General features: G+C 34.2%; 4 protein-coding genes across 9 annotated transcripts; 2 read left to right on the forward strand and 2 right to left on the reverse strand.

Annotated features, from left to right (window-relative positions):
* Positions 1-16,707: 16,707 nt before the first annotated feature.
* On the reverse strand, positions 16,708-18,637 carry LOC100253115 (geranylgeranyl diphosphate reductase, chloroplastic). The gene has a single exon (XM_002273097.5). It carries the CDS (start codon positions 18,320-18,322, stop codon positions 16,922-16,924), a length of 1,401 nt encoding a protein of 466 aa, XP_002273133.1. The 5' UTR covers positions 18,323-18,637; the 3' UTR covers positions 16,708-16,921.
* A 143-nt stretch (positions 18,638-18,780) lies between these two features.
* On the reverse strand, positions 18,781-38,478 carry LOC100258243 (DExH-box ATP-dependent RNA helicase DExH9). 5 transcript variants are annotated; one of them, XM_019220644.2, is made up of 15 exons: positions 37,975-38,478; positions 35,832-36,032; positions 35,517-35,735; positions 32,114-32,452; positions 26,637-26,741; positions 26,204-26,314; positions 25,468-25,718; positions 24,278-24,401; positions 23,913-24,192; positions 23,668-23,822; positions 23,068-23,217; positions 22,756-22,988; positions 21,619-21,883; positions 20,551-20,724; positions 19,966-20,402 (listed from the first exon to the last, which is right to left on the reverse strand). In XM_019220644.2, the coding sequence occupies exons 1-14, from the start codon at positions 38,245-38,247 to the stop codon at positions 20,596-20,598; spliced, it is 2,835 nt and encodes a 944-aa protein (XP_019076189.1). In that variant the 5' UTR covers positions 38,248-38,478; the 3' UTR covers positions 19,966-20,402; positions 20,551-20,595. The 5 variants fall into 5 exon arrangements, with proteins under 5 accessions (XP_019076187.1, XP_002273102.1, XP_010651602.1 ...); XM_019220642.2 differs by lacking the exons at positions 19,966-20,402; positions 20,551-20,724 and adding an exon at positions 18,781-19,666 and having other exon boundaries at positions 23,922-24,192; XM_002273066.5 differs by lacking the exons at positions 19,966-20,402; positions 20,551-20,724 and adding an exon at positions 18,781-19,666.
* Positions 38,479-44,919: 6,441 nt separating this feature from the next.
* LOC104879662 (GDSL esterase/lipase At1g71250) lies at positions 44,920-51,971 on the forward strand. Of its 2 annotated transcripts, XM_019220750.2 has the most exons (4): positions 44,920-45,011; positions 46,371-46,597; positions 50,843-51,487; positions 51,584-51,971. In XM_019220750.2, exons 3-4 carry the CDS (start codon positions 50,851-50,853, stop codon positions 51,829-51,831), a joined length of 885 nt encoding a protein of 294 aa, XP_019076295.1. In that variant the 5' UTR covers positions 44,920-45,011; positions 46,371-46,597; positions 50,843-50,850; the 3' UTR covers positions 51,832-51,971. The 2 variants fall into 2 exon arrangements, with proteins under 2 accessions (XP_019076295.1, XP_059593555.1); XM_059737572.1 differs by lacking the exons at positions 44,920-45,011; positions 46,371-46,597 and adding an exon at positions 48,841-50,534.
* LOC100266782 (F-box/WD-40 repeat-containing protein At5g21040) lies at positions 46,591-48,726 on the forward strand. The gene has a single exon (XM_002269883.4). It carries the CDS (start codon positions 46,773-46,775, stop codon positions 48,549-48,551), a length of 1,779 nt encoding a protein of 592 aa, XP_002269919.1. The 5' UTR covers positions 46,591-46,772; the 3' UTR covers positions 48,552-48,726.
* Positions 51,972-72,089: the final 20,118 nt, after the last annotated feature.

A 72,089-nucleotide genomic window follows, 5' to 3' on the forward strand; every position in this document is an offset into this window, starting at 1 on the left:
ACTAAACTTGAAAATAAAACGTGAAATGGAATTTTAATGTGAACGTATTTGCAATCTAACACCATCAAAGTTAACTCATTTCCATATTGATTGAGGGCTTTGATAATAGGTTCTAATTTGGAGAACACACATCATGTACACCTTAAATTAGTTCAAGATTAATACTAACCCCACATTTAGAATAGAGCCTTTAAAAACATAACATGATGTAATAAATTAGGAATTTGTTATTAATTTAATGATGTTCCACTTTCACTTTTATCTGTCTTTATTCCATATATTATACTTTATGAGCATTCTTGTCTGCATCTTTTGCATTGTACGTGACTTAGGTGCATTAGGAGTTGCACAGAAGATCTAAATCATAAGTTCCTTGCAAATAGATGACTTATTCACAACTGGTTCATGGGTCTAGGCATACCATTAGAGGTTGTAGTGCACCACCTCCTAATTAGAGGGATAATTGGTCTTGACTATCAGGATGGATTTCCCATGGTGAGTGCATTGGTGTATTATAAAATTGGATAGGACATACGATGAGTCATGACTGAAGGCTATTAAGTAGTCATGACCTCACCAAGCTGTTTCATTGTGTTGTCCTCAACCTTGAGAGAATATTGAGTTTGTGCTAAAGTTAGTAGTGACTTTAACCTACGGGTGAGATCGTAAGCTGATCATATATTCCCTATGGATTAGGTTACTACTGATGAAAGTCGATAGCAATAGGTATTCTTAATAGAGGCACCATGATATCTCATGGGATTGAGACAGTGTGTCCTCTTGAGTGATACTAAGGAGGTGTGTTCATGGAAACTATGGTCATAATAGTTCCTTAAGTGGAACTTGACATAGGCTCTTTAAGAGTTAAGACATGTCAATTGAATACACAATAGAAGGATCTGTAACTCAAGGATAATAAAGATAATCTTGAAAGCCTAATAGCTTTCACGTTGTTAGACTATGGATACCAGTTCATGGGGAGACTGAACATAAGGGATAGCAAGTCATGAACCCGAGCGCGTAGTGTCTCGTTGTTATTTACATAGTATATTGGAGTTTAGTTGATTCTTTGTAGTAGGATGTTGAATCAACTTCAGAATTGGATTCTGAGAGAACCAGAACTCCTATGGGTCCCAATGGTTCCTACTCTTAGCTCATATACCTTGTTAGCATGGATTATAAGGATTGAATTAGCTTTAGGTTCACTTTTGTGCATAAGGGAGTTTTGGTAATTATGTAAGATTGCACAGAGGTAAGTGAATAAGGTCTCTGGATTGGGCAAATTGATTAATTAGAAGGCTCTATTGGATTAATTAATCAATTAGGACTCATTTTAGGTTAGATTAAATGACCCAAGCCCATGTGGGCTTAAGTCATTTAAGTCCAATTAGGAACCTTATAAATACCCCCTAGAGGTTAGGGTTTTCATAACTTTTGTCTTCCACTATCAGTAGAGAAAGAGAATCATAGCCTCCACCCTCATTTTCTCTCCACCTGAAGTGTTCCAAGAACAAGGTTGAGTCATCGAAGGGAAGATCGTGGGTTTACAAGACTTCCAACAACTTCAAGGTTGTCTTCAACACTTAGATTTTGAGGTTTGGGAACATCCAAACCTAAAGGTTAGTATTTTAACCCTAAAAGATCAATTTTTAAAAAAATTGGTATTGTTTCTGTTGCTTAGATCTAAGGTGCCAACACTATGTATTCTAGATAACAATATCAACCATTTACTAAACTTGAAAATAAAACATGAAATGGAATTTTAATGTGAATGAATTTGCAATCTAACACCATCAAAGTTAACTCATTTCCATATTGATTGAAGACTTTGATAATAGGTTCTAATTTGGAGAACACACGTCATGTACAACTTAAATTAGTTCAAGATTAATACTAACCCCACATTTGTGCTAAAACCTTAGAATGAGGAAGTATGCCATAAAAGTTAAATATAGTTGGGACTTTTAGGAGATAATTAATATTATTCAAAACTCATAAAAGATCAAAATAAAATTAATAATGTAACAATAGTAGTCATTTATCCCAACATTCATTAATTATATCTAGAACCCAAGATTTACCCCTTAAATGATTGAGGTTCTCTTTCATCATGCAAACTAACTTGTACACAAAGGTGTCATAGGAATAACTTTTGAGTCAACAACTCAAATAAACATATATAGTGGCTTATAAATTGCCACCATGGTTGCTACTTGGTCTTAATAAGTGTTACAAACATCCTAGGTTTCACATTTTTACACATTCTCGTATAACTTAATTTCTTTTGTATCCATGCATCACTCATAAACAATTTCTTCATAAAAGTATCTAGGGCAATGTATTTGGTGGTAAATCCCATTTTCCTAAGCTAGACTATATTTCCTTCACCAAGGCATTAACATGAAAAGTCTTTGATGGTCATAGTGAGAACATAGGTGTCAGATATGTACCTAGTATGCTTTGGAGGCATGATGCTTTGAGGACTAATCGGAGATTGTTAGGATAAAATCCTTAAAAGCATGACATAATGTAATAAACTTTTGGATATTATTCTTATTAATAAATTTTCAATTTACTTTTATCTATCCTAATTTTATGCATTATGCCTTGTAAGCTTTCTGATCTACATCTTTTGCATTACATGTGACTTAGGTGCATTAAAAGTTGCATGAAAGATCTAAATTACAGATTCCTTGCAAGAATATGACTTATTCTCAATTGGTTTGTAGGCTTAGGCAACCCATTAAAGGCTACAGTATAGTCCATCCTAATTAAATGGATGATTGGTCTTAGCCATTAAGATGAGTTTCCCATGGTGAATACACTAATCTGTATGATTACTTATTGGATAGGATGCATACTGAGTCATGACATTAGATTATCAAGTAGTCACGACTTCACCAAATTGCTTCCTTTTTGTCTCTCAACCTTGAGAGAATATTGAGTCTGTGTTAAAGTTAGGAATGACTTTGACCTACAAGTGAGGTCGTAACATGATCATATATTTTCTATGGATTGGGTCACTATTAATGAAAACCAATAGCAATAGGTATTCTCAATAGAAACTCATGATATCTCATGGAATTGAGATAGAGTGTCCCTTTGGATGATCCTAAGAAGACGTGTTCATATAAACTATCGTCATAATAGTTCCTTAAGTGAACTTGACATAGGCTCTTGGAAAATTGAGTTATGTCAATTGAACACATAATAAGAGGAGTTGTAACTCAAGGGTAGTAGAGGTAGCATTGAAATATTAATAGCTTTCACCTTATTAGACTACAGATACTAGTTCATGTGGAGACTAAATGTAATGTATAATAGGTCACAAACCCAAACACATAGTATCTCGTTGTTATTTATATAAGGTACTAGAGTGTAATTGATTCTTCATAGTGAGATGTTGAATCAACTTCAAAATTAGATTATGAAGAAAACAATACTATCTTATGGGTCCCAATGGTCCTCATTTGAGCTTGTATACCTTGATGACATGTTCTATGAGAGATGGATTGACTTTATATTCACTTTTGTGCATAAGTGAATTTTGGTAATTATGCAAGATTGTATATAAGTTAGTGAATAAAGTCTCTAGATTGAGATAATTGATTAATTAGATGACCATATTAGGTTAATTAATCAATTAAGACTCATTTATGGGTTAAATTAAGTGACCCAAACCCTTAGTAGGCTTGAATCACTTAAGCCCAGTTAAGAAATCCTATAAATACCCCTTAGGGGTTAGGGTTTCCATCACTTCTTAAAAGTGAGTCATCTTCCACCATTTAGAGAAAGGGAAAGAGTCATAGCCTCCACTCTCCCTTCCTCCCCATCACTTGTGTGCCAAATTAAAAGAAGAGTTATCGGGCGGAAGGTCTTGGGTATTCAAGACCTTTGATGACTTCAATTTTCATTTTCACTGCATGGATTAGGGCAATGTAGTGATCATATTCTTGATGCAACTCGACTTACATCCACTTTCCTCTAACTTCAATTCCAAGTTTGAGGTTCCACTATACCAAGGCCTCCAAACTAGGCCTTTAAGCTTTACACTTGTATTAACCAATTCCAATGGGTACTTTCACTTTTGAACTCCCCAAGTGATATCCCACACTTAGCAAATCCTAAGTGATACCTAACACTTAGATTTTTCTCTCAAGTGATACCCTACACTTGAGCTCACCTCACTAGCTTTACAAGAAATGAATTTTTCAATGCAAATTCCTAGTTTACAAATTTTTTACTCAAGAATATAAAGAAAACTATGATTGATAAGTGCACTAAGAATGAATGCAAGTTTAAACCCAATGCACTCAAAATATTTTCCTAAGGCTCAAAAAATGATTGAATAATAGTTTTGAACTCTTCTTTGTTTTATCAATGAAGTATATGGAAAGTATTTTCATAGGAGTTAAAAAGTCAAACTAGCCATTAGAAATAAGTCTCTTAAAATCGGACATTCTCATGGTCGTCTACATACTAGTTGTTGGAGTATTTAATGAGGTGCAAAGAGACACTATAGGCTAAAAAGTATATGTTGACGTCAATACGGACGATCATATGGTTGTCTACTTGCCTTCTAGTAGTTAAAATTACCAAAACAAAGCAAATGGATGACCATCTGGATGCCCACATGATAGCTAAATGACTATCTAGTTATCCACATGACAACTAGATGACCACCTGGTCATTTGCATAATAATTGGATGACATTCTAACCTAATATTTTTTAAAGTTCATGGATGTTTTGAGGTTACAACTTTTTTTTAACTAACTCATATAAATATAGACCAATATCTAACAAAGTATTAATCAATATTTTGGAAATATTTCAAGTCTAAGGCACTTTAGTTAAGTTGATAATGTTTTAAAGAAACCTTAAAATATTTTCATGAAAAGCTTAGAGATCCAAGGTAGTCTCCTAGGTTGGGTAGGTCTTTCCATCCTCAAAAAGATTTTTTTATCTAAATTATAAAAGTATAAAACCAACTAAAAACTTATGAATGAATGTTTATGTGTTTAACAAAAATATGTAAATCTAACTTAGTGGACCCATCATCTTACATAAATTGTCCTAATGATAAACTTGATAAACCTGTTTTTCATTCTTCGAGAATTTCTCTTTTGCTCTATGTATTTTCTTCTTAATGGTTCTAAGGAAATCTTCTTGCCTATCATGCTTAAATATAACCATTAGATCCAAACATTGTTTTTTAATCATCAAAACATGAGATTGACCAAACATTGGTCTAACAATTACAAATCTATTAAACTACAACTTGGGTAAGTCTAACCCATCCAAGATTTGCTTAACTTACGTTTAGATTGGTGAATCTATAAGGCTACAACTTGAGTGAGTCTAACCCATCCAAGATTGGCTTAACCTACGTTTAGGTTGGTGTGGGTAAAGTTTAAATGGGTTACGATCTATATTAGCATGAGTTGAAAATCCAAGCAACTCACTGAAATCCAAACCCACAAATTCTTATTTATTTATCACTTTTTAACTATATTTTTTTTATTATTTTATTTAAAATATGAAAAATATAAAAATATTAAGGAATAAACTCAAATATTTCTCTTTTTTTAAATATCTTAAACTAAGGTTTATCTTTTTTTTAATTATCATAGACTAATAGATTTATCATTTTTGTTTAACTATTAAAAGTAGTTTAGAATTTAGAATTTTGATTTTTTAGATGAATATGTTTTAAGACTTTGAGGCATTAACTCTATAATATGATTTATATGACATATGTTTAAAAAAAATTTATTTTATTTAATAACCCCTGATAATCCATGGGAATCAAGTTGTCTATGAGCTTGACATGAGTTAGTAATTCTCAACTTGATGTTGAGTTAGATTTGACATGAATTAGACATATTGATAGACAAATTTAGGAGTTTTGGGCCAAAATGGTCTTCTCTCCATATATAAAGTTAAGTTTGGTGTCCCTGTGAAACTAATGTTAAAAATGACCCTCTTCTTTCCACGTTGGCATTGAGTTTTTTTTTTTTAGTTTACTTTCCCATCACTTTCCCCATCTTGTTCTCACTCTCTCTACTTTTTTTCTTTAAACCCTAACCCCACCATTGGCCCACTTCAAGAGAGATATTGGAACTGTGGAGTATCAAGCTTTAGGTTGGTTTCGATCTTCATTTTGGCTTGCTTTATTATGTATAGTTTGTAACCAAACACTTAGGTTTTTCCTTAAAATGATGACCGAACACATTTTTTGGTTTCCTTTTCTTTCTTTTTAGATTTAGAATTCCATGGTTAGGTTTGCGCCTCTAGATGGGGTGTGGACTACAACCTGCAGGTTAGACATGAAGAAAATAGAAATAATTTTGACCTATTACTGTTATCATCATCGTCTTTGTGAATTTTTAGGTTTTTTTTTTTATTGGATCCACAATATGCTAGGTTACTATCTCTCTCATTCTATTTCTCTTTGCTTAAATTAGTATTCTTTTTAATGCTTTATTATTTATTGTAAGTTTGCATATTGGTATTTATGGCAAATGGTAAAGACGTGTAAGTTTTCATGTTTGTGTTTAAGGAAAATGGTAAAAAAAAGTGTTTAATTTTAATATTTTTAGAGGATTTTGGATCACATGTTTGTTGGTACATAACACACTGGATCATCCAAAGCAACCAACACATTGTCCGTGTCCAATTCTTTTTGGACAATTTGGTCTTGGACTCACTTGGCTAAATAATTTTCTTTTCCTTTTTTCATAATCTAAGAAACTCAATTATTTAAAGTCATTGCTTCAATTAAGTGGTCCAACAACTTCCTTACTTAGTATAGACATGTAGATAGAAAGTATTGGGTGTGAAGAAGAAAAATATATTATAAGACTATTAGTGTGGGTGAGTGCTTAAGTCTCTAATTCTCTCTTTATTAGTATAATTTAATAATGAAACCCTCTACCTTGGGTCAATTTGATAACAAACCATGTCATAACTAAATTTGAGTTTGTACTGATTTTCCTTTAATTGGATGATTTTAACTATTTAATAACTTAGAAAAGGTTTCTTGTCAATCTGAAGAAATTCAAATAACTAAGGTCATTTTACATGGGTATGAAATATAGTGGAAATAATAAGTTATATTCAAAATCACCAGGTGAATTTTAACAAAAATTTCATGGAGCTTTAAAAAGATTTCATTTTAATTATTAAATGGCTATTCAGTAGGTAAAATGACATTTAAGTGTAATGGTTGTTTATTTTATAAAACTAAGTATTTTATTAAAATTAAATTAATTAAGTTTTGTTCTTTTTTAATTTGTTGCTTTTAATTAAAATTTTAAAATTCTTTAAACTTATTAAATTTGATGAAATTGATGGAGTTGATGCTAATGAACTTAGTTTTCCTTAGTTGAAAGCAATGTTATTCACACTTTGATTTAGGTTCAATGTCACCATAAAAATATGCTTTGACACACAAATAATTGATAATCCTAAATGTTCACTGTTGTATGGTTATTTTGATGTATGGTTTTCCTTTTTACCAACTTTCCTAAACGTGTGGAAGAATAAAAACTTGTTATTAGTTTTTGTTGATCTTATTGTTGATTGTGTTGGTTAATGACATTAATTTCCTAGAAATTTTATAAGAATGTCCATACTTAAATTGCTTTCATTTGAGTTGAACTTGTTATTTAGACATGAAGTTTTGTTCCATTTCAATATTTATTTGGTTTATTCTTATTGTTTATGAATCATTGACTCCAAAGTATAATTTTTTACTTGAATGAATATTATTTTTAATGTAATAGTGTGGACCCCGCATTTCAACTCAATGCGTTTCCCACTCGAATGGCGAGCTCGATTTTTATTTCAAAAATTGGTTTTTATTTATTGTTTAGAAAATTGACTTGGAGTCGCCACTTATTTTTGTTTTATTTTTTAAAGGGTAAACAAAATAAGAAAGAAAAACCCTAAGTGTGACTCCTTATTTTGGAAAAGGCGGTCTGTGAAAAACCGGATCGGGTTCGGGGGTCAGGTTACTTATCGGGAAGGTACGGTAAAAACCGTAGCACCCCTCTAAGTCCCTAAAGTCGGGTCTCTACTAATAAAATGAAGCTGATGTGGCAATGAATGAGGAAATCAGCAGATACTCAAATCAAACTTACACATATGAAAATAAGAGCATGCATAGAGAATAATCAAAATGAGAATGAGTGCGTACCTGGACCTCCAGTGACAAATGCGCTATCATGAAGCAGGATCAGTGAACAATGAATATGTACATATACTTGTACGCATGTCAAAGAACAGAATAAGTCAAACATGCATGACAATTAAATCAATTAATCAATCAGTCAATGAATCATGAAGTCTCATATGTAGGGCCCCCACCAAAGCCCATTTATTTTAGCATGAATTAATCTCACAAATTCCATTATTCTGAAATTATGAAAATGACATTCACGCTTATATAAAATTAAGAGAAAAAAAAGATTATTTGAAAACTAAAGCGGAATTAAAACTGTTCGAGTGAAAACTGGATTTTTGAAATTTAATTGAAAAATTGGAATCTCGAAAATCACTAGAAATTTGGAGTTTTAGAGTTTGTTTGGAATTCGGATATTTAGAAATTAAATTTGAAAGAAATTGGAATTTTGAAAGTTAAACTTTAATGATTGGAATTTTTAAAGGAAATAAACAAATAAATAAATGAAATAATGATAATAATAACGAAATAATATTTAAACGAGTGAACGTAAATATTGGAATTTTTGAGATTAAAAATTTGATTTGGAAGTCGGATTTTTGGAAAAATTGAATTTTAATGATTGAGATTTTTAAATAAATAAATAAATAGACAAATAAAAAATAAATGAATAAAATAGATCAAATAAATGAATGAATTTGAAACGTTGGGATTTTAAAAGAATTATTTGATAACAAGACTTTTAAAGAAAATGAAAATTTTAACATGTAAAGTGGAATTAAGAAGATGACACGTGGGAGAAAAGAGAAAAGAATAATAAAAAGCCATCTTGAAGCCCGCTGGAACCATGCCATGATTAAGAATAAAAAAAACATATAAAAGAACTCATATCTTTGACTTTTAATCAATCAATTATTTAAATAGTTTCATGCCTGCCATGCAATACATTACTCTTCCTTTTTCTCTTTCTCTATTTACTTCCTGTAACCAGCCCAGAAACTCTCTGAAAGCCTGCTCACCCTACCAAACTATGCTCACACTTAGCCTCGAGTGGGATCCGTCCTTACCAAAGAAAAATACACAAGCCGGCACAGTCTCACCTCTGCGGCTTGCTCCTCAAAACTCCAGAATACCCCCCAAAAAGAAATCTCACTCTCCAGTAATAAAGTCACTCTCCTCGGCAGCTTCTTCCTCCTAAGCCTCTCAAATTTTTTCCTCCCTGTAACCTCAGCTTCCTCTCTCACTGAACATGCTCTCCTGACGACAGTTCTCATACAGCAACATGTGACCTATTCACCACTAAATATGTATCCTCTGTAACTCTTTGCTCCCATGGACGGAAATAAGAATAATGATGCACTCCGTGAACAGGTATCCGAAACAGGGGAAGATGGAAAAGAGAAACAGAGCACAAAGAGAACAGGCTAAAATATTTTCAGTTAAAGCTTCACTTCATGGGTCGACGGTGAGCCTGCTAACTAGGTGGGAAAATCCATGTCAATGTGAACAAATCACCATTCTCAAGCATTTTCACAGTGGAATTGAAACACAGTGAGGTCATCTTCTAGCAAAACCCAAGAGGAAAGAGAGACAAAAAGCTATAACAATAAATCCACATTCATCCCCTAAAATAAACAGAAATCAAACAATGGGGTATTTACACTCAAGCCATCAAACAATACCCAGGAATAGCAGGAAGAACAATGAATAAATTATGATAATAAGAAAAAGACTGGAAAAACCATGATAAACCTACTTGGAGATCCTCGTACTTTGTCTTGGCTTCAAGAAACCCCCAGAGAGCTTCCCCCCTCTCTTCCGAAAACTCTTCTGTTTTTCCCTCTCAGTGCTCACTGCCTCTCCACAATGCTCTCCTTTCTCTCTGCAACAGAAAAACCCCCCTCTCTCTCTCGTTTCCCTCTCCTTTTCTTCGCTTCACTCTCTGTTCTAAAAAAATCTCTAACGGCCTGCTCTGAGAGCCCCCCCAAAAATCCTCCCGCTGGCCTGCTCCCCGTAACAGAATACCTTTTTCCCTTCTAGAAGATTCTTTCCCTTTACAGGTGTCTTCCCCTGATTAGTCCATCAATTCCACTATAGTGATCCCATATTGACTAATCCGGGAGTGACATGTGGCCAGAATGAGCTGCATGAAATAGCACCCAAATAGGGGTCTACAAATAGTTTTTTTTTTTTTATGTATGTGAAGACGATTATGATTGATATCATAGTAGAAATGTTGTGTTATTGTAATGGAACAATTTTGAAAACATAAAAGATTTGAGATACATTGGAAATAATGTAAAGATTGAGCCTATATATGTGTCCATTCATACGGCATTTGTGGAGTTGTTGAACATAATATATGATATCATTGGTGTTGATTGACATTATCAATTAGTCTTGAAATGTCGATATTCAACTGGAATGAACAAATTTCAATCATTAGTGGTTAGAAATGATTGAACAATAGCATGTATGCTAGCAGTGCCATTGAAGTATTGAATGTCCTTAGTTGAATTATTCATAGAGCATTTCTCCTAATCACTATCATTTGAATAATGAAATGGGTCATTTCACATGGTTGTTGGTAGGTGATATTGATGTTGATGAGGAAAGTGAGAGAGATGAGGAAGATGATAGAGATGATGTAATTGATACATATGAGATTCATTTACTTAATGATGATGAAAATTGTGGTCAAAGAGAAACTATTGATTTAGTGATGGTCTAACAAGTTGTGGAATGTGAAAGTACAAGATACGTGAACCTTGAAGTTGGTGATAGGTCCAATGATCCTGAGGTTGAGTTTGAGGTTGAAAGCAAATCACCAATTGCCTTCCCACATGGCACCCGAGTTAATATCTCCATGACAACCTAGAGGTAAAATTTGCACTCGTTTCATGCCATATGCCACCTACACCACAATTTTTAAATATGGATGGGGCAATTAATTATGTTGTAAGTGATTGGACTCCGTGGAAAAATCCAATTTTATAAAATGTTGTTGGGAAGTTATCAATTGGTCAAATATTTCCCTCAAAAACAAATTTGCAACATGTTGTGAAGATGCATCCCATAAAGTCATACAAAGAATTTAATGTTTATAGTTCAAATGCAAGGATGTTAGTTCTTAAATGTAAAAAAACACTGGAAGGCCAATGACGACTAAGGGCAATGGTAGTGAAAGACACAAGTATAATTAGAATCACAAAGTACAAAGGTCCTCATACATGTGTCAATCCATGCATTAATTAGGATCACTCACAAATGGATTCTAGCTTTGTATCTGAGTATATTAAAACATTGTTGAAGACACAAATGACCATTACAATTGTTGCAATTCAAGTTGTTGCAAAACAATTTGGTTACCAAATTTCTTATAAAAGAAAACAATGAAGGCAAAAATGAAAACAATGACTTGATTATTTAGTGATTGGTACAAGTCTTATGCAGAGTTACCTCACTTCTTTTTTGCTTTGGTGTAGTCAAATCCTTAATGTATTGTGTATTCCAAAATGGTTCCTAGAAACAACCCGAATGAAGAATTTTTTCAACGTGTTTTTTGGGCATTCTCTTCATCTATTAAAGGGTTTACTTACTATCGACCAGTTCTTAGTATTGATGGAATATATTTGTATAGAAAATATAAAGAGACTTTGATGATTGCTATGGAATGTGATGGTAATAACCAATTGTTTCCTCTTGCCTTTGCCATTACAAAATGAGAGAATACGGGTAGTTGGAGTTGGTTTTTGTCATGTATCAGAGTTGGAGTGACATAAAGGAAAGACTCATATCTGATCTCTGATCATCATCCTAGCATTATAGTGTTGTGAATGAGACTTATTCAAGATGGACTGAGCCAAATGCTTATCATAGATTTTGCATGTGTCATTTAGCAAGTAACTTCAACATAAGGCTCAAAGATGAGACTTTAAAGGATCTCATGTGTAAGACTACTATGGAGAGTTAAGTTAAAAAATTTATTACTTGGTCGAATAAATATCAAGGCTAGAAATTGGTTGGAGCATATTCCTCTTGAAAAATGGGCACTCTCACATGATGGTAGACAAAGATATGGGATTATGACAACTAACATGTCTGAAGTTTTTAATGGTGTCCTTGAGGGTGATCATAACTTACCAATAACAACTTTAGTCTAGTTTACTTCCCATTAGGTTAATAATTACTTCACGGTGAGGTGAGAGCATGGTATAAGTCGACTCACTTCAGGTGAAGAATTCACTCCATATATTGACATCAAGATAAATGCTAAAGTTGTTACGGCAAGTTCACATAAGGTTGTTTTATATGATCATGTGGATGGATGTTTTCACATTAAAACTAGATGCTCTGTTGGAAGTAGTAATAGGAAACCTTACACATATCATGTTAACTTTCGAACGAGGTCTTGCACATGTAGCAAAACACTTTTGTTAAGATTCCCATGTTCATACATTCTTACTTCTTGTCATTGTCGGTTAGTTAATTTTCCATAATTTGTATAGAATTATTACACCACACAAACCTACATGTCAACATGGACTCCCTTGTTTTATCCATATTTGATGAGTTGGAGTGATGTCAATATGATGGACCAATAATTCTACCTTTTGAGCCAATGAAGCATATAACTTCTAGTTGACCAAAATCAAATCCTTTGCATAATGATATGGATGCAAGGGAAACTAAAATTCCATAAACATGTGGACTTTGCAAGCAATTGGGTCCCAATCGACATTCTTATCCTAATAGAGAAACAAATGATAGGAGTTGATGTACTTCATGAACATCTTATTGCACTGTTATTTTCTTCTTTACTAGTATTGACCTTAATCGTTTTAAATTATATATAATTGACATCTTATTAAACATCTTATTGGTGTTTGTTTGTTAGAAATTGTTGTTTGTTGTTAATTCATTCATATTTGCTTATATCAATCAAGTTACTTGAAAAAAAAAATAGAATCCTCGTTGTTTAAGGGAGATGATATTGAAACTTTTATATTTTTCATCAAATAATTCATATATTAATCTATATGTAGACATGGACATCCAATCATTTCCTATTCATCCTAACCTTGAAGATACAATTGTGTTTAGTCTTCAACATCGACATCGATCATCCACCATTTATGTTGATCCAAATGTTTTGACTTGTTGACACAGGTTCCCTCAAGCGTGGGTTTTGGATGATCATGTTCGGTCATACATTATATAGTTAGGATTTTATGCTTTTCATCAAGTGGGCCATGTTCAGATTGATTGGCCTTTGATTACTACACTAGTGGAGAGGTGGCGCCCAAAGACACACATTCCATATGCTAGTTGGTGAGATGACTATCACATTACAAGATGTAGCCATCTTATTCAGATTACATGTGCATGGTCATCCTGTCACTGCTACTACAGATATTGATTGGCATGCACTTTGTGAGGAGTTATTGGGTGATAGAGATTGATATTCATAGAGCATTCCTTAAAGTTCGTTTTATTACTACCCATTTATCCCACTTACCACCAAAGGTTTTAGACGGGGTCATGTTACAGCTCTATGCCAGAGCATATATTTTATTATTAATGGGTAGTTCATTATTTCCAGATAAGAAGGAAACCTACCTTCAGTTAGTAATTTTACCTATGTTAAGAGATTTTGATGAGACTACATAATATGGTTGGGGGAGTGCAACACTAATACATCTTTGTAAAGATTTATGTCGAGCTAGCTTAGATAGTGTTGAAACTATTACAAGACCATTACAATTGTTGCAGGTATAATTATAAGTCTTATTAAAATTATGTAATTTTTTCATAATTATGTGCATTTCAACATAATTTTATTTAATTTTTAGTTATGGTCATAGGAGTGATTATAAGCGGGTCATCCTAATAGATCACTTCCCCATGTACACTACCTATAAATGAGGGACTCCCGACAGATGCACTAGGAAGTAGGTGGAGGGTTCCCTTATCTCATACAGACACTCCTCACCGTGTGTTAGTCACATATAGAGATGAGTTTGATAGACAACAATCTAATTAGGTTTGAGCTAAATACTAATTTTGTTTAAAAAAGATTATTAATATTATATACATACTAAGATTTGAATGTATCAAGTATTATGGTAGCCTTACTCGGACGATATACTAGCATTACTTCCAAACATTTGTTTAGTTGATCAGGATACTTGGCGAACGATGTTGCCACTTATATTTTTTTTATATTGTTGAGTGGTATCGTCCTGAGTGTGTGTTGCTACAATTTGGAATCATGCATGGTATTCCATTGACATCATCCATAGATATTGATCTTCACTCCATAGATCGACGCGGTTGAGCCCGAAATGATTAGAGATTGCATTATGAGCGCTATGTGGAATTATGGGATGCTAAGGGGGACCACATTGTCACTGCGGAGCTTATAGTGCCTCATATGGACTACCATGCTCTGTACATGACATGGTATCATTGTATCACGTTGTTTTATTATACCTATGGATGATGTTGGACCTATGCAATTCCAAGCTATTGTCTTATCTACCCACTTATTGGTTTGTATCACTTTAATATTATGTACATATTGTGTATAGTATTTATTTCAACAAATAATTACATATCATTTTATGTGACGAATTGAGAATATGATTGATATCATATCTTAGAAAGGTCATGCATTGGAGGACTCAAATAGTGATGTTTGTCGCTTTGGTATTGTTGATATTATTCACATAGGCATTGATGTTATGTGCATTATTTGGGAGGATTATCGTATCCCATATGTACAACATGGAAAAGGTAGGCCACCAACTCAGTTGACAGTTGCTCGATTGCCACCTGTTTGAGGTCGATCAGCATCTCGAGGGGGATGTAGATATATCAATCGTTAGCCTATCACCTTGTTAGTGTTAGCATCATTATAACCCTCTACCTCTTTATTCCCACGATCAGCACAGTCACCTATCTCTTCAAACCTAGCATTAGTACAACTCCCTATCTCTTCAAACCAACCATTAGTACAACCTCCTATCTTTTTAGACCCACTATCAGTATAACCCTTTACCTTATTAAACCCACCATCAGTACAACCTCTACATCTTCAGACCCACTTTCAATACAACCTCTTACCTCTTCAAATCCACCTTCAGTGCTCGCCACCCCATATGTCGATCCCCTTTCATTGCACCTAGATTCTTCCTTAGCTACTCAACTATGACTTAAGTTTAGGACATCAGTTGTACCCTCAACACAAATATCTACACCATCTACTCTACTATGACTAGAGTCGTCTATATTTGTTCCTATACCTATAGAGACTATCACATCTACTAAGATTTACCCCTAGCCATTCCAAGGAGTCGACGTGACTTATGTTGACCTAGATTGCCACCTCCACCTCTATTTCCAGCTCTATCATAGACAGATATTCTTCATGTGTTGTGTGCAGTACATACTATAATTAGAAAGGGGCGACCAAAAAGGAAGAGAGTACCAATTATACATTGGTTCTCTCCTTGTGAAGGCATGTGAGATTATATACTTTTTTTTTCCCACTATATAAATGTTTAGTAGGTATTTTTTGTGACTTTGATGAAACTACTAAAAATTACATTTTATAGTAGACTTTTTCTAATTAATTTCATTAACTAATTTTGAAATGTATCTTAAAGGCATATATGTTGTGTGTACAAATAATAGCATTTTTTTGTGTGAAATTATAAATATATGCTTTAAAATAATAAAAAATCTATATGTGGAAACTTAAGAGTATACTATTATTTCGATAATGATAAATTTGTCAAAATACAAATAAATTAATATCTTAAAATTACAACAAATTAAATATCTTAAATTATATAATTTATATTTTATTTATATGTCATATAACTTTATTATTTTAAAATTATTAATTTATTGATAAATAAAATATTCATTTGTTATTATCTTTATTAAAGTAATCTTAGATCCTTAAATTTAAATGTACAAATTTTTTACTATTAAAGTATATATTTTTAATTTCAACAGTAATTTGTAATTTAATACTTTTAATTAAATTTTAAAGTAAAAAAAAAAAAAAAAAAAAACTGAAACCATAATTACCAATTTAGGCATCATTTTTTAATTAAAGCGGCAACTTCGATTAACAATTACGATTTTAGTTAAAAAAAATGAAATTTCAATTGATAATTGAAGTTTCAATTCAAAAATAAAGCATCAATTGTCAATTATAACTTCAGTTAAAAAATGAAGCCTCAATTAGCAAAGTTTCAATTAAAAAACGAAGTCTCAATTGTCAATCGAGGCTTCAATTTAAATTTTGAAAAAAAAAAAAAATTATAACATGACTCTTATGTGCCAATAAAATAGTTAGTTTGAATATAAGTTTTGCTGAGGTTAAACCTTTTTTTTTTTTCTACGAAAGGGCTATTTAGCCCCAAAACCCCGGTTATTTTGCAACCCTATCGGCCAACATCCAATTGAACAGGTTAAATCTAGAGATGGCAATGAAGCTTCATGATATGCTCGCTGCTTCTGAAGTTGTTCCTGCATTGCATTGCAGAACTAGTGATGATAATTGATACATAAAGAAAATAATACAACTTTGGTGGCAGCCTACATCTCCCCAAACTAACAAACTAACAAACTAACAATCAAACTCCCAAGCCTTCCAACACAAAGCTACTTCAAATTATCTCATATATTAGACCACATCTCCCCAATACAAGCAAAGTCCTCACAACTCACACCCTCAAAGCCTGTACGTCTCTCCCCACAATCTTACACCTTATCAAACTCCCAAATGTATTGAAAACCATCTTAGCATCCTCCCACCCATCCCCCTCAGCCAACCTCTTGTACAAATAGCTCTCAAACGTCATCCTCTGCACATATTCGTTCCCACACAGCTCCACCAACGCCTCCCTCGCCGCATTGCTCCCGTAGAACACCCTATGCAACAAATCCAGCAACCTGTATGTCACCAAGTACTTCCCATCCCACTCCTTCAGATACTCCCTCCTTAAATCCTCCTCGCTTATCATCCTCAACCCTCCTTCGGAGGCTTTTAATATGGCCTCTGCGCACATTTTTCCCGACTTTGCAGCAAAATATATGCCCTCGCCCGAGCACTTTGTCACGTACCCTGCGGCGTCCCCCACTAAGGCCACGCGGCCTCGGATACGGACAGGGCGTGGGTGCTCTGGTATGGGATGGGCCTCTACTTTGATCACTTTTCCTCCGCTGATCTTGGGTTCAACCCTTTCTCGGATTCCTCTTTGGTACAACTTAATATTCTGCTTTGAGCACACCGTGCCCGTGCCCACTGCCACATGGTCGCATTTCGGGAATACCCAGGCGTAGAAATCCGGCGACACGTCGTTTCCTACGTACATCTCCGCTAGGTCTTGGTAATACTCCATTTTCTCCTCCGGGAGTTTGATTCGTTCTTGGAAGGCGATAGCACAGCTGTAGTCGCCGGCCTTGATGGATTTCGCGACACGGCTGTTGGCCCCGTCGGCTCCGATCACCACGTCGACGGCCAGGGAGTGGCGGGATCCGCCGGCGTTGTAGTGGATGACGTACGGTGATGCCGGGGAGGAGGGGAGGTCGAGGGAGGTGACGAGGGCGGTGATTGCGGTGGCGCCGGCGGACTCGGCTCGGCGGCGGAGGAATGAGTCGAGGACCTCGCGGCGAAGCATGGCGATGTACTCGTTGGGCTTGAGGGTTTTGCCGAAGTCGACGGTGAGGTTGGAGGGGGAGATGATCTTCATGCGGGTGACTCTCCGGTCTACGAGCTCCGGCGGAATGGAGAACTCTTCGAGCATGCAGAGGGGGATGGCGCCGCCGCAGGGCTTGGAGGAGGCGGGGCTGCGTTCAAAGAGGAAGGTCTCGATGCCGCCGGCAGCGAGAGTCTCGGCCGCAGAGGATCCTGCGGGGCCGCCTCCGATGACGGCGGCTCGGAGCTTACGGCCAGAGAGAGGTGGATTAGATATAGAAGAAATGATGAGAGAGGAGGGTTTAGAGGTGGAGAAAGGATTTGTTTTGATGGAGAAAGGAAGCGAAGAAGAAAAGAGAGAAGATAGATGATGATGATGATGGTGGTGGGGTTTGTTTTGCAGGTAAAGAGGAGTAGCAGCTGCCATTGATGAATTTAGGTGAAGAAGAAGATGGGAAGGAGGCAGGTGAGACCGTGAGAGTGACTGGCTCTTGTGAACTTATTCAGTGTGTCTGCAGAATCTTGTCAGCTTGCATTGGTTGGAGCGATGCATTTTATTTTATTATATTATAAAGTTAGCGACTATAGATGTTGGGTATTTCATTTAATATTCAGAAGCACGTTGGATGTCGTGAGTGCACTGGTGGACGCTTCTGTGTTGCCTACTTGCCTTTTTGTATAGGCCTCATTTTAGAGGCATGCCCAGCATTTTGGAGGCCATAACCCATTCACAGGTTATAGTGAATGTATCTATTTATTGGCATACGATACAAACACATCCTTCTGCTGAGAACTAATAAACCCTTCAATGAAGGAAGATAGCCAACAATCCAAAACGATAAAGGAGGAAAATCATGCACAATCAAGGAGGAACATGGTGAAAAATAAAAGAAAAACACCCAATACTAATGCTCCTGGGCACATCTAAATTAGACTCATGTGTAAATTAATTAATAATGTGACACGTCCAAGCTCAACTTCTGTTACCAATGACACAAGTAGCAAAAATTTAGAGGTTGGGAAATGAAGTGCTTAATTAGTGAAAATATAACATACCACACAGTACTAGCCTCTAACCGATGACTGCCAAAAATAGAGGGTGTACAAGCTGATGTTGAAACATAAATTCTCAAACGCAATTCCTTTCCTAGATTATGCTGCTGTGGTCTCTTGTGTGAATGTTTAAGATGATCACCTCCATCTGCCCAGCACACGTACTACTCTCAAATGAGTAACCTTTGTACCTTTTTCTTCTTCCCAACTGAGTAAATAATATAGAAGACGACACCAAGGAGCATATGTCAACAAGAGCCAAAACTTTGCGGGTTGCCAACCCCAAACGGGTCTCCTCCTTGTTTCTCTCATCACAAATGCAACTTTCCCATATGCATCTGCTTGCAGATTGTTTTACCGTTGCTTTAAAAAGAGAGATTCTCGCTTTGTTGAATCCTTCAACAAGGTAAAAAAGTGAAATAGAATCTTCTCGGCAGAACTACAAGTACAGAGATGCTGCAAAGACTATGTCCCTCTTAATCTTGGAAACAGCCTCTTCAAATTTTGCTTCAAGCTCAGTTTCTCCAATGGATTTGGCTGCTTGTATGAGTTGCTGTAGAACTTCCTCCAGTCTCCTAATAGCCCTGATCAAGCTTCCTTCAAACACTTGTGTGATTTCCATAATCTGATAGAATTTGGACCCTTTGGCCCAAGCATGCACAGCCTCCATGATATCAGGCCGGAAAGAATTCACAAAGCTCTCCACATCAATTTGGACCTGAGGTATACAAAAATAATAATAAAAAGGATGAAAAAGATAGTCAGTTGGAGAGTAAAAGATGATAAGCCTTTATTTGCAAGACCAGTCCAGAAATGTAGCCAGAATCACTTAAACAACAGGAAAAAGAAACTTTTGCCCCACATCAAAACTTTACATAGGCTTTTCACCAGATCCCTTTCAGTTTTGATTTCAAAAGGACCCCAAGGTCATCAAATCAGATGTAAACCAAGCATACAAGAAGACCCATCAGCCAGTGAGCAAAGACCATATGTCATGCAATCAGCAGCTCATGCTAGTAAACATCAATGCCATCTATGATAATAAAAATACTTATAATTGTATCATGGTAAATTCTCTTCAGATAAATCTTTCATTCTTAAGAATTTAAGTTGCAATGATCAACATGTAGATTTCTGTCATGCTCATTTCAGTTAAGCACCATTCCACTCTGTTTTACGATAATATGCATTACTAACGGAGCTCTGCAGAGCCCTGCCAATGAAGAAATAGATTCAAATAGCCAACAACACCATATTGCAACAGCACCATCAGCTTCCCAGACAGAGCACAAGCAATTTGGTGAGCAATCAGAGGCTGATGCAGTGGCAGGAAGGGTATTGGCCATCTGATATTGAAACAGCATTTCCTTCAAACATCTTTTTTGGCTGACAGCATCCATTAAATTTTACATGGAGCCTCCCCCTTTCCACCCCAACCACTTGCCACCTGAGCCCTGCAGATGTTATTTGTCATTATCTTTTAAACTTTGGCTCCTGAGGTCAATGGGCAATGCTTCGTTCAACAATTTAGTTTTTGTCCACTTTGCCACATTTCCAAAATAGTTCAAGAATTGCATAGATTTTCTTGGTCTTGCAACTCACCAGCTAGTTATTTTGCCTTCCAATGCAAAATTCTGATGCGACAGCTCATAAAGAACATAACCTAATGAAGCACTCCATCCATCCTCTCCATTTTATAAAAACATGTAAACAGCTCCCTCTCTCATACATGCAAGTATTCCAGATCATCATCTCCCCAACAGCCCCAACCACACCCTGAAATAGGTAAAGTATTTTGTGATATTTTTATATGCGACATCTGATCGCTATGAGAATGGTGGAGATGGTCAATGGCATTTGGAGGCTGACAGCCATGGTGGTGCTGGCTAAGGTGGTTGTGGAATTTGGATTTCAATATGATTATGGAACAGCCAACTAGTGGTTAAAATATTAGGGAAGATTGAAGATGCTGATATGGAGGCACTAAAGGGGTTGCCATGTAGTGGTGATGATGATGGGGAAGTAAATTTGCTTTTCATATACAAATAAAAATAATGGTTCTAAAACCAGTCATACAGTAGAATGACCACAGTGCTGATATCCAATGGCCGTTGAGAGAAAGTGATGAAAGAATGGTAGTTCTGTAACACATGGTGGCAGTTGACTAGTCCAGATACTGGGCAGGGTAATTATGATAAAAGGAAATAAGAGAATGGTTTCAGGATTACAAAATGAGGATTTTTCGTCAATTGAAAAATGGGGATGTTTCTAACTATATAAGATGAAAATTAAGCACCATGTTACCAGAAATAGTATTCAATCCCAATTCTAGACAAAGAGCTAACAAACTTGAAACAGTTTGTGTTAAACATATCTTTGACATGAACTAAATAGCTCTCAACCAGCCTGGCTGAAATTAGTAATTTCCCAAACATGCACCAAAGGGAAGCTCTAACTGAACCTGGTTAAGACCACAGTTCTTAAACTCGAAAGAGAATCAGTATTGAATAACTCAAATCCAGATATTTAAATGCGTGCAGAGTTACCAAGTTCCAGACATTGATTGTGATATGACTTTGTAAACCTATTCAATGTGGTGACTGCAACTTTCAGAGAAAATAAAAATAAAATAAAAAAATGAATGAAGTCAATGGAAAGTTCCACTAATACCTTGCTCTCCAGCTGAACTTTGGCAACCCTCCTAGCTGTATCTTGTAACTGTGTAAATAGCAACTCAAGTTCATCCTTTGGCTTTTGAGCATCTTGAAGCTTCTCCCGCCACACAAAACAAGACAGAAGAGAAACCATATCCTCCACCTTTATGTCTTTGAAAACCCCATTGAACATAAGCTCCGTGAGAGTCAACTCATCCGCACTACTGATTTCACAAGCAACCTTCCCCTTCAACTCCACAACGTTGTCACTTGTGACATACCTGAAGTAAAATAAGATCCAGGCATGTTGACATCATGATTTCTTCTAATCATTTAACAACAAACAATTTTTCAGCTAAATTAAGAGAGTTTAATAAGAAACAAATTTATCAGCAAAAAGGAAAACAAAGGAAGAAAGAAAAGAGTGTCTCAATAAATTTCAGGCTCTGCCACTAAAGGCAGTGCTGTCCAATCTATATTCCTATCTTGGCAAGTTTCCAACTCAATGATAAGCACCTTGGCTCTACCACTCAGGTGTGCCAAGTTTAAATATGAACGCTCTAACATCCACCCAATACATATACCCTAGCCCACCCCCGAAATATCCCTCAAGGTCTCTGCCCTAGACTTAGATAACTTGAGGAGCAACTTTCATGGCCCCTATGTCCAGGGACTGACCAAGGTGTGATTAGCTCTAACCACATAAAAGAACCTCCTCCTCATTCTACAAGAGATGGAGTGATAAATGCCCAACCACCAACCTTTCCATTACTCTTTCTAAAGTTCCTTCTTACTCATTTTAAACTTCCCTCTTAAATGTACAATATCTCAAACCTATTTTTGGAATGCAACCTTTAGCTTCAGGCTTCAAACTCCATCTTGCATTAGTCTAACAAGGGAAGGTTTTTTGGAAAGAGGCAATTATTTTATTTTGAATGATGATAAAAAAAACAAGGTAAGAGTAGGAGTAAATTGAGATTTGAAACAGGAAAAACTTAGGAGGCTTGCAGCTCCCAGACCTGATGTGGCTGTCAAAGCAGGGTAGCCCAGACTAATTAAGCAGCTGCCAGGAAAGGAACATCCACAACCAAAAAAAGAAAAAAACATCTTTTCCTAGTTCTAAGGTTGAAATGAAACATAGAAATTTCATTACCCTAGCTTCCGAAGAACCCGTTTCCTTGCCTTGAGTTCATCTTTGAAAGCCAATGCAGTGGAAGAGCGCATTGTTCTCTTAATTGACTTGATCTTGGCTGTCAATTCTTTCTTCATATGCAAAACTTTAAGCTTCTGCTCAATAAGTGGAGATTTTGCAACTTCATGCTTGTCAAACAAGCTCTCTAAAGCTTCTATCCTACGGACAGCCTTTCTGTACTGGCTACTTTGAACCTGAAGAATATTTCATGAAAAGTGAAAATTTCAAATATGAACAAATCAAGATGTAGATAAGTAATTTAATGTAACATACCTTCATGTCTTCCTCAGGATCTAGGAGGGGCATCCCTTCTTTAGCAAATCTAGAAAGAACTTCCGACACCTTTTTCAGGGTGTTTTCTCGAGCTTCCAATGGCAAAAGATCCTTTGATATGATCAGACGGACACTACTTAAACCATCAATCTGCTCACAAATGAAAAGAACAAATCAGTTTCATGTGTGGCATGACTAATCAATGATATAACATAAAATGGTAGGTAAAAATTTTCTAGGCAAATGTTTTTACTCCAATGTTTCAACCACTTAAATCACAAGACAACTGGAAGAAAGAAAAAATTTAAAGAGCAGATAAATCTAATTTGAGAAAAGAAATTAGATATTTAATGCAAATTTAACAATAAAATCTCTATCATATCATCGTTTACAAATCGATAGTGTTTGGGAACTCGGGATGCTTAAAACAAAATAAAACACGCAATAATGATTTGTATCCATGTTCAGTCTATAAAAATACTGAATGCTTGATGAGATAATTTACAGAATTTAAAAAGCCCAAAATAATCATGTTGCAACTGCTGGTTAAAAGAAAAGAACAGAGATTTATGAATATTAGAATAGTATGATGGACTTTGCCTGAGAAATAGGAACAGTAACAACAACAGGTTCTCCAGGCTCCTTCAATGAAACAATCTTAATTGTCTTTTTTAAAACTCCATCCCTACTAACTGTACATCTGGTTAGAACATCCACCATGTAGTCTGCATCCTCTGGTTTTCTACTTACATCATCTGAATCACAGATCAAGAACAAATAGTTTTGTAAACTTAAATTAGAAAGGACAACTAGCTGTTAAATTTAAGATCAATTTAAGCTCTTACCTTCAGTACCTTTCACCCTTTCAAAATTGATAATCACTGCCCATGTGGTCTGGTCCTTGATACAGAAAGATGGAGAATTTTCCTCAGTCTTTGTGCATTGGATGCACACAAGCCTTCCAGGTTGCAAGAAGGGCAAGCAGTATCTTGGAGAAAACACAATATCACGGACATCCTTCTTCAAACTCTTATACTGCTGTATCAGGTTGTAATAATTCTCCAAACTATCTTCTTCCTCAATTATAATTGAATCCCTCTCTTCTTCAAGGTTCTTTGCTTGTTTCTGTGTGTGCAATGTCAACAAATACATAATTTGGAAGGAGGGGGTCAGGGGGAACAATTTATGGACAAAGTTACTGTCAACCAACCTCAAGATCAGGAATGGCACGGTCTGCTTGAAATTGATAGAATGAATTGCGAAGCAACTTTTCAGGATCACCATCCTCAGATCGCATTTGATTCAGAAGCATGTTGTAACTTAAATGGAAGGCACTGGAACAAAAGGGAAAAAGTGTCACCACAAAACACCACAGAAAGCAAAACAATAGCAATTCTTGGCTGATCGAGGGATCAAATTGTATAGTTCTTTTGTTGGTAGCTTGGAGGATTAGCCCTGGATAACAAAAAGTTCTAGACCATATTTTATAATCTAGTGCCACAAGATTCAGATTTGGATTCTTAATAAGCTTGTTCACAATGAATTTCATGATCAGGAGATTCTTAATCCAAGTCCAAAAATCTCTCATATTGAAGGACGATGAAAACTTGATCTTCACGTCTCTACAACTTTGGGTACTGTTGCGACAAGGATTAAAGGCCTTCTAAACAATATCCTATGATCATATTATGCATTAGCCATCTGAACTTCTAGATGCAACATTTTTTTTTTATAGGAAACAACAAAGAAATATATTGATAGAAATAAGAAGTACAAAAGAAGGATGAGGAACTTCTAGATGCAACATTCATTTAGTTAAAAACTCTTAACTTATATCCTTAAATGTTTAAAAGCAGCAGCATCTAATGGGGAACCAGGTGTGAGTGTTTTGGGGTAAAAGCATCTTTGGAAGCCATGCAAGCAAGAAAACTGAGCCTATTCCCTTAGGTCTAGTACTAAACTGAATGGACCCTGTAGGAGCTGGTTCAGGCTCCTGGTTTTTCCGAAATAAGGTTGAGAAGATGTCCTAGTAAGAGAGTTATTTTTTCTCAACAAAGTTCCTTCCTAGGGTCTTTGATTATATTTATGGAGATCAAAGAAGTTTCCTTCCACTACTTTTGGATTTTAAGATAATCTGCAGATACTACAACAAATACTTTATAATTACAAAACTAATAGTCAAAAGCCCAGGGAGACTCACTAACCAAACTAAATATTAGGAAAGGTTCCCAAAAGAGCACTAGTAATATAAAACAAAAACAACATATTTAACCACACAAATCAGTTGAACCGATCATTATGCCCCTTAAATTCCAGCAATAAGTATGCAAAAAAGGTGGCCCCAAATAAGAATTTATTCTGCATCAAAAGCAATACCGAAGGGGCAACTGAAACCAGTACCTGTTCAAGCAATCAGCACTTCCTTTGAGCATCATTTTAGCAGTAGAAGGTTCTAGCTTCTCATCCACCATAAGGATGCATATTCCCCGTTCATCAATGCCTCGACGACCAGCACGACCACTCATCTGTATAAACTCCCCACTGGATATCCATCTAAATTTATCCCCATCAAATTTACGAACATTTGTAAACACTACAGTCTTTGCTGGCATGTTCAAACCAATGCTGAAAGTCTCTGTGGCAAACAAACACTAAAGGAAAACATTTCAATATTTAAAGCACACCTAAAAAATTTAATTAATTAGCAAGGATTCACCATTGGACAAACGGTGACTAGAATATTCTAATTTTTTTCATGACAAAGAGAGGGAAAACGAAGGCAAGTCCCTTTTAGTAAGAGAACATAATGAGACAGGAGAGATCGTTCAGAAAATTGGTATAGATGCACAGGGAAAATTCAAGAAGAAAAATAAACAGAAGCAGGGTTTGGGGAGGCAAGAAGCTCTAGTTATTATACAGGATCACAAACTGAGAAACCAACATTTGGGCTTTATACAATGTAAATTTGATAAGAGTTGTGTGTTTCAGGAATATCATTACTGATTAGCATTGCCAAGTAAAATGACAAGAATGAAAAATAAAAAGAAAAGTAAAAATAAAAGGCTACAATCAGTTGTTACACTGATGAAACCAAAATCCATGATAACAGACGGATTCACAAGTTTTAGCACCCAACCTTAATGAGACCTTCTTGAAATAGTATCTCAATCACTTCCTTCAGTATGGGAAGCAACCCAGAATGGTGCACGCCTATTCCACGTTTTAAGAGGGGTAGCATATTTGAAACCTGGAAATTTTCAAAGTATGGAAGCACCATAAATAATTTTTCTAATAAGCTAAAGCACCATAAATAATATATATATATAAAGAAATTATTAATCTTTTACAGTAGAAATTTAAATAACAAATTATGACCAAACTATTGACAATAGTTTCTAAAAAAAAATGATAGACCAAAAAAGAGAGTGCAAGATATATTAAGATACAGGGATACATATCTTCAGGGGAAAAGATATTTACAAAATAGAATAGAAAATAAGGGAGAGAGAGAGGTATTTACAAACTAGAATAGAAAATGAGTGCAACAATAAGAAGAGAACAATTCTTGCCTGAGGTAACTTTTTATCATCATCTGAAAGCATGTCCATAGCACTCCAGAATATAGTTTCTATGTTCACTTTCTCATTGTCATCATTTAAATCCATTCTTGCCATCTATAGAAACAAAAAAAAAAAAAAAGAACAAGCCTCAGTCTTAACATTTTCACATAAAAAGAAGAAGCAGAAGAAGAAAGGATTAGGAGTATATATAAATGCTACAGAGCACATGAGTGATTGGGCCATATTTGACATGGATTACATACATGCAGTATCTAGCAGATATGGGGTATCCAGGGTTGCAAGGCTAGCACATCTTGAATGGAAAATCAGAATTGTATGGTTTAACATTCTTCTCCCTCCCCAAACACAAACACCAACCCCAAAATAGATGCACAACTTTAACCAGGCTTTGATTAACAGTAGCCTTTAGGAACCCCACTGCAAGAAACCAAACTTAAGATTTAACCCCTAGTTTCTCCTGTGATATAAGTTTTCCAAATGGGTTGAAGCAATCTGAGACTTTGTTATGCATAAAGAGGCTTAAGACAAAATCAATTCTGAGAGCAATCAATTCCAGCCCTAAATGATTATTTAGGTTACCAGATTTGGTTGAGCTTTTTGGAAATCTAAAATAAATTTCAATAATCTGTTTCATCCATTAAATAGATGACTTCTAGAGCTTGAAAATGAGCATAAATTTGACCCAATTTGGATTTAAGTTAACTAAGATACAAGTGACCGAAGTCCGAACTAGAATTTGCATCTGGGGTAAAAACACCCCAAAGTCTCTGATGACCAAACTGTCATCCAGAGAAGGGCCATATGGTCAAGAAGATTATACCATTACATGGGAAGGACCAAACCTCAGCCCAGAATGTAAAGAACTTTGGAAGACTAATTTTCTTGCCTTTTGCACTCCTAACTGGTACATGAGGCTCTAGGGGTCCAAAAACCTATATTCCCTGTAAATATTAGCTCCCTTCAGCCTCTAAGACACAAAAGAGGCATTGCTAAAAGCCTCCTAAGCATTGGACCCCTTTTCTACCCGTTTGACCAACTTTTGTCCATATTTTAACACACTGCTTAAAATAAATTCAACATTGTTTTAAACTATTTTTAGCCAAAAAACAAAAAAGCTGGTTTTAAATCCCCAGGCCCAAACACTGGATTTATTGGTAATAATAGTATTCTCAACCAAAAAGAAAAAGAAAAAGGAAATTAAAAAAACCCACTGACATGCCAACATAGAAAATGAAGTCCCAGATTTGATAATTTCTTCCTTGCAGGAGGCTATCATGTTTCATATTTCTGATTCAATGTTCTGATAGTTTCCATGTTTCTACTGCTTCTAATTTTTTGATAAGAGAGAAAATTGTATTAAAAAACCACCAAAGCAGCAGCTGAAAGTATACAAAGAAGAAGAAAAGACCCCGGGGCTCCCCAGCTGGAACACAGTTGCAAGGAACGGAGGTGCAGAAGGAACCCCACCCTCAACGGGATCCCACCCAATCAATAAAATCAACTAAAGTCGAAGGACCATATTTTCTGAACAACTTTGTCTCTACCCAAAGGAAATAAACAAAGGAACTCTTTAAGTTTTTTTTTTTTAAAAAAAAAAAAAAAAAAAAAAGGTTTTTGGATTGACAACACTTCTTCCTCAAATGAGATTTTGTTTCTTACCTTCCAAACCGTCCAAAAAATACACAAAGGGTCTGCTCTCCAAACTTTCTTTTTCTTTTTTCCCACAAAAGACCCGTCCTAGCCCAAAAGCGTCTCCTTGACAGTGGTTGGCAGCACCCTCTGCACCCCAAAAAGAGAGAAAAACATCGCCCAAAGAGTCCTTGCCTTAGCGCAATGGAGAAGAATGTGGTCTATAGATTCTTCATTCAATTGACAAAGGTAGCATCTATTCGCTAAAGACGAACCTCTCTTCTAAAGTTGGTCCAAAGAAAAAGCTTTTTCCCATGAAGCTTCCCACCCAAAGAAACTCACTTTGGGCTGCACACAAGCTTTCCAAATGACAGTCGAAGGGAAAAAGGCTGAAGGGCCTGAATCTAATGCTTTGTAGAGAGACTTAACGGAAAACTTCCCACATTTAGTCTCTCTCCAAAGCACCCTATCTTCCACATCTTGCTGAACTCTCTTCCCATTAAGGCCCAGAAAAAACCTGTGTACCTCACCATCTCCCAATCATTGAAAGGTCTGGAGAAGTGCGGGCTCCAACTCCCCCTTCCCTCAGAGGAACTCCACACATCTTTGACCCAAGCATCCTTGACGAGAACTAAAGCAAATGAAGTGGGAAAAGAAACACAAAGAGGTGAATCCCCACACCAACTATCTTTCCAAAATTTCACCCTTTGTCTATTCCCCACCTCAAAAGAGAGCCTACTACTTACATGTCACTCCCTCCTAATTGCTTTCCATAATCCCACACCATACCCACCCCTCACTTCCTTGGAACACCAACCCCCTTGCTCCTCCCCAAACTTCCCCCTAATCACTTGATTCCAAAAAGCCCCTCTCTCATTAGCAAATCTCCAGCTCCATTTGCACAGAAGTGCCTTATTAAGAGTAGAGAGACACTATACCCCTTGCCCCCCTTTACTTTTGTCTAGGAAAACCAAACCCCACCGTACAAGATGAGGTTTCCGCCCAAGAGCCTCACCTCCCCACAAAAAATTCCCCTAAATCTGCTTTATCCTCAATCTGACTTTTCTGCGCAAAGAAAACACAAACATGAAGTAAATGGGCATGCTTGCCAAAGTGCTCCGAATCAAGGTGATCCTCCCTCCTTTGGAGATGTATTGGCTCTTCCACCTAGCCAATTTCTTCTGAAATCTCTCCTCCACTCCATCCTAAACAGTCACGGATCTATGAGGAGCACCTAAAGGCAATCTCAGATAAGAAGATGAGAGACTCCCAACCTTACACCCAAGATCAGCAACCAAAGCCTTCGCATTTTCCACACCACCTACCAGGATTAACTCACTTTTGTCCAAATTAATTCTCAACCCCGAAATGGCCTCAAACCACATTAGAATCCAACTTAAATACATCATCTGATCCTGAGAAGCCCCATAGAAAACCAAAGTATCATCGGTGAATAATAAGTGAGACACTTGAACCCCTTCACCACCTCTACCCCTCGCCTTGCAAGCTACCAAAAAAACACTATTTACGGCTCTCTTCAGAAGACAACTAAGATCCTCCATAGCAATCACGAATAAGTACGGTGAGAAGGGATCCCCTTGCCTTAATCCCCTAGAACTTTGGAAGAAATGTGAAGATGTCCCATTAACCAGAACAAGAAAGCTAGTTGTGGAGATACACCATTGCATTCACCAAAGCCATTTCTCCCTGAATCCCATCATACCCATAACTGAAAGCAAAAAGGACCAGTCCACATGATCATACGCCTTTTCTATATCCAACTTGCACATCACTGCCCTCTCATTGCTCTTCAAAATCGAATTTATAACTTCATTAGCAACAAGGACAGTATCCAAGATTTGTCTTCCCTCCACAAAGGCCTTTTGAGCCTTAAAGACCACCTTACCCACCACCAGCTTTAGCCTATTGGCTAGCACTTTAGCTAGCCACTTATACAACCCTCCCACCAAACTAATTGGCCTGAAGTCCATTAAATCTTCTGCTCCCCCTTTTTTGGGGGTCAAAACCAGGAAAGTTGCATTTAGACTTTTTACAAAGCGACCATGGTCATGAAACTCCCTAAAAAATCCCATGACCTCCTCCTTCACAAAACCCTAAGAAAACTGCTAAAAGGCCATAGGAAAGCCATCAGGCCCAAGCGCTTTGTCCCCACAAAAGCCCTTAAGAGCTTCCAACACCTCCTGCTAAAAAAAAAAAAGGCTCCTCCAATTTAGTCGCCTCCACAGCCTCCAACCTTGCAAAGGACAGATCACTAATGTTGGGTCTCCACCCTCCAGTAGCAAACAACAAATTCTTAAACGCATTCACCACTCCAACTCTAATCTCATTCTCCTCTGTTAACCAAGAACCACTAATCTAAACCCGGGTCATCTAGTTCCTCCTCCTGTGAGCATTAGCCATCTTATGGAAGAAACCAGTGTTCCTATTCCCCTCCCTCAACCATACTTCCCTTGATTTATGTCTCCAAGAAATTTCTTCAAGAAGCACCCACTTTTTAAAATCCTCTTTTGCTCCTCTCTTAGCTTCCAACTCAAGAACAGTAAGTGGTTGAGTTAGCTCTACTATGTCCTAAAAGTCCACTTGATTCAAAGCCAACGCCTTATTGGCTTTAACTTTGCCGAAATCATTCCTATTCTAGTCTCTCAAAAGCGGCTTCAGGGCTTTTAGCTTCGTTGCCAAGACAAAACTAGTAGACCCACTAAAACTAAGACCTTCCTACCAAGCCTGCACCTTATCCTTGAAACTCTCCTCCTTCAACCACATATATTTTAATCTAAAAGGCGAAGGGCCTCTCCTCACGCCTCCCCCATCTAGCATGATTGGAAAATGATCTGAAACCGACTTAGGAAGGACACACTATACAGCCCCAGTAAAGTGACCTTCCCATTCATCCGAGACCAGAAACCTATCAAGCCTAGAATGAGATTGATTATTCAGGCCACCCGACCAAGTGAAAGATCCTCCCTGCAAAGGCAAAGTCCCTTAACTCTAAATCCTCGATAATCTCCGAGAATCTCCTCATTGAGTAGGTTAGTCTGCCTCCCCTAGTGCTCTCCTTAGGGAACCTAACCACATTAAAATCACCTACCACGCACCAAGGGTCACCCCACAACCCTCTAACAGCATCAAGCTCCCCCAAGAAATCTTCCCTTTCCTTCTACTGCTTCTAATTTAGGACTGCCACCATAGTAGATTTGTTTCCATTTTACATTTTCCCATGAAAAAAATTATTTCCATTTAAGGTTTATTTTCATTTTTTAGGTTTGTCCCCAGTTGACCCTCTTTCTACTTTTACATAAATTCTACCAATATCATTTTCATTTTTCTTTTGTGACATGCCCGCTTGGAGATTGCTAACAAACATACTTATAATTCTTTCGCTTCCCTTTTGAGTATCTAATTTCCTCCAATGTGGTATAGCACATGCTGTCACCAACTTGGTTTATTTCCCTCTTGGGTACAATTTTCAAATCCACCTTTAGTTAATGAAATAGTGATATTAAGCACAGAATAGGGACCAGTTTCAACCTGGTGAGAATGGAATGCAACCACCTTCCTAATACATAAAAAAAAATCCCCAAGCCCAGAGTTGAGCAATGTGATTAGTGGGTTGTCTATGGAGTTGATGTTGCTTTCATAGTTTTCTAGGAACAGCCTTTGTATCAACATGGTGACTGAAAAGTTTCAGAACAAAAGCATTATATTAGAGTATGTGATCAGGGCTCTGTCTCCAGGTGGTGGAAACCTAGGTAGTTAACCCGACCCCCATTTCTTTTTTTTTTTTCCTTCTCAGAGAGAGAGAGAGAGAGATTTACCTGCATTGCAAGAAATTCGCAATCCCTTTTACTGAAGCTGAAAAGTATCACGGGATCATACTGACGCTGAATAATCATTTTCACCATCTTGAAAATGTCACTTTCTTCACCAGCTCTGCCCACCACCAGTCCTTTCTGCCTCTTCCCATTTTCTCTTTTCTTGTCACCTTCACCAGCAGGAACGAGTGCATTTAAAGCTTTCTGAAAGCTATCCTCACGAAATTTTCCCTTTTCATCCACCACCAAGTAGAGACCATCGCCTCCAGAAGGAAAAATATAATGCTGAAGTGGTGTTGGCCGATAATCAGTATAAACAATGTGACACGGTTGCTGATGGACCTGCATTCTGGGAAATAACATTAATGCCATTATATTAACCAGGCATGGTTCCCTACTTAACAAGACAAACTACAATATAAATTATTGGAATAAAAATTCATCAATGTCATCTAGAAACACTGATGGTTGAAGTTGCACATAATGGTCCTAGTAATCAATTTTCTCAAGTCTTCTGACACAGACTTCCTTGCTAAGAAAGGTTCCTTGTTTTCATTAATGTCCATCCCTCCTCTATAATACAGAAAGGTTGAGTAGGAAATAAGGAGGAGGAAAGCAGAGGAAATAAGAGACTATATTTGACAGGTGTTCTATAAGATTTCACATGTTTAAGCAAACATGCAAAAGAAATTATAATTAATTTATGTCTAGATTATAGGAAAATCTAGGAAGCATGGGCTTTATGGTGGCCTATGTTACATAGGCTAGGGTACAGGTGTTGGGTGTAGGTTTGTGTCTAGGTGTCTAATCCTTTGCATCTCAAATTTTAGGACATCGGAACTTGGTTGAAAAATAATTTTCATGGTACTTGGAAATGACATGATACAGAAAAAAAAAAAAAAAAAACAATTAGAATTTAGTTAGAAGCAAAAAATTAATATATTCTTGACAAACAGAATTAAAAATAAATAAAATAACATCTCTTTTTTCCTTTATCCTTATTTTAAAAAAGAACAAGAAAATAAAAATAGTCAATATCTAAAGTAAAATAAGAGTATTCAACAGGGAGCCCACACACAAACGCATATCATGTCGTGTTGGCATGAGTGCATTAGGTAAAGTTGAAGAGTCTAGGTATCATAAATGGTGGCACCTAGAATCTTGAAACTTACAGGTGCAACCCATGCATTGAAAAGATGCTAAGCCCACTCTGGCACATGGTTTGTAAGGCTTAAAAGACCTTTTTGGCAATAAAACTCATTTTATTTAGTGTTTGGTTGCATTTTAAGCATGTCAGATTAAAGATATTAGGAGTTAAAGCTCTTTCGATAGAAGTTACAATACTATAGCTTTTGTCCAGAAGAGTTTTAGGAAGCTGGTATCTATTAAAAGCCTTCTAAAGATGTAGTAATTAAAAACTGATAAATCTCTTTCAAATAAGCTCTCCTATATACAGCTGTTTTTAGAAAGAACTTTATTAGAAATATAGCTGCACAAAAGAATGCCTAATATACCAAACTCAAGTGCATCTTTCAATCAATAGAATTTTTGGCATGGCAAACATAAGAACTAATAATCCCTCTTGTTGACGGGTGGATTTCAAAAGGAGATGAGAAAAGAGAGAAAGAAAAGGAGAAATATGGTATTGAACAAATATGTTTTTACAAAAGAAAGGGCTCCCTCATTATCTACATATGCCGAGTGATTTATTTGATTCCTCACTCCTGATCTATCATTAGATCTTGTAATCAATTGCACCCTATCAGTTGATAGATCCCTAATTTTTTCATCAATGGACATATGCACTACATCTGTAGGTGCTAAGTACAAGATTCAAACAGTTTTGAATTCAAGGGAATATTACTAGAAAATATAATGGACAGAGGTTGCCAATCGTAGCTGATCAAACCCCATCAAATCATGTCTTAAGAGGCTGCAGTCCAAAAGCTACTCATTTTGGATACAATGCTGACAGATCACCAACTAATCATGATAAAATTTTCATTATCTGATCACAACAATTTTTACAAACTATAAAAACAGAGGGCTCCAATTTTGGGGAAGACATGCCTAGAAGAAGAGGAAGCAAATGTATTGCTCTACAAGCAAGAAGTATTTGAAGATTAATCCAGTGGGATGGGTACAAATGCATATATCACCAATGAACTAGAAGAGGAGAAGCTCAGAGCCATGCCTGAGGGTTTTAAAAGGATTCAGCATAAATATGCCAGAAGAAAAAGTGGAGGAAGATAATTGTCCTATCATTCAGCACCTGAGGCCTTGCCTAAACAAGAAAGTTCTGCCATTCAATTTTGCAATCCATATTGCATTCTTGCACCTTATTTTCACTTGTGTAGGGTTTCATGCTTAGAAAAATATCTTTCAATATCAAAGAAATCCTCAATAGTTAAGTTGAATTGGTTCATGAGTTTACCATCCTCTATTTTACTAACATTGCTTAAAGAAATGTTCATCTTTTATCATTTGTAATCAAGCATTTCACAACTGGGAGGAAGCGAAACAATCAATAGATTGGCTGGAACACGCCAAAATTCAGAATACCACCATTTGAATGAGGTATGAGTTTTGAATCACATTAAATCAAATTATCCTTTTGCTAAAAGAGGTGGGATCTTAGAGAAAGAAAAGGGTAAGAACAAAAGGTCAATAGATTTTTTAATATTGAATTATGTCCAAGAAAGAATCACTTGCTCTTTATTTATTTATGATTTAAGGTTTATTTTGATTTATCAACCCATAGTTCTAAAAGGCAAAAGGTGCACCTAAGGCGCAAAAGTCTCCTATAACTTAGGCGCAAGGCGCAACACAAGGCGCGTGCCTGACTAAAGTGAAATGCAACTTGGGGTGCATATTAATCTTATAAAATATGATTCAAAATCTAATCCAATCAATAAAAAATTTAAGATTCCAAACATTTAAAAGAATCATTCAATAAAAAAAATAACAAAATTATATAAGTTTAAATATACAAATAGAAATTTCAAAAATAAAAGCATTTAAAAAAGAAGAGTAAAGTCGATAAGGCGCATGTCTTGGCAAGCGAGGTGCTATAACTAGGGAGTGGTTGCGCCTTGAGCCTAGGCGCATTTAAAGTGTGCCTTTTAAAACTATGTATCAACCTTAATCAAGACACCCATCATTTACCTAAGGCAAATCCTAAGCAATATAAGTTGCTCAATCCCAAAATATTCATGCACACTACATTTACTTATTTACATTGAAAGCCTATTAAGAGATCTCGATTATCCAGGTTGGATTATAAATTATTTCTTTGCTGCTCTTCTTCAAAGTTCCTAGAAAGGATATTTCCCATCTTCATCATCTCCGAAGCTAATTTCACAATTCATAATATGGTAACAAGAAACATTTAAAAAGCATAAATCACCTTTGCAACCCAATCAGCGAATTCCTTTGCATTAGGCACAGTTGCTGAGAGGAATACAAATCGTGAGTTCCTTGGAGCCATGACAATGCTTTCTTCCCATACCACACCTCTTTCCCTATCACGCATATAATGTACCTCATCAAAAATTACCCAAGCCACCTCCCGTATAATTTCTGATCCCTTGTATTGCATACTTCTCCAGATTTCTGTGGTCATTACCTGAAACAGAACTATAATTTAGCAACCCAAAATACAGAAACATTTCAAAGGCTCAAATAGGAAAAAAATAAATATATAAATGATAACTGGGCCTACCAGGCAAGAAGCATTGGGCTCAATAGTGACATCCCCAGTCATCAAACCAACATCTGAGAATTCTTCTTTAAATTCTCTATACTTTTGGTTGCTGAGTGCCTTGATAGGCGAAGTGTATATTACTCGTTGATTGTTTTGCAATGACATGGCAATAGCATATAACGCTACAACAGTCTTTCCCGCTGATGTATGAGCTGATACCTATCAGAAAATGGAAATGATGAGAGATGTAGAACATGTGCAGACTGCAGAATAAGAGGCACTGATTGAGAAAACATAATAAAATAAAGTAGGTAGGTTATACATGCACCAGGAGCAACATCAAGAAGAACCATGCAAAAACAAATAACTGAATAATAAAAAGAACGATAACCTGGGCTTGAGAATTAGTATGTGATTTACATGGTAGAAACTGACATCTCATGGTAAGGTAAACCTACAGAAAGCATACAATATAGTATCTACATGGTAGCTAAGAAGAAGGATTCTTGCTAAAAAAATATTAATTATAATAGTTTTGATTACCAAATTCAAAAATTGCCTCTACAGCAGTTAAGCTGTCATGAAGATCTTTAAACAGTTCACCAGTTTCTTCCTTCCAATAATTACTAAGATACTTCTGATGATTTAATCTCACATATTAAGTTTCTGTACATGCCCAGTGAAGGGCAAGGTTCGGGACGTCCAAACTTCTCAGCTATGTCAGAGAGACGACCTGTTTTTTTTTTTTTTTTTTTTTGATAGGTAAAATTTTATCCCTATTGGGACTTTGACTTGGAACCTCCCACAAACCCTCCCAAACCTTTACCACTTGAGCCAGGCCTCAAGGGTATTTCAGAAAGTTGACCTTCTTCACATGTTAATGTTTAGATTTTCAAATTTCTGTTTTTTCTTTTCCTTTTTTTTTTTTTCAAGTACAAGTTGTATAAGTTTACACACAATTTTCTTTGAATTCAAAGAACAGGACTCAACATTAAGGGGTCTAAAGTTTAAGTTAGCTATGAAAAGCTTAAAAAAAAAGTAGAATGGTTAGAGAAAAACACATGCTGAATTGTACTTTCTTTTCTTTTTTCACAAATGGTAGAACCAACCAATTGGGCATTGTAAGTACAAATAGGCTTCCTCTTAAATGTAACCCTTCCCCTAATAGACTAACTAAGTTCATGGTGGATGATTAGAGAGTGTGCTCACGTTTTCAAGGGTAGGGTTGCAGTGATGACTTGTGACAGGAATTCCCTCAAAACACCTATTTCTTATGTGAATCAATGGATACACATTCCATAACAAGCCCAAACAGTTTCACAATTTAACTCCAATTTTTCCTGTTCTGGCAGGAATATTAACTCCAAAGTTTCCCATAAGCACAGGCTCAGAGGTGCACCAAAACCAAGCCATTTATGCATTTATAGAACTCCAAACTAGTTTCCCTTCTCCAACACAACCCACCCAACCCCCACAAATCCATGTAGTTCTGGGAGGAGGTAGGTTTTGGGATCCCCACCTTTAATTATCTAATTCAAGAGAAGCAAAATTAAAGGAAAAGACTCCACTAAACTCTTAAGTAATACAACCAGAGGCTTTGGTCATTTGAGTATTTTCATTTTTTCAAAAACCACAACAACATAAAACACAAGATTCCAAATTCTAGTTACCCTCAATTTTATTGGCAACCAACTAGAAATTAATTTAAAAAGAAACCAAATTACCACATCTCTTCAGCAGGCAAACACTCCACTCAACTATACCCAAACAACTATTTGACTCTTAAAGGAAATCTTTTCAGTTTTCAAACATCTAAAGAGCCCCAAAATGTAAGATTCCAACTTCTATTCACCCTCAATTTTATTAGCAACTCACCAGAAATAAAGAAAGAAACCTAAGTAAGCATATACTCCACCCACCTATACCCAATACAACTATCTGCCTCTGAGGGGTCAGCAAACAACATAAAATATAAAATTCCAACTTCTATTTACCCTCAATTTTCTCAGCAATTTATGTCAAATCCAGTTAGCATCCAACAAAACATATCTTTTACAACCGAAATTTATACTAATCTCCGAAATCATTTCACTCCACATACAGATGCATCAAAAATAGCATCAAAATTGTTGGAATTTAAGCCCAAAATGTGAGAAGATACCATAACAGATTCCTCGGCGTCGAGGCATTTGATTGCTTCGGACTGGAAAGGGTCGAGAGTGAACGGGAACTCCTTTGCAGGTTTCGAATCTTTCCGGGGCGAAGACGAAAAGGAAGAACGTGGCTCGTAGCCCTCTGGGTACGAAACATCGTGTATGCAAGCCACAGATTCTTCTAACGTATTGAGTGAAGCACTGTCTTCTCGCTGTTGTTTCTGTGGAGAGAGGCGCTCGACGGAGGGGTCTTCTGTTGATTTTCTCTTGAGCGACCCCATGGATAATTGGATTACAGAAAAAGGAAGTGGGGAAGAGAGAGTTAAAAGCAACGGTGTTGTTTGGCTTGTGAGAAAGTGAGGGAAAAAGAAGGAAATAACGTTTTCCCTGACTCGTAGAACAACGAGGAGGATGCAGCGGTCGTGGTGGCTACCCACGTTTCACCGCAATGAAGTGATGCTCCTTCCAAAACCTAAACAACGACTATATACTTGTATTAAAAATTTCCCTTCAACTTATCTCAAGAAAATGAGTCCCTATAAATAATTAATTATATTTAATTTTTGGATAAATACTTTTCCCATTTTTATATTTTTTTTCCTTTTCATATATTTTAGATTTTCTAATAAGTTTATATATCCGTTTCCTTACACTTCATGTTTTCTATTTTTAACATAGAAAAGAAAATGTGGTAACTTAAACTTTTATATGAAATAAAGAATCTTTACAAATATATATTTTAAAAAAATAATTTTAAAAATTATTTAAATATTTAAGGGTTTATTTGACAATTGTTTTCAAAAACAATTTTATGTTCTTAAGAACAAAAAAAAAAATAAAAAAGTGTTTGGTAACTAAAAATTGTTTTATATTTTTTGTTTTTATGAATAAAAAATAAGGTTTTTTCAAATAATATTTTTTATTTGTTTTCTATTATTTTCACTTGTTTTTTTAAATGTGTTTTAGAAAATAATTATAAAGCATGTAGAATGGTTAAAAATAAAATAATTGATATAAAAAAAATTAAAACATATTTAAAAATACTAAAAATATAATAAAAATATTTTAAATTTCCCAAACAGACTTTTATTTTACAAAACATTAAAGAACAATTTTCGAAAACTATTTTTTAAAATTATTTTGAAAATAATTACCAAACAGGTCCTAAGGTATAAAAAAAATTATTATTTCAAATTTTAAAATTTTTTTAATTGAGAATATAAGTTAAATCCATATTTTTTGTTCAAAATGTTTTATTTTTATATAACAAATTATTTTAATAATAAAGTTACCTACAATTTAGAAATATATAAAATACCAAATAAATATAAAATATGTTGATTTTCTATCTAGGTGTAAGCATAAAGGAACACAAAGTAAAGGATTTATGCAAATCTTAGGTGAGATGATGGAAATGATATCATTTGATATATTTGAATTATAATTATGCTCTTTAATGAGAAGTTAGCCATATCATCATCATTAAATGTCCTAATAAGTTAGATTAACTAGTTTAAATTGATAATTTTGAACAATAGTTGGATACGCTTAATGTGTTTCATGGAATTTATCCTAACCTTCAAAGACTCGATATCATCATCATATCAGACTTAAGATCATTTAAATAAAGATGGTTAAGCTTGTCTAAGTGAATAATGACATTAAAAGTGTATTTTGTATGATAAAAATCCTTTAAACAAAAAAAAAAAAAAAAATTGCACATGAGCACTCTAGTGCCTTTTGTGAGCACTCAAGGGTTTTTTTTTTTTTTCCATATTTTTGTTGAATATTTGACAAACGCCCTAGAATGATTCTACCATTATTCCTTGTTCATTCCCAACACTCCCAAAAAACCTCGTTTTTGTATCAAGATTTGTTCATGGTGGTTAACCCCATTCCTTCAAGACATTTATGAGTTCACTAAGGAGCATGGGGTGCTACGTTATGAGGATGAAGACAACTATAATGTTGGTCAATCTAAAACCCTTGAGAGAATATAACATCTAGTTCAGGTAAAATCATGTGCTTATTCTTTTATAATTAGTGAATTGACTTTGCAATCAATTAAACCCATAGTTTTTACACTTATAAAGTTTCTAGTAGACTACCTATTCACCTCCTTAGGTAGTTTTAAGAATCAAAATTCAAATTTCAATTAATTATCAAAGCAAATTAAATTCCAAAATTTGAAAGTTTTTTTATTCTTAATCTTAGTTCATAGAATCGTAGTAAGTGGAACTACCTACCCTACTTTGATACAAACAACCATCCTTAGTGGGAATTGGGAAGGGCATATGATTTTTTTGTTTTTTGAAAATGCAACCTAAATGAGTTTGGAATATTGTTAAACTTGTTTAAGGACATGCATTGAAGAACTCAAGCCTAAAAATGAATAGGATAAACTCGATAATGAAAATAGTAAGGTGAATGATAGTGTTATCCATAACATCTTTAATGGTATTAATCCTATAAAATTTTGCATTACAACAATATTTAAACATGCTTTAGAGATCAATGATATTGTGTTTTTTACTCATGAGGGTACTTTTTTTATCAAGTGGCCAAACTTCAAATGTCAACTAACAAATTTTAAAGTATCATAATACAAGAAGAAAAATCCTTTTTTGATTTTTATGCTAAGTTGAGTGATATTCTTAATTATAGTTTAAGTTTTTATGGTGAGTTGAGTGATATTCTCAATTATAGTTTCAATCTTGAGGAGTAATATCAATTATAGTTTCAATCTAGAGTAGAATATTCTTGAATCTAAGGTAGGTAGGTAGCCAAAAAAATAATTCTTAGATCTCTTTCTAAGAGATTTAAACCTAAGGTAACTATAGAGGAAAGTGAGGACATTGACTTCATAAAAGTTGAGGAATTTGTAGGATCTTTTTTAAACTTATGAAATGTCCCTACCTAGATCTAAAAGGCTTAAGAATGCAACACTAAAAGCTTTTATTTGCTAAAAAGCTTAAAAAATCATACAAGTTTACAAAAAATCACTTGCAAATTTAGACATTAAAAGGGAAAAAATATATGAAACTAAGCAAAAGAGGAAAAGAAAAAATAGAAAATAGTTCATTTAAAAACAAGAAAATAAAGTGCCTTAATTATAGGAGAATAAGACACATGTCTATTTATTGTTTTGATCTAGATAATTGCAAGAACACAATGCAAGTGACTTAGAGTGATACTAAGTACAATGAGTATAAGTCAAAAGACTACTATGAATGGAAATAACTTGATTGCTTTTGTTGTATCTTTAGATGATTCATATTATGATCCTCTTCTTAAATTAAATCAAATTATGGGAGTTAATTTGATCTTGATGATATATGTGTTTCCTATGATGCATTGTATGAAGAAACTCTAAATATAAAAGTTGAAAGTGATCAAATGAGTCAAAAGGTATTAAATTAAAGAAACTTTAAATGTCTTAAAAGTTAAAAATGTCAATCTTCTTAATGAACTGATCACCTTAAAATTAGAGAAAGACTTTTTTTCAATAAGATGAAGTTTCTTTAGATCGAATACAATGCAGTAACCAGTAAAATTAAAGCTTTAGCACTTGAAATTAAAAATATGAGAAAAGACCTGGTAGGTATTAGTTAAACATATTATTTAAATCCAAAATTTTGAATCAAATAATTAGTAAAGGGAAATCAACATGTGATAAGCTTAGCATTAGCTACATTAGCAAGGTAAAGACAACAACTAGTGGTAAAATACCTTAGTAAAGGCCAGGGAGGGTGTTCCTTCTATGGAAGAAACCATTCAAGTACCACTTTCTTTCACATTGTGTGCAATAAGTTTGGACATTACCAAAGTAGGTATCATAGCAAATTGTTTAATAAATTTCAATTTCATGTAAATAGACTAATAAATTGTTCCAATTTCTTTAATAACCAAATATTAAATACTAAGAACGCTAAAAGGTCTCACATTAAATTTAGAAATAGGAAGAGTCAAGTAGGCACACGACCTAAGGTTATGTAAACTTGGGTTAAGAAAGATGATCTTATTGTACTTTAATATGGTCAATTCAAGTGTCATTACTTTAAATTCTTGTAGAATTTTGTCTTCTAAGAAATCTTTAGGACCTTCCACTTTTCACTAGCACATTTATTGCATAGTATGGGGTCTTATCTTAATGTTCGATCCTTATTCCTAGGATTTAAAGGCCACCTCCATATCCATTGCTTGATTATTTTTTATTAGATGTTTGGTTTATTATTGTTTTCCTAAATCTTTGAGTAATTTCAAGATTCTGTTACTAATTAAAATGTTGTCTTTTGTTTATTGGTCTTATGATCGTTTTAATTATTATTCATAGTCTAGGAATGAAGTAAAAAGGGAATGAGTTATATCAAACCCATAAGATTGGATATTGTTACTAATTGTAAATAATCTTCTTAAGTTTGATTATTTGTGTGAAATTTCAACTTAGGAAAAACATAAAAATTTGGTCTATTCTAAATTTTTTTGTGATATTATGTTTGATGTAATTCATAGATTATAATTTCCAAAGTGAAAAAGGCTACGTGGTTATATCATAATTTCATAGCCTTAAACTAAGAGTAAAATTCCTTAGTTGCAAAAAAATGAGAAATATCTTTGTGTAGAAAATGTTATCTAGTCTGTAAAAGATAATTTTTAGTATTAAAGGAATCTAGATTGTGATTCATGTTGAAATAAGATACAAAATTAATTAAAATCAAGAATTTATGAGGAGTTTTATATGTTTTGTGCATGAATGATCAATAAATTGCCATATTAAACGAGAATCAAACCTAACTAGATTCTAATTGAATGAATAACAATTTGATTAAGAACTTGACATGATTTAATGGATGACTTAGGTTAGTAATATAGATCACATTAATTAGACATAAGTTGGTTAATTTGATATTAGTTACATTCATATGATGTTGTGGTTGTTACATCCTGTTCAATTTTGAAATGTTATGGTTTTTTATGTTTAATTAATTTGCTACTCTAATTTTTTTTTTTTGTGAAGCTTTTACATGATGTAAATTCAATTTCTAGTTTTATTCAAAATATTTATAATTATCATAATTTATTGAATATGCATTGACAAAATTGAGCAATTTACATGTGAATATTACCAAATCTTTTCCTGTATATTTTCTTAGATTTTTCCATAATTTTGGAGTGGATTTATGTCAAAAAGGAAGTTTTAGATGCTTAAAGGAATGCATGAGTGGTTTGGGAGTTGAAAGGGCACTCAAACAACTTAGGAAGCAAAATGATAAAAAGGGCGTTTGAGTACTTATAAGTCCTTTCTAGCATTAGTAGCACTCAAGTGCTCAACGCATTGCTTTAAGCACTACATTTAGTGTTCACATACCAACTCTTTAAATTTTTGCGTATTAGCTCAATTATCACACTTTCACACTCCCTCCCAATTTTCAAATGATCTTTTCATTAATACTTCACTTCTTACAACTTTTTGCATAAATTATTCTTAGAATTAACCTCATAGGATTGTTTTTATGGATTTCTTAGTCCATTTTTTTCTATTCAATTTTAAATATTTCTTTAATTATAGTTTTTCTAGTTATATAAAGATGTCTTGTCATTATGCTCATTGAAGAGTTTCTACCTTTCCACCTCCTTCCCTAAAGCACATTTATGGACCTTCTACCCTAATCCATGGTCATGCGTCTCTAAATGACCTCTTTGTTCACTACTTCCTTTCTAAGGCATGTGGGTGTGTGACCTCAAATCTTTGTTGTAACTGCAATACTAAAACCTAAATACGTGATAACCTTGATTAATAAAAACCAAAATAAAGTTACCACGACTTTGTAGTATTTCAAGTTATCATCCTTTGGGAATATCACTCATGTGCTCAATTGTTTTTAGATTAAAATGGTTAATCATTTGGTAAAACTATTGAAACACCAATTTAAATAAATAAGAATAAAATATGGATAAAGATTTCCCAAAATATTTAATAAAATAAATAAAACAATAATAAAAAAAGGGAAATATCCAAAAGAATTTTAAATTTGGTGTTAAATCCTTAGAAAGAGAGAGAGAGCATTGTAAAATGTAAGGTTTAGGATCAAAGTTAATCCAATAAAAAATTGAATCCTAAGACCAATATTGCATCAAAAACTTAGATTTTTATTTTTCAAACACAGATTTTTTAAACCAATTAAATATGATAGTTAATTTTGATTTTTAATTCTATTCATTTAAAAGACCTTATCCATCTTATAGATTCAACCCTTAGATTCGCTAATAGTAGGATTAAACTAAATTAACAAGTTAGTTCCAAGAATCACTAGTACCTTGGTAAACATATTTTGTACCTTGTTTAGGGTAAATTAACATGAAAGATTAATTTCTACCTATTCAAATGTCAAATCAATGCATTACTATTCTTGTTCTTCCTTTGAATTCTTCACATACATGTTAGCATCTTTGAAACTCATAAGATTAGCAAAACATGGCGGAGAATTTCTCCTTAAAATCCATACTCGGTTTCCAAGAAGATAAAATAGAAAAGAATGGAAAAGAAAAAAAACTTAACATTTATTACAAAATTCAATAAGAAAAAAAAATCAATTTCTCTCCTTACATTCTTTCTTTTATAAACCCTAAAAAAAAGCAAATATATATGGTCTAAGAGAAATGTGATACTTGTAATTTTTAATTTTGCATGAAGATCACATATTTCACATGATCATGCGAAGTGGAAATGGGTTGACAACACTTAAACATAATTTTAGTGCTTTTGGCATGGTCATGAGAAATTGATTCCCATAGGTTTCTCAACTCTTGTAGAATTTAGCTATTTGGTGCATTTCACACATTCATGCTAAAATTTGCATGGTCATGCTAAATTGCTACTTCTTCCCAACTCCATTTGCTTCAATTATTCATATCTCCCTCGTTTCAAGTTCAATTCACAAACCATTTAAAACATTGGATTTCTAACTTGTCGATCTTCAAAATAATATGTAACTTTCCTTAAAAAGATCTCGAGAAGTACTCTAGAATTTAATTCAAATTCAAGGTATGTGTTGTTGTTAGATTTGAGTTCTAAATTCCATTTTGAGCTTAATTTCATTTACTTTAAACCTTCTTTCTCATGGTTGCTTGCCCTTTGCATCTCTATTTACCATCATATTTCATGCTTACATTTCCCTTATTTTTCCGTCTCTTTATGTTTCATAAGTCTCAAGTCTCTCATTTATTCATTTTTAACCCATTCCTCTACCTTGGTTGAAAATGATTTTTCACTCTGTATTCTTTCACCTCTTAAATATATAGAAAAAAATAGAAGGAAAGAAAAGTAAAAAAAAAAAAAAATACAATAGATTATTGTTAATAAATTATTTTTCCATGTTACTTTTAACTTATTTCACTCATTTTAATTTTTCAATATGAAGATGAAATAATTTGAAAATGTATAATTTTTAAAATAAATTTTATTATATTTATTTTTTTTTGATATCTTTTGTAGTATGAGAAAATCATTTAATGACTAAGAGGGTAAAGTTTGTTTTGGGTCATAAGGTTGTGTTTGGTTCAGAAAGTTTTAAGGAAAGAAAAAAAATATTGAGAAAAATGATTTTTTTTTAATGTTTGGTTTCATTATGAAAAATATCAAAAAAAAAAAAAAAGTTAAAAATTTATGCATTTTAAAATTAGTTAATCTTTATATAATCCAAGAAAATAAGTAAAATAAGTTTAAAGAATCATATAAAAATAATTTATTGACTTTGAATCTTTTTTTTTTTTAAATTTTTTCTTTCCTTTCACTTTTTTTTCTTTATTTTCTTTCTTTTACATTTTTTTTTTCAAATTTTTTAAGAGCCAAATATAGCCTTAATTTTTTGTATTAATGAGATATTTTTATACTTAAGTTATTTTTTAACATTACTAGATTTCCCAATATATCAAATTTTACTTGATCTCAAATTATTTTGCTTAAAATTTAAAAATAGAGAAAATTAAAAAATATATCTACTTGAAAGAAATGTTCGGTTTGGATATTTTATATTTAAAAATTTTAGGTATTAAAAATTGCACCCTTATTTTTATTTTTTTATTTTTAAAATATCTTAGGTGGTGTTTGTTTTTTTGGTTTTTTGCTGAAAGCAATTTATTTTTAGAATTTAAATTGTTTATTTTTTTACTTTTTCATAACTTATTATAAATTTTTTACTAGATAGAAAAAATCAAAATATATAACTTTTTTTAAATAAAAAAAATAACATATTGGTTTTTTTTTACTTTTTAATACCTAATAAAAATAAAATATTACAAAAACAAATAACCTAATATTTAACACTATTAAATATTATGGTTCTATTTAGAATTAAATAAAAAAACAAACACTACCTTAGTTTTTAACTCGTTGAAACCATAGGAAGTAAGTTGACCTCTTCTGTTCTAACGAACGGTTGTGATTGATCAATCAAAAATACTGTGGCAATGAAAGGTTGTGATTAATCCAACAAGCATCACCGTATTCTGTACCGTTCGATGATATGACCGTGGAACGGTAGATGTCTCTCCCTTAAGCAACCTCTTTCTGCTCTTCTTTAGAAATCAAAAGCCCTAATCTTCTCAAAGCTCCAACCCAGCGTTTCAGAGGTACCTCCGATTTCTTAGCTTTTTCATTTTCATTGATTCAATTCTTTGCTCTTTTTCTTTTTCCTTCAATTCCTCAATACGATAGTCAGATCTTCTAGGGTTTTTGACCGAAGTTGAGGTTCACAAAATTTTTTTAGGGTTTCATTTATTACGTTAGGGAACAGAAATTTTTTTTATGGCATTTGAATGCCAAGAGAGTATAGAGGTTTGTTTGGTGAAAAATTCAATAGATTCTGATGAACAACAGGGTGGATTGAGTGATTTTAATTCCAATTTTAATCATATCACTTCAATTTTTGATGCCAAATCTCAATTGGAAACCGAAACTGCACACCGAGAAAGTGGAGTGGTTTGTTTGTTGAAGAATTCAATTGAAGAACGGGCTGGATTGACTCAGTTTAGTCCCGATTCTGATCACAATACTTTAATACGTGACTCGGGAAATTCCCAATCGGAAATTGAAATCGGAATCCAAAAACCTTCAACTTCAAACCCCAAAGTTAACGACACTTCAGGACATTATCGTAGGTTGATAACTGATCTTCCGTCCGCGTTGATATCGGAAATTCTTAATTGCCTTGACCCGAAAGAGCTTGGTGTGGTTTCGTGTGTCTCAACTGTTCTCAATAGGCTAGCGTCCGAGCACTCCGTTTGGAAAGATTTCTATTGTGAGAGGTGGGGAGCTCCGGTTGTTTCGGGGTTTTCAGATGAGAAATCATGGAGGGAATTGTTTGTGGAGAGGGAGTTTAGGAGCAAAACCTTTAGGGGACGATTTAGCATTGATGTTCTGTATGGTCACACTGAGGCGGTTCGAGCTGTTTTCCTTTTGGCCTCTGCAAAGCTCATTTTCACTTCTGGGTATGATTCCATTGTTCGAATGTGGGATATGGAAGAAGGGTTGTCAATTGCGTGTTCACGGCCTCTCGGTTGCACAATAAGAGCAGTGGCTGCGGATAAGAAACTGTTGCTTGCGGGGGGTAGTGATGGGTTTATTCATTGTTGGAGAGCTGTAGAGGGGCTCTCTTGCTTGTTTGACCTTGTGGGTTCTCAAAACCTGAGTACTGAGTTCCGAATTTGGGAACATGAAGGTCCTGTGACTTGTCTTGCTTTGGATATTAAGAGAATTTATAGTGGCTCATGGGACATGACTGTGCGCATATGGGACCGTTCTTCGTTTAAGGTTGTAAAGGTCTTGAGGCACACAGACTGGGTTTGGGGCCTTGTTCCTCGTGATACTACAGTTGCTAGCACTTCTGGCTCAGATGTGTATGTTTGGGACGCTGATAGTGGGACTCTGCTGACGATAATCTCTAATGCTCATGTGGGTAATGCTTATGCTTTGGCACGGAGCCACACAGGGGATTTTCTATTCACTGGGGGAGAAGATGGGGCAATACATATGTTTGAGGTCGTGAGTGATTGCATGGAAAGGAATGTATTGGAGGTTTCAACGTGGATTCCTCATTCTGGTCCTGTTCATTCCCTGGCATTTGAGTTTCCCTGGCTTGTTTCAGCTTCAGCTGATGGGAGGATGTCACTGATTGATGTGAGAAAGCTTTTGCAAACTTGCAAGCCTTCCTTAGGGAAGAATGTTTCCAAGGTTAGGCACAGGGACCACAAAAGTGTGGAGCCCCCTCAGAGGATGTTACATGGGTTTGGCTGCAATTTATTCTCAGTGGACATTGGTGCAGATCGTATTGTCTGTGGAGGTGAGGAAGGTGTGGTTAGAATTTGGAACTTCTCACAAGCTTTAGAAGCAGAGCAGAGGGCCCGTGCTTTAAGAGGAATACGTCTAGAAAACAGGATGAGGCGGCGTAGGCTTCAAATAGAGCTGACTAGTAAGGGTAGTCGAACTGATCAATGTTCAGTTGCAGCCAGTAAGAATCCTATTAATGGTGATAGGAGTGGTGTGTGGCACAATAAGCGGGGAATGAGTGGCAGGATGAAAGCATAGGAGCTGATCACAGTCATTATTGCTTATAGACATTATTACCCTACTAATCTTTGGGTAAACATGTAACAATAATCCACATTCTATGGCTTAAGCAGGTATGATAACATGTTGTAGCTCTTTCTTTTACAACAGTATTTGGATTTGAAAAACAATGCCCTCTTGATATTACATTTTAGACTGGTGTGTTGTGCTGTGTTGGTTGCCAGTTGCTTTCATATGAAACCTCCTAAATCATAGTCTTTGTTTCTCTATACTGCAAATTTTATTTGTGAGTGCTCTTCCCCTACCCCACAACACACAGACACACCCACCCACTCACAACACAAAATATAATCTTCTTTTCCCTATAGCTACCCCACAACACACACACACACACACACACACACTATAGGAGAGATAGGGTTAAGCATGGTGTGCTTGTACATGTGTTATATACTGAAAGATTGGTCAACTTTTTCCAGTCCGTCAAATTTGATTTCTTTCACCTTCCCCAATTTGATTTCCTTATAGAGAATGAAACACTTAAAAATGTACAAGTTCTTAGAGTGTTTTCATTATATTTGTTTTCCTTCTTATTTCCATGACAAACCAAATAAGAGAATTTGAAATTCCTTTCATCCTCTCTTTTTCCTACTACCTTTTGAGATCTGAAGAGCTTCAAGGTTTCAACTGGGTAAAATATTAAACTTCTGATGGCTGCCTTTCATTTGGGATTTGGATGGGCTTGGTTTTAGGGGTTCCCAGATATATGGCATGTGTGTGTTTTTTAGGGGGAAGTTGAGAAACATGGTAGTAACAAAAAGCCAGAGATATTATGTGCATGCGGATGCGTCCCCTGGCATGGGTAGTTTGGTTCTTTGATGTGTATATGTGTGATGCTGATATTGCAAATTACTATCTGAGTTGTATTCTTCTTTTTTTTTCCTCCTTGATTCTTGTGGTACTCCTCGGGCTAACTGTGCAGGTTATACCAAGTGTATGATAGTCTCTGTAGCATCAATATTGTTTTGTTCAAAGCTTGTTATAACATGGAGATGTTTGTGGTAGTCGAAATGCCCAGATCCCAATAATGGATACTAATAGAAATTTGTAATGCAGGGTTTGAAATATCTTGACACATTCATATTCATCACCAATTCACCAAATTATTCTTTTGCATCATTTGGCCTCTTTCAGTCCCTGTTACTATGTCCCCCATTTTTTCTTTTCTTAAATTACCTGTGGTTGGGAAAATTTATGACAGTCCCAGATACACCACTATATCTTTAAAACTCTCAATCATCACTCCTGAAAATGATGATACTGTGTTATAATAAGTATTTTAAAATTAACGATTTTATTTAATAAAAAGAGAAAAAAAAATCAATTATTAATTTTTTTTGTCAATCATCACTCCATAGTCCTGTATTAACATTTACCATGTTCTCCGTGCAGTAGAGGCAAGAAGAAAAGAAGTCATAATTTACAAATATGAACTGAATATCAAACATGCTTGATAATTCCAGTTTTATTTTCTTTTTCTTTTTTTTTTTGTTTTTTTTAAATAAACATTTTTGGTGATTTTTCAATAATTTATGACTTTTGGCGGTTTTTAATATTTATATTTAAAAAAAGTGGTTAATTCTGAGTGTAAATTTTTATTCTAATAGTTGTTTAACGAATCTTTTGCTTTCACAAAACAAATCCCATTTTGCATTTTCAAGGGGGACGAAAAATAAGAAACAGAGAGAGAGAGAGAGAGAGAGAGAGAGAGAGAGAGAGATATGAAGGTGAGGAAGAAGGCAATAGTGGTAACTGTTTTTACGTTGAAGGTGTTGATAATGATGAGTAGTAGCAGCAATGTTTCAAGCGCTGCACTGTATCTATTGGGTGATTCCTCTGTTGATTGTGGGGACAACACTCTCTTCTACCCTATTTTCCACCACAATCTCTCTTTACATCCTTGTAATGGCTCTGATTCCTCCCTTCTTCCTCATTTTCTTGGTACTCTTCTTTCTCTTTCTTTCCCTCTCTTTCTGTTTCTTTCTGTTGCTTTCTTTTCTAAGATATTCAATTCTTATATTATTGTTTTCAATTTTTCGTCTTTCCATCCGTTTCTTAATTTCTTGGAGCTGAGATCGATTCTTCCATTTCATCAAATTCAATCTTTGATCTGCGATATTACTTATTGTTTTTCAAGAATTACACAATCGTTTCTTCTATCAATAATGACAACATCATATGCCCCATTAATCAATCAAGATTAATTCTTGTAATTAATTTAACCTTTACATATATGATTGATAATTCAGCTGAGAAGATGGGCTTCCCATATACTCCTCCATTCTTGACTCAGAATGGAACACTGCAAGGACTATTGAATGGCCTCAACTTTGGGTCCGCACAAGCAACTATCATGAACGTTCCCACCGGCGACCACCCTCTCCAGTCTCTAAACCAGCAGCTCCGCCAAGTCTTCGAGACCTTTCAGCTGTTGGAGCTGCAGCTTAGCCCCGAAAATGCCCACCACTTCATCAAATCCTCAGTCTTCTACCTCTCCTTTGGCAAAGATGACTACACCAATCTCTTCCTCCGCAACTCCTCAGGCATAAGGTTCAAGTACGACGGCCACGCCTTTGCTCATGTTCTAGTGAACGAGATGGTCCGCGTTATGAGGAATCTCTACGCTGCCAACGTGAGGAAGATCGTATGTATGGGGATACTGCCTCTGGGGTGTGCCCCACGTATATTGTGGGAGCGGCATAACACTACTGATATTGGTGTTGGCGATGCAACAAGGGAATGTGTTAGGGAGGTCAATTTGCGGGTCTTGGAATACAATACAATGCTGGAGGAGCGGGTTGTTGAACTCAATTCAGAGTTGTCGGAGGCCCAGATAGTCTTCTGTGATGTGTACCAAGGAATTATGAAGATCATAGAAAACCCCACACGCTATGGTATGAACCCTGATCTTCTGCATTTGTTGCATTCACGTTTGAAGATATTTCAATTCTTTATTTTTTTTATCGCCTAATCCTCTCGACAACACTCAGGGTTCGAAGAAGTGAAGATGGCATGCTGTGGACTTGGTCCATATGGAGGGATGGCGGGGTGTGTGGATCCGGGGCTAGCCTGCCACGATGCTTCAACTCATGTGTGGTGGGATTTATACAACCCCACACCAGCAGTCAACTCATTGCTGGCTGATTCTGCTTGGTTCGGCCAACCAATGCCTAACATTTGTCGTCCTGTCACAGTTAAGGAACTCGCTACGGCTCCAATACTGCCGCGTTTAGTCTGAGTCATGTTAGTCATCATTGCCCTTGTCATGGAGCTATTCTCTGATCGTCACTTGAATGTATGTAGTTAAATACCCCAAAATTGATAGACAAAAGAAAGGTTTAGACTTTATAATAAAAATTTAGAAATAATTGGTTAAAAGGGATAAAATACTTCCCATATTTGTGAATTTATCTTTTCCTATATTTTTGTTTGAAAAGTAAAGTACTTTTGACATAAATACTTTTAATTATTTCAAGTATTTACAATATGTTTTAAAATAAATGGTTATTTTTACAAAAAACAATTAAAGTATTTTAGTCAAAATGAGGCCAAAAAAAGATGAAGAATTAGATTACCAAAATTAGGTTTTTAATGACCCTTTTAACCAAATAACTCAAATTTATTACGACATTTAAAGTAATTTTTCAAAAAAAATGAAAATAATAATAAAAATCTCACTAATACTTTTCAATAATCTAAATAAATCATTGAAGTACCTAAATCAATTTTATTCTTTTATAAATTAGATGTGAACTCTTTTTAAATAAAAATAACCTTTTATTAGTATTATTCATGGTTAAAAAGGTTTTCAAAATATTAAGGAGTTTACCAAGGTGAGGATTTTGTGCTAAAGATGTAAAAATATAGATTTCATTTGTGCATTTTTATTTATTGACTTTTATAAAAAAAATGAAATTAATTATTCCAAAGATAAAAAAAACTCATGTTTTGACATGCATTTCATTATTAAAAAGAGTTTTTTAATCTCAAGTTTTCATTTTAAAATGATTAGAGTTGTTAAAGATTACTTACACATCAATTTTTTTCTCTTCCTTTCTCTCTTTTTCATTTTATTTTTTAATAATTTTTATGTTTAACCAATGGTTGACCAACGTGGTCAATTAATTGGCCCAAGTTGTCAACCAGTTCAAAATTTTTTTCATAAAACAAATTGGTAAAAACATGTACTAAGTTGAGGTCGAAACCTTGACTAGTTGATTGATTGCTCCATCAGATGAGCTTTTGGGACTTAATAGTCACCTACCAATGTATTAGAAGCCCAACAACTAGTAGCCAGTTTGGCCAATAGGTCAATCAATTGACCCTAAATTGTGCCTAACAACCAATTTGAACTTTTAGTTCTTATTTTAAAGCTCTAAACTTCATGTTTTATAAGAGTGAGTTCTAAATTATTTCTGAATTTTATTTGGGTTTAAAAGAAAAGTTTTTTTTTTTAGTGTATTTTGTTTCTAACTTAACATTTCATCTTAGTGTATCTCAATCATAGTTTTATCTCATTCAATTGAGCTAATTGTTAAACTAGGAGTTTTTCATTCAATTGTAACCTTTATAAGGTATTGTCAATCATGGGATTGATCTAATATCCATCAGGGTTTTGGGGTCCATGCAACTTAGATATTAGAGATAATGAAAACGATTAAAAATAAAAAATTTGGCCCTCATATGGTATGTTAGATGTTGGGAACCTTAGATTACTCTATTTTCTATCCTTGGATCTTGTAGGGTGCATGCTATCTATCCCTAAGCTCTGTAAATCTAACATAGTTGAATAAAATGACCATAAAAACCATAATAGAGACTAGATCTAGAGATAGAAAATCATTTCTATGATCTGAATGTTCTTAAATTAAACCTCATTCCATGAATATGTAAAAACTGCTGTAGTTATTATAAATATAGTCTATCCAACAATCTTCCACTCGATTTCTCATTTCATAGATCTTGACACAAGAGAAGAGTGGGTTTTTCTTCTTCTCTTGAGGGGGGCTAGGGTTTCTCTTAATCACTCTTGGGAAGATGATGTGAGAATGCAAAAAGTCTAAACCTTAAACACCCAAGGGGGTTTATATAGGGTTCCTTGTGGGCTTAAGTGATTTGAGTGCAAATTAGGCACAAGTCACTTAATTTAGTTGACTTGGGTATTAATTAATTAATTGGTCTTAATGGATTCCAATTAATTAATTAGCTTAACCCATCAATCTAGAAAGACTATTCATACGATCCAGTGCAACCTTGTGTTTTTTTACCTAAATGCCTTATGCACACTTATGAACTACAAATCAAATTCCTCAAATAAAATATATTGCCATGAACTAAAAGCTTGAGTGGGGACCATTAGGACCCATATTAAAACACTAGCTCCCTTAGAATCCAATTATGAAGTTAACTTAACACTCCACAAAAGATAATTAATTGCACTATAGTATCCCGTGAAATTACAACGAGATAGAGCTTAGGTCCATGACCTATTATTTATTGTATGCAGACTTCCTACGAACTAATGTCTATAATCTAATAAGGTAATGCTATTAACCTATCAAGATTACCTCTCTAACTCTTGAGTTACAAATTGCCTTATTATGTGATCAACTAACATACTTTAGTTCATAAAGAACATATCAAATTCTACTCAAGAAATTACTACAGCTACAGATTCCATGATCACATGTCATTGGATCGCCTAAGGGACACATTGTCTCAATCCCATAAGATATCATGATGTCTCTATTAAGAATACTTATTACCATCAACTTTTATCAACTGTGACCTAATTCATAGAGAATATATGACCACTTTAAGGTCTCACCTATAGGTCAAAACCTTCTATTGATTTTAATATAAACTTAATATCTTCTCAAGATTAAGAGTTCATGCAACATAATAGCTTACTGAATCATAACAACCCAATAACCTTACATCATGATTTACTATGGTCCAATCTAATGTGTGGTTATACACTTTAGTGCACTTATTATGAGAACCTCATCTTGATAGCTAAGACAAGTGATCCCTTTAATTAGAAGGAAGTGCATTAGAGTATTTATTGGTTTGCCTAAATCTATGAATCGACTATGATCAGCTTATCATTTTATAAGGAACTCATAATTTGTATCTTCTATCCAACACCTAATGCACTTAAGTCATGTTCGATATAAGTGATATAGGTTTGAATGATTAAATCAATATCAATACAAAAACGGATAACAAGTGGAAGTTCAAGTCTAACTTTGTTACATCGTATCTTGTTTTTAAGTGTTATATCCCAACAAACTCTTATTAGCCTTAAAAATAGATTAGGCATAGTAGAAATAATTTGCTCTATAGCCAGATCACCTCTTTGAACTATCTCATAAAACAATAGACTTCCTCTCCATGTACTATCTCTTTTATTGGTACCTTTGTTCTTTAAATTATACCATTGCCTCACTGTTATCAAATAAATCTTTGACGATATAACCAAGGGAACTACCCTTAGTCTCATAAGGAACATCCTAAGCCAAAAGACTTCATGAAACATCCTAAGCCAAACGACTTTCTTTTTTACTTTAGAAACAGTAAAAAATACCACTTAAAGTATACACATACCTAGAAATAAACCTCTGAAAGTCATCATCAAACTGAAAATCTAATATCTTGTATCCAAGAAGTGCCAACATATTGCAAAGGCACACAAGTATATATTCCTTAGTTCTCCTAAGACACTTTAGTATATGCTTGACATCTGCCTAAAACTCTAGTCTTGGATTGGACTAATATTTGCTCACTATCATTACAACAAAACAAATATTTGGTCTAGTACATAGCATCACATACATAAGGTTACCCATTGCAGAGGCATAGGATATCACCTTAATGTGATTTATCTCATAAGATGTTTAAGGACATTAATATTGAGAAAGACAACTTTAAACTTATGGATAGAAAACCCTTCTTAGAGTCTTGTGTTATCCACTTGACCAAATGTTTGTTAATGTAGGTGATATAACATGATTTTCTTATTCTTGCAATCCTAAAGGACATTAATCTTAATAATATATTATGCATTTTCTAGATTTTCATCTAGAACTAAGTGGACAACCAAATCTTGACTGATGACAATGTCCTTATATCATTCTTAATGAGTAGATTGTCATCTACTTGCAAGATCTTAGAGCTTCACCATGCCTCCTTGTGTCTTTTTGAACACATAAGGTCATTTGTTATGAAAATGTTTGATTACATCATATAGATGCTAACATCAAGATGATTGTTCAAGAACACTATCTTAATATCCAATTGCCATATCTCATAGTTGAGATGCACTGCAATGGATAGAAGTACTATGATGGATCTAAGTATGACTATTGTTGAAAAAAATTTCGAGAGTTGAAACAATGTTTTGAACTATTAATGTTAAGCGTATAACCATTATCCTTGAACTATTAATATCACTAAGTAAGGAACCTGACCATGGGGGGTGTTGCTTTTATTACAGACTTGTTTAACCTTTTCCATTAAGAGAGTTCATGTTTCTTGATTCATAGGGCCCTACCCATTGTAGGGGTGGTGATAAACTCAAATCAAGATGAGGAACTTTAACTCTCATATTCAAAATTCCTCATAATAATTACTCTCCTTATTCATACAGTCTTCCAATTTAATAAATATCCTTATAAAATCTAATTTTCATAATAATTTATTCTATTAAAATTACCAAAATCACAATCTTTAGTAATTCCTTAATGGATAAAATATTATCTATGAAAAACTTCTAAAAATGTTTATTTCCAAAAAGTAATTGAACACTTTATTTTGGAAAAACACTTTCAAAATATTTTATTCCCATTAAATTACTAAAACTTCAAAAATATTTTGGTAATAATTTTTATCATAAATTCTCTATCATGAGATTTTCCAAAACCTTTATCTATTACCTGAATTAAAATGATTGTGTTAAATGGAAATTGCTCTTAATTTTGTTGCCTTTGAACTTTTCTTATCCAACATAGTATTTCTTCTCTCAGGGGAGGGAGAGAGTCTAAAGAACTTGATATTATCCTCCTTCTCTCAAGGTGAAGAGCCTAAAGGATCAATATTTTCCTTATTACTTTAGATTTAGGTATCTTTTCCCTAAGGTTAAAGCTTGAGTTAGCTACATCACTTAGTTTAGAATAGAATGCAGAGAAAGTCTCATCCTTTTACATCCAAATGCTCTCAAACTTGGATGTGAGTATTTGAAATTTGGACACTTCATAATTGAAGTGTCCTCATGAGTAATTGAGAGAATATCCCAGGCTTCTATAGCATGCTTACAAGTGACTATCTTACAAAATTCATCAAGACTAATCTTAGCATTCATTTCACTGCCCTCAATTTCTAGTTTGTCTCATTCCTATTTGGGCTTGAACACTGTAGTTAATATTCCAGTACCATTCAATTTGAATGGCAATCCCCATCCAAATTCCATTGAGTTTCAAATCAATTCTCCTTATATTTTTAAGAAAAACTCCATATGAACCTTCTAGTATGGATAGTTGTTGCCATTGAAATAGGCAAGTTATTAATAGAACTTTGTAGTTTTATAACTTAAATTTAGCAGGATAAAAAAAAATTGATTTCTTTTAATTCTTTTTTTTTTGCTCTGATACCAATTGAAAGTTGGTAGATTTAGATTAAGGAATACCTAGAGGGGGTGAATAGGTGTTTTAATACTTTTTATCTCAAAATAAATTATTTTTAACTTTCTCATTTTCTATAAGGAATTGAAAAAGTAGAATCAATACATAGGATACAAAGCTTTTTACGTTGAATACCACCCACACAATCTCTTAGAGACTATGCAGATGTAATAACCATGTGGAAAAAAACCTCTAATTGTAAATCCATTATTGAAAGAACAATATACAATTTTACTCTCTGATACCTATATTGAAGTCCACATTTGTGATGTAACTCCATGCATACTCTTAGTGGATTCTACTTTAATGCTTGAAGGGATGCAAATCTCCTTCTCAACCTAAAGAGTGTGAAGATAGACTTCTTAAGAGTTTTAGGATGTGGGGAAGGCTAATATGGTTTTTCCACTATTTTCATAAATAAAAAAAAAAACATTTTTGGCATGATGTTTATAGGATAAAAATACCTTGTGGATTGAATCTCAAATTTCTAAACTAAAAAAAGAATAAAAGTTAGAAATATTAGAATTGTGAAGATTCGAATATCTCCCACGAGCACTTGAGTACTCTAAGGACCACTTGAGTGTTGTAGACAACGCTTGAATGTTGTGGACAAAGCTTGAGCACTCGAGGAGACTTTTTTAAAAACTTTTACGTTTTTTTTTTGTGAAACCTATAATCTACTCCATGCCTTAATTTCAATTACCCTTTCTTGGATCCCTTTATGCTTATTTGTGTCTTTCTGATTGATCATGCAACCACCTTGAATTTTTAATGTAGAGTAAATGAAGAAATTTAAAAAATATAATTACAAAGTATATTAAATAGATTTAATTCTTGATTCATAATAATAATAATAAATTTTAGATAGCATTTAGTAAAATTTAATGTTTAATTCTTAATAACTTACAATAATTTTATTTTAAATTATACTTAAGTTATTAAGTAATATTAAGTCATAAAATTGATTTATCGAAAATCATTTTTAATATTAAGTTGTAATACTAAGTTATTTTATTAAACATATTTCACATGTTTAATAATTTAAATTAAGTTATTAAATATATATATATATATATATATATTAAAAACCATCTATACAATTCATAATAGCAGGATGTCTTAAAAACATCAAAATTGCATCATGTATTGATGCCTTGGAGACACTTTTTCCTCTTCAAGCACCCTACCGTGGAATGATTTTTTTGGCCTTGGATTTCCATATGTTAACTGCAGATACAGTCATTGTCGTATGTATATAATATTTTTTATTTTATAATTTTAATTTTATTATATCAAATAGAAGTGGGTTTATTTTTTTTACTTTTGGGTTATTCTTTAGTTATTCTAGATTTTTTTTCTATGTTTCATCATGATTTTGTTCCAGAAATTTATTTGATTCCTAAAAAATATGAGGAAATTTTATGACAAGGAAATAATGAATTTTATGTTTATGGGGTTTTGATTCAAATGCAAAACTTACCCTAATTAAGCAAAATGATTGTGCTAAGCTAAGTTGAGTAGTGCTTTGCTTTTTGCTTAGAATCTCATCAATTTTCTTTTCTTTTCTTCTCTTTTTTTCCCACAATTTTCTCAATAACCAAACAATGTACCAAGCTACTTGCTTATTTGATAGTATTGTATTTTTTTTTCTTTGTTTGCTAGTTATAACTCAAATTTCTAGCAAATTGTGAATGAAATAATTGAAAACTGCTTGTAATAAATGAAAATTCATATTGAAGGTCATCATGGACTTGAATATTCATTGAAATTTCCATATCTATATCTCTAAAAATCATGGATGTAGATATATATTTCCAAAAATCTTAACAAAATCTCTATGTTTTGCTATTTTTCTACCATTTTCCTAGATCACTATCATAATTCAATTATCTCTATACTGTTAGGAGCCTCACAAGATAGATGGATTCTTTGTAAGATATTCATTTTTTTTGGTGTTTGAGGTTTGAAGAACAAAGCCAAAAAGAAAAGGTTGATGAGAAAGTTGTATAGTTTCACTATTTGAGATATGTTTGGATGGTATAATTACTTTTCCATTATATTTATTATATCATTTCATATTTTGATATCCCACATTATATAAGGGAGAAAGTTCATGGTGCTATATAAATATGAACTCCTCTTAACCATGTAGATGTATTTTAAAGCCGTGAAGACCACTTTGGATCTAGAGCGGATAATGTCTACATAGTTGGGTGCAGGACAAGTGGTATCAAAGCTGATCCCTAACCCCTGTGTGGGGATTTGTTTGGCCTCGTGAGGTGTGTTTGTTTGTTTAGCTAGGTAATCCTATGAGACACAATGAGAATGTTGTGTTTACATGAGAGGGTGTTTGTGATATCCTACATCAGATAAAGTTGAAAGTTCATAACGCTATATAAGTATGAATTTCTCTTAACTATGTAGACACACTTTAAAGTCGTGAGGGCCCATTTGAACTCAAGGCGGACAACATTTACACAATTAGGTGCAGATCGTTACACATATAATTCTCACTTACGTTTTCAATTATTTAAATTTATAAAAAATAACTATCACCCAATTCATTCCATTCTTGGGTATATACTTAGATTGGATTAACACTGTCATTCAAACATAGTTGCATAAAAAAATAAAGATAAAAATGAAATCTAAAAAACTATATTAAACATATTTTATGAAAGTATTGATTTTAGGTTTTTAAAATTTTATTGAAATCATAATATATTATTAGTTGTTAAGGGTAAGTATTATTGATTTAATTAAAAGTACTTTTCAACTTTTAAAAATTCAATTTATTAGAGGGAGCAAAGTTTCTATTTTATTTTTTAATTTTAAAAAAAAAATTCTTAAGTAGATAATAGTTTTAATATTTAATTTTTTTTTTGCCCCAATGGTGTCTATAACATGTTTAATTATATTGAAATGTTTTTAAAAAGAAGATGTTTAGACCTTGAAAAATGCTTAAGTAAATGAAGAAATTAACTTTTTAGATAATATTAAATAGATTTCAGTCTTGATTCATAATATTAGTTTTGAGATAGAATTTAGTATAATTTAATATTTAATACTTAATGACTAACAATAATTTTAAATTAAATTATACTTAAGTTATTAAGTTATTGAATTGATTGACCAAAAATCATTTTTAATTTTAAATTATAATGTTAAATTATTTTACTGAATATACTTAATAAACTTAATAACTTAATTTAAAATTTAAAATTGATTTATTAAACACCATCTACACAATTCGTATTACCATGACATCTTATAGCTCGTTTAGCAGTGATGTTAGGAAATGCTTCCAACATTTTTAACACTTGAAAATTTTTATCATTCAATTGTTAAAAAAAATAGAAATGCTTTGTAAAATCATTGCCAAATGCACTCTTAAAACCATCAAAATTGCACTGTGTTTTGATACCTTGGAGACACTTCTTCCTCTTCAAGCACTCTAGCCTGGAATGATTTGTGTGGTCCTAGATTTCCATATGTTTACTGCAAATAGGTTCATTGTTGTTTTGATTTTAGCATGATTAGGTGGGCTTTTTATGAGTATTTATGAATATGTGATAGTAATAAGTATTCTAGGGCCTATTTGAGAGAACAAAATACATAGAAAACACGTTTGGTAATAAATAAATAAAAAAAAACTATTTTATGTTTTTTATTCTTAAGTACAAAAAACATGGTGTTTTTAGATAACAGTTTTTATTTTTTTTTCTATTGTTTTCATTTGAAGAAATGATTATACAAACATGTAAAATGATTAACAATAAAATACTAGATACAAAAATTATTTTTAAAACATATTTAAAAATATTAAAAATAGGTTAAAAACATTTTATGTTTTCAAATGGACTTTTATTATACAAAAAATAGAAAATAATTTTAAAAAACTGTTCTCAAAAACTATTTTTCAAAATTGATTTCGAAAATAGTTAAGAAACATGCCCCTAATATTCTAGAATACAAGAAAAAGTTGTCCTTCATTCGTACTCCTAACACCTTAATTAACTAAAAAATGTGTGAAAATAAAATTGGAAGTTGGGCATATTCTTCTAAATAAGTCGAGGCATGCCCACCTTTACAATACTATTGTCATACTTATTTCAAGTAACCACTAATTTTGATTAGGAAAAGAAGACATGAAAAAGTGTAGAAGAAAAGAAATTGAAAAAAAAAATGTAAACATTTAATTTGTTAATGAAAATAATGTTGTGACTCATCAATTACTTAATTTTTGTTTTATTGTCACTTCTTTATATTAAACTACTTTGCTTAATTAAGAAAAAGAAGGGGAAAAATGAGTAAGTTGGTATTTTTTTTTACTTAATTCTAAATAGAATTTAAACCTAAATAGTAATTAATAGTGCCTAGTATTTAGTTGTTTGTTTTTTTTAATATTTCATTTATATTAAATATTAAAAAAAATAAAGAAAAACCAACAGCTTATATTTAATATTTTGAAAAAGCAAAACATTTTTTACTTTTTCTATTTAGTTAAAAATTTAAGAAATAAGTAATAGCTTAAAACAAATTTTTTTTCTTTCCATGAATTTTCTCATGATTTTGACACTCAACTAGAGTTCCTGCCTATTTTTCCTTCATTTTTTTAGTTTTCTTCTATTGCCTTGAGATGCAGATGTGAATTCAAATTCAAATTTAGTTAATACCTACAACAATAACTTTGGACTTTTAGTTTAATCATAACATCAGACTTCCTAACTCTTCTCCCAAAAGATTCCATACATTTCTTTCATAAGATATTCTCATTATAATAGGATAAGATTTGTTGTAGCAAATAGCTTTATTTTACCTTTTTGTTTTTCCTATTGTCACATGTATGCAGATACACTCCAACTGTATTTAAACTTTGTATAACATTTTATGAAAATCATATTCATTCAAAAATCCTTTTATGGTATCATAACAGTCCTTTTAACATGTTTTTTTTTCTCTCTCTCTTAGTCATGGCATCTGACTCTACAAACAGTAATCCCAATTCCTCTCCATCACTACAGCCAAATCTTGTAGTTCATCTTCTTCCAAATACTACCCAACTCGTCACCATTAATGCTAATGGGAAAATCCCAAATCTTTTCATTTCCTAAGCTCAGACTAGGTTAGAAAAATGTATAACTATCCTAGGCTTTTCTAAATCCTATGCATAGTGGAAAAATAATATTTTTAAACTTTAAAGGGATTCAAAAAGTGCTAATGAAAGTCATACCTCAAATTCAAATGTTGTCAAATCAAATTCACGTAGTGAAAATGAAAAATGATATCACAGAAGTCTTGTAAACCCAAGTCTTCTGCCTGATGACTTAAACCTTATTCTTGACAATAAGAATGGAAGTGAAGGTGAAGGCTATGACTCTCTTTCTTTCTCTAGAGATAGAAGGAGACTCTCTAGAAAAAACTAGGAAAACCTGAGATATTTATAGGATTCCTTACTAGGCTTAAGTGACTCAAGTCTATTAAGGGCTTAGGTCACTTAATTTAGCCAAAAACAAGTCTTAATTAATTAATTAATTAACCCTATAAGGCCTGATAATTAATCAATTAGCCCAATCTAGAGACCTTATTTACTTATTCTTGTGCAACCTTATGTAATTACCAAAACACCCTTATGCACAAAAGTGAACCTATACCAATCCATTCCTCATAATCCAAGCTAACAAGGTATATGAGCTTAGAGTGGGGACCATTGGGACCCATATGAATGTTGACTCCCTCAAAATCCAATTTTGAAGTTGATTCAACATCTCACTACAAAAAATGAACTGAACTCTAGTATTCTATGTAAATAACAATGTGACACCAAGTGGTCGTGTCCATGACCTGCTATCCATTGTGTTTAATCTCCCTATGAGCTGATGTTCGTAGTCTAATAAGGTGAAAACTATCAACCTCTCACGACTACCTCTACTATCCTTGAGTTGTAGATCCTTCTATTGTGTGTTTAAGTAACATGTCTAAACTCTCAAAGAACTTATGTCAAGTTCCACTTAAGGAAATACTATAACCATAGTTTCTATGGACACACCTCCTTAGGATCATCCAAGGGGACATATTGTCTCAATCCTAAGAGATATCATGGTGTCTCTATTGAGAATGCCTATTGCTACTGGATCTATCAGTAGTGACCCAATCTACAGGGAATATATGATCAACTTACAATCTTACTTGTTGGTCAAAGCCACTGCTAACTTCAGCACAAGCTTAATATTCTCTCAAGGTTAAGAGACAACACAATGAAGTAGCTTGGTGAAGTTATAACTATTTGATAGCCTTAAGCCATGACTCATTGTAGGTCTTGTCTAATGTGTAACCATACACATTAGTGCACTCACCATGGGAAACTCATTCTAATAGCCAACACCAGTCATCCTTTCAATTTGGAGTGGTGTACTATAACCTTTAAGAGGTTGCCTAAACCTATGAACCGATTGCGAATAAGTCATCTATTTATAAGGGACCCATGACTTGGATTTTCCATGCAACTCCTAATGCACCCAAGTCACGTATAATGCAAAAGATGCAGATCAGAGTGTTTATAAGGTATAATGCATGGAAATAGGATAGATAAAAGTGAACTAGAACTTTATTAAATAAATAAAATTTAAGAGTTAATTGCATCATGTCATACTTTTAAGGGCTCTATCATAACAAATGTTCTTGCTTAATTAACCTCTTTTAATTACTTCTCCTAGAAAGCCTAACTTCATGCACTCTTCTTTAGTCTTAATCTATTAGGTTATCTCAATAGTACTTATCCTTGTCCATCATCAACCATAGTCACAAATGGCCAAACTATTGCTAATCTTTCTCATCTCTTTTGGCTTAAATAGAAGCATCTTCTTCTTTATGCTATCTTAGCTTTAGTTTCTAAATCAATTATCTCTGTTGTGTCATCTGGTAACTGTAGTTTTGAAGCTTGGAACTGTCTAGGGTGTTTTTACTCAAAATGATATCATTCCTATGTTATTCATCTAAAAGATAAATTGATTACAATTACTTTTGGTTTTGGTTATGTTGTTGACTTTCTCTTATCAATTAAAACTATTGTAGATGAATTGACTATACTTGGAGCACTACTTTCTGATGCAGATTTACTTCTATATAGCATCAGAGGCCTTGGACCTGCTTATAAAGAAGTTATTATTGCTCTTCGCATAAGGAATTCAGTTGTGCCATTTGAAGAACTCTACAACAAGCTTGTTGATCATGAAAGTTTTCTTCGCCACATTGAAACACAAAACTATAACCAAACCTCTACATTAGTCAATCTTTCATAAATATTTTTTTTTCTAATATTCCTTTCATCAACCAAAGAAAACCTACCCTTCATTTGATTTTGGTTTCTTATCTTATCCATCATCTCATTTGCAAAAATCAAAGTTATAGTCTTTTTATTCTCTTACTCTAGTTTTTTGCCTACTTTGTGATAAACGTGCTAAAAGTTCTTCCCTCATCTTAGACCTACCTGTCCTAGTGCTAATCACGTTTCTTTTTAAAATATCTCCAATAGTAATTGGATCATGGATTCTGGGGCATCACAACATTTAACCTCTCAGTTATCCAATCTCTTATTCTCTCAAAACTATGAAGGTTTAGATGGTGTTGTCATTGGTGATGGTTTAGGTTTGACAATTACTCATCATGGTTCTACTTCTCTTAATTCTCGTTTTTCTCTTACTAATGTTCTATGTGTTCCATCTATTTAGAAAAATTTGATTTATGTTTCACTTTTGTCATTCCAACAATACTTGTATATAATTTTTTCTTTCTTATTTTCTTATAAAAGGCTTGTACACGGGAGCTCCTCTTCTCCACAACCAGAACAAGCATGACCTCTATTAAAGGCTGAGCGTTGTGCATGGTAATAAAAGTCAAACTATGGCTCTCACTATTGGATTGATGACAAAAACTCCTTTGGATGTATGGCATGGTCAACTAGGTCATATTTCTATTAAAACTACTCGTTTTCTACCAAACTTAGGATTAGTTTCTTTATTTGATGATTTTTCATCCAATTTTTTTTTCTGTAAAATCCTGTCATTGTAATAAAAGCCAACGACTTCTATTTGGTAAGTCAAGTTTAATAAGTCGTGGACCACTTGATATTGTGTAGATTGATGTTTGGGTTCCCTTCCCATTTCATTAGTTGATGATTTTGTTGAGATATTAGGAATGCTTTCCTTATATCATTCTTTCCTTATATCATTTAGTGTTGAGATATTAGGAATGTTTAGATATTAGGAAAGTTGAGATATTATGAATATTGAGATATTAGGAATATTGAGATATTAGGAAAGTTGAGATATTAAGATATTAGTTGTTATTTCCTTATATCATTCTTTCCCATTCTTAAAATGGTGATTACCCTTTATATATACTCTATACATGAACGAATGAAAGTATGAATGAAAAAAACTACCATTTATCAATTTGAAGATCGTATCAGAGCCATGAAACTGAAATCCTGGATATTTTGTCGCTATGGTAGTCCAACAGCGATCAACCATCCTAAGACAAGCCCTAATATTGATAAGTCAACCTTCAAATGCACTCACTTCAATAAGACTGGTCCCACCAGTCTGGATATCCCACAATTTCAAAGCAACGACTCTTGGTATGACCAGGAAAACAATAAGGAACCGAGGGTTTGAACCATGGACCTTTAGATCATGTTTAGGCTATCAACACTTTGTTATTAATTATAATAATCGTGATCAACGGAAGAAGGATCCCAAGAAAACCTCGACTGCAACTGTTGCCGAAATAAAAACAGAGGCTAATGTTGCTGAGAAAGCCTCTGCATTGGTAGCCGCTACTGATCATGGTGGTAAGTTTTTAAATACTTTTACACCTGTTATTAATAGTGCATGGATAATTGATTCTGGTGCTACAGATCATATGACTTTTGATTCTAGACAGGTTTCACCCCTTAAACCTTCCTCACAAAAAATTGTTTCCACAACCAATGGTAACACAACCCCAGTCATTGGGGAAGGATCCTTAACTCTTACTGATACTTTGAATTTGGATTCTGTTTTAGTTGTTCCATCTTTAGATTACAATCTTTTGTCAGTTTCTCAAATCACTATAGCCTTATCTTGTATTGTCATTTTTTGGCCTGAATTTTGTGTGATTAAGGACATCCAAACAAGACAGACGATTGGTTGTGATATTAAACGGGGAAAACTCTATTACTTGGACTTGCAATCAAAGGATTCAAATAAGTTGCAACAAGCCTTGATGGCAGATGGATCTGAGGGGGAGAAGAAAAAGTCTGAAATTTGGTTGTGGCATCGACGTCTGGGACATGCTTCCTTTGGTTATTTAAAAAAATTGTTTCCTAGTTTGTTTGCAAAGAGTGATATTTCTGGTTTCCGTTGTGATATTTGTGAATTGGCTAAAAGCCATCATGCTTCGTTTCCGTTAATTTTGAATAAAAGTTCGTTTCCTTTTATGATTATACATTATGATGTTTGGGGCCCATCCAAAGTCCCAACTTTGAGTGGCTCGCGTTGGTTTGTCACTTTTATTGATGATTGTACCAGAATGACATGGTTATGCTTGATGAAGACCAAAGATGAAGTGAACTTGTTGTTTCAAAAATTTTATAAAATGATTGAAACTCAGTACAATGCAAAGGTTCGGGTTCTGCGTAGTGATAATGGTGGAGAATATCAAAGTTCTGATCTTCAAAAGGATTTGGAAGGACATGGCATCATTCATCAGACTACTTGTTCCAATACACCCCAGCAAAATGGAGTCGCTGAACGAAAAAATCGACACTTGTTAGAGGTTGTTCGTGCTTCCTTGATAGCAGCAAAAACACCGATATCTTATTGGGGAGAAGCAATCACATCTGCCGCATACTTGATCAATCGGGTACCTTCTAGCTCAATTAACTTTCAAACACCTCTCCAAGCTCTTACTAATGCCGTAGTTGCCCCAACCGTCCCAAATCTACCTCCTCGTGTTTTTGGTTGCGTGACATTTGTGCATCTACACAAGTACCAACGCACCAAGTTAACTTCCCATGCATTGTAATGTGTGTTTGTTGGATATGCATTGCACAAAAAGGGATATCGATGTTACCATCCTCCAACTCGACAAATGTATATTACAATGGATGTGGTGTTTCATGAAGATTCAATGTATTTTTCACCTGAGTCTGAACTTCAGGGGGAGTACCATAAGGAAATTCAGACTCTCGATTATGATTATGATATCTCTGAGGAAGATGAATCTGGACAATCTGAACTAGTGAACTAGGAAGTGGGTGAATTGGATATGAGTGGTCAACAATTTGGGTCCGAAGATGTCTTCACTGAAATACCAAACCAATCGTCGTCTGTTGAGGGTGTTCTTAATTTGGAACTTGATCCATTCATGAAACGGTTACCACATCGTCATAATAGAGGTATTCCTAAACCCACATATGAACTTGAATTGTCTACTAAAGTCAAATATCCCATGAGCAACTATGTGTCTACCCATCGTTTGTCTGAATCAAATAAGTCATTTGTAAATCAATTATCTACTGTATCTATTCCTAACAGTGTGCAGGAAGCCTTAGCTGACCCAAGGTGGAAAGCAGCCATGAATGAAGAGATGAAATCATTGTAGAAGAATGAAACATGGGAACTCGTAGAATGTCCACCAGGAAAGAAGCCAGTTGGGTGTCGTTGGATCTATACTGTGAAGTACAAGGCAGATGGTAGTATTGAACGATTTAAAGCAAGACTGGTAGCAAAAGGGTACACTCAAACTTATGGAATTGACTATATAGAGACATTTGCACCTGTAGCTAAGATCAACACAATTCGAGTATTATTGTCTTTAGCTGCAAACCTAGATTGGCCATTACAACAATTTGATGTGAAAAATGTCTTTCTGCATGGCGAGTTATATGAAGAAGTATATATGGATCTTCCACCAGGATGCATGGTGTCAGAAAAGCAATGTCAGAAGGTGTGCAAATTGAAGAAGTCATTGTATGGGTTGAAGCAATCCCCTGATTCGTGCCCAATTGGTGTCTTAGCTGATTCATGTCCAGCTGGCTATTTGATTGAGGGAGTAATCAACACAATTTATAACCTATTACACCATATACTAGGGTAGCAAAGAAAAAGCTACTATAGTATAGTGGTTCTAGGATCGTTCACTGGGAAGTGTTTCCAAATTACAAATGATACCAATTCAAAGTGAATTGGTGCTTTTTCATTTCAAGGTTAGCTTAAGAAATAAAACACAAACATTGGTTAAAAAAGATTTAGATTTAAGCTAACGACAAAACAAGTAATGGAAATTACTTATGAAGAAAAACATTCCTTGGAGATTTAGGTTCACAAGGGAGGTTCCTCATGCAAAAACATAGCTCCGGTCAGTTGGTTTATTTCCTCGCATTAGAGAATTAACATATAGTCAATTCTCTAATCGGTGCTGCATAAATGCATCCCTTAATTGGATTTCAGCTCTAATTCCCTCTTACTGATGCAACTTGCAATGGTTCATGCCTCTCACTAGCACTTACCATTCAAGGTGATCTTTAACCTTGGACTTCCCTTCAAAAGCTCGCAAGAGAAAACTAATGGATGTCTCCTTGGAGTCCAAAAGCTTACCAAGTGTTGGCAATTCTAGAAAATCCTACCTTCAAGTCACCTCCCAGAGGCTCGCAAGGGGTAAACTAGTGCATCTCCATGGACGGAGATCACTTGCCTTACCAAGTGTTGGCCCAGGTGACTCCAAGGCGTTTTAAGTTAACTAAAAACATATAGAAATCACAAAAGGGTAATACTTACTCTTCATTCATGACTGAAACCACAAAGCTATATATTTATGCACTTGGAACCTTTCCCGACAACCTTAACTCCAAGGAACTAAAGGTTTAGTTACTCATACTCTGGGGAAACTTCCTCAGAGAATTCATAACTAGTAAATAAAAACAATACAATCAAAGTGAGAAGGTAAGGCAGAACAAAGCTCTGTATTTTACTTTCTTTCAAACTTTTACAAAAGGGTCGTCTCCCCGAGAACAAGCTCTCAAGAAGCTATTTATATGAAAAATTACAATACTAATCATTACATGGATATTTACTCTCTTTTTCCTAACTTAAAAGCTAAGGAATCTTATAATTGGTGGCTTACAAGGAGAATTTTGGGATTTAGACAACAAAAATCTGATAAAAAATATCTCCAAGTGTCGGTCGTAAATATCGGGAAGCACTAAGGACCATTTCGCAGGTGCAAACGAGGTCTGCGAGATTTCGCAGATGCACAAAAAGGGTTGCGAAATCTTTTCGCAGCAAACGGCTGACTTCGCAACGCTGCGAAGTGGTCTTTCAGCTTGCGGTGTTCGACTTCCAATGTGACGGGAAACTTCAGGGGGAAATCCACAGCACTGTACAAAAAGGTTGCGAAATCATTTCGCAACAAAAGGGTGATTTCGCAGCGCTGTGCAAAATTCTTCCTTTAGCTTGGAGTGATTGGCTTGCAATGGCTGTAACTCCTTCATTTCAACTCTGAATTGCACACTGTTTGAAGCATTGGATTTTTGACTTCCTAAGCTTCGAAACGACATATAGAATGCATAAATTGGACTTCAGGAAGTGCTCCAAAAGTGGCTGACATGACTGTCATCAAGAATGCTTCATGGCAGATTTCTCTTTGTTTCTCCTCCTTGCATTCCGTATTTGCTTATGGCAAAGGACTTCAAAGCTTTGGTTCTTCATGTTTCTGAGCTTTCCATTGCTTTGCCATGGATTCCAAATAACTCTCTTCAATCTCAGATTGCTTTGGTGATAAAAAATCTATCAAAACACCAAAACTTAACACAATTTGATTAGAATTGATTGTAAAGGTCCTTAATATGTTAATTGGGTTAAAAGGCAATAACTACTACTCAAAAGTGTTTAAAAGAGTTAATTACAAGCTATCAAAAAGCACTTTTTGAGTAGTAATCAATCCCCGAGAGCATGGTTTGGAAGGTTCACAAAGTCAATGAGAGCTTTTGGCTATCGTCAAAGTAATTCAGATCACACTTTATTCCTAAAAAAACAACATGGTAAGATTACGACACTCATCATATATGTGGATGACATGGTAGTTACAGGAAATGATCTTGAAGAAAGAAAAGCTCTGCAAAATTATCTATCTAAAGAATTCGAAATGAAAGATCTAAGTCCTCTGAAATACTTTCTTGGGATTGAAGTTTCTCGATCAAATGAAGGAATTTTTCTGTCTCAAAGAAAGTATGCCTTAGATCTTTTACAGGAGACTGGAATGTCGGGATGTCAACCTGTTAGTACACCAATAGAAGAAGGTCTGAAATTGTGTGTTGAGCCTAATCAAGTATCAACCGATAAGGGAAGATACCAAAGACTTGTGGGGAGATTAATGTACTTAGCTCATACAAGACCAGATATTGCTTATGCATTGAGTGTAGTGAGTCAATACATGCATAATCCTGGAGAGCAACATATGAATGCAGTCATGCGTATTTTGAGGTATTTGAAGAATACTCCTGGGAAGGGAATTTTGTTCGCTAAAAATGTTGATCATCAGAGTATAGAAGTATATACTGATGCTGATTGGGCCGGTGCAGTGGATGATAGGCCATCTACATCTAGTTACTTTACCTTTGTAGGTGGTAATCTTGTGACATGGAAAAGTAAGAAGCAGAATGTCGTTGCTCGTTCAAGTGCAGAAGCGGAATTTAGAGGTATGGCTCTAGGACTTTGTGAGGCATTATGGCTAAGATTCCTCTTACAGGATTTAGGTTACCTATCTAGGCAACCAATCCGATTGTTTTGTGACAATAAAGCCGCATGTGACATTGCTCATAATCCAGTACAACATGATCGTACAAAGCATGTTGAGGTGGATAGATTCTTCATTAAGGAAAAGTTGGATGATAAGATTGTGGAATTGCCTAAGATTCGATCAGAAGATCAATTGGTCGATATCCTTACCAAAGCTGTCTCAAGTCAAGTGTTCTCAAAATTTTTAGACAAATTAGGCATGTGTGACATCTATGCACCAACTTGAGGGGGAGTGTTGAGATATTAGGAATGTTTTCCTTATATCATTCTTTCCTTATATCATTTAGTGTTGAGATATTAGGAATGTTTAGATATTAGGAAAGTTGAGATATTATGAATATTGAGATATTAGGAATATTGAGATATTAGGAATATTGAGATATTAGGATATTAGTTGTTATTTCCTTATATCATTCTTTCCTTGTATCATTTTTTCCCATTCTTAGAATGGTGATTACCCTCTATATATACTCTGTACATGAACGAATGAAAGTATGAATTAAAAAAACTACCATTTATCAATTTGAAGAGATTTTTCTTATTATGTGTTTTTTCTCGATCATTTTTCTAAATATGTTTGGCTTTACCCCTAACATCTAAATATTATGTCTTTACTATTTTTTGTCAATTTAAAATTTTAGTTGAAAATTATTTCAAAACTAAAATTGTTTCCATACACTCTGATGGTGGGAGTGAATACATTGCTCTTAAAGAATTTTTAGCTAACTTGGGAATTCAACATTTGAAAATGCCTCCTCATACACCCCAACATAATGGCACATCCGAAAGTCAACAAAAACATATTGTTAATATTGTCTTAACTTTGATACATAAAGCAAATCTCCTACATAGATATTGGTCCCATGTTTTTTAAATAACCATGTATTTAGTTAATCATTTTCCTACTCCCATTCTTGATTTATTTTCTCCTTATGAAAAACTATTTTCTTCCAAGCCAAACTAAAATAAACTCAAGCTTT

The sequence above is a fragment of the Vitis vinifera genome, chromosome 6 (assembly GCF_030704535.1).
Source record: "Vitis vinifera cultivar Pinot Noir 40024 chromosome 6, ASM3070453v1".
In the NCBI taxonomy this organism is placed as follows: domain Eukaryota; kingdom Viridiplantae; phylum Streptophyta; class Magnoliopsida; order Vitales; family Vitaceae; genus Vitis; species Vitis vinifera.

Coding starts and splice junctions, on each gene's coding strand:
- LOC100258243 (XM_002273066.5), bottom strand. CDS start 38,247: ATGGGGTCGCTCAAGAGAAAATCAACAGAAGACCCCTCCGTCGAGCGC. Junction 24,402..25,467: donor AGTGCTGATTGCTTGAACAG/GTACTGGTTTCA, acceptor CTTTTGTTCCAG/TGCCTTCCATTTAAGTTACA. Junction 22,989..23,067: donor ATCCTGAGGAAGACATGAAG/GTATGTTACATT, acceptor AATATTCTTCAG/GTTCAAAGTAGCCAGTACAG.
- LOC100253115 (XM_002273097.5), bottom strand. CDS start 18,322: ATGGCAGCTGCTACTCCTCTTTACCTGCAAAACAAACCCCACCACCAT.
- LOC100266782 (XM_002269883.4), top strand. CDS start 46,773: ATGGCATTTGAATGCCAAGAGAGTATAGAGGTTTGTTTGGTGAAAAAT.
- LOC104879662 (XM_059737572.1), top strand. CDS start 50,315: ATGAAGGTGAGGAAGAAGGCAATAGTGGTAACTGTTTTTACGTTGAAG. Junction 50,535..50,842: donor CCTTCTTCCTCATTTTCTTG/GTACTCTTCTTT, acceptor TTGATAATTCAG/CTGAGAAGATGGGCTTCCCA. Junction 51,488..51,583: donor AGAAAACCCCACACGCTATG/GTATGAACCCTG, acceptor GACAACACTCAG/GGTTCGAAGAAGTGAAGATG.